The 70141-nt window shown below is 38.7% G+C and overlaps 6 protein-coding genes and 1 pseudogene across 11 annotated transcripts; 3 read left to right on the forward strand and 4 right to left on the reverse strand.

Annotated features, from left to right (window-relative positions):
• Window positions 1-657: 657 nt before the first annotated feature.
• slitrk3b (SLIT and NTRK-like family, member 3b) lies at window positions 658-5201 on the reverse strand. The gene is made up of 2 exons (XM_056743888.1): window positions 5076-5201; window positions 658-4040 (listed from the first exon to the last, which is right to left on the reverse strand). The coding sequence occupies exon 2, from the start codon at window positions 4014-4016 to the stop codon at window positions 1368-1370; it is 2649 nt and encodes an 882-aa protein (XP_056599866.1). The 5' UTR covers window positions 4017-4040; window positions 5076-5201; the 3' UTR covers window positions 658-1367.
• A 281-nt stretch (window positions 5202-5482) lies between these two features.
• nrd1a (nardilysin a (N-arginine dibasic convertase)) lies at window positions 5483-27088 on the forward strand. Of its 5 annotated transcripts, XM_056743873.1 has the most exons (33): window positions 5483-5593; window positions 6538-6718; window positions 9200-9465; window positions 11441-11642; window positions 11925-12177; window positions 12552-12633; window positions 12743-12896; window positions 14622-14695; window positions 14779-14874; window positions 15027-15149; window positions 15234-15291; window positions 15390-15463; window positions 16426-16495; window positions 16707-16784; window positions 16865-16985; window positions 17298-17356; window positions 17457-17511; window positions 18752-18856; window positions 18980-19103; window positions 19325-19411; window positions 20534-20653; window positions 20791-20842; window positions 20998-21148; window positions 21231-21358; window positions 21447-21609; window positions 23363-23394; window positions 23476-23614; window positions 23791-23838; window positions 24233-24285; window positions 24369-24452; window positions 24726-24933; window positions 25040-25129; window positions 26241-27088. In XM_056743873.1, exons 4-33 carry the CDS (start codon window positions 11458-11460, stop codon window positions 26460-26462), a joined length of 3288 nt encoding a protein of 1095 aa, XP_056599851.1. In that variant the 5' UTR covers window positions 5483-5593; window positions 6538-6718; window positions 9200-9465; window positions 11441-11457; the 3' UTR covers window positions 26463-27088. The 5 variants fall into 5 exon arrangements, with proteins under 5 accessions (XP_056599851.1, XP_056599850.1, XP_056599852.1 ...); XM_056743872.1 differs by lacking the exons at window positions 5483-5593; window positions 6538-6718; window positions 9200-9465 and adding an exon at window positions 10156-10280 and having other exon boundaries at window positions 11341-11642; XM_056743874.1 differs by lacking the exons at window positions 5483-5593; window positions 6538-6718; window positions 9200-9465 and adding an exon at window positions 10188-10280.
• A 4691-nt stretch (window positions 27089-31779) lies between these two features.
• Window positions 31780-45448, forward strand: fam163aa (family with sequence similarity 163 member Aa). Its single transcript, XM_056743983.1, has 4 exons — window positions 31780-32216; window positions 42775-42889; window positions 43029-43143; window positions 43825-45448. The coding sequence occupies exons 3-4, from the start codon at window positions 43051-43053 to the stop codon at window positions 44182-44184; spliced, it is 453 nt and encodes a 150-aa protein (XP_056599961.1). The 5' UTR covers window positions 31780-32216; window positions 42775-42889; window positions 43029-43050; the 3' UTR covers window positions 44185-45448.
• Window positions 45449-48024: 2576 nt separating this feature from the next.
• On the forward strand, window positions 48025-53131 carry rabgap1l2 (RAB GTPase activating protein 1-like 2). Its single transcript, XM_056743946.1, has 8 exons — window positions 48025-48181; window positions 49028-49096; window positions 49356-49466; window positions 49638-49742; window positions 49816-49899; window positions 49986-50057; window positions 50154-50342; window positions 52663-53131. The coding sequence occupies exons 1-8, from the start codon at window positions 48071-48073 to the stop codon at window positions 52879-52881; spliced, it is 960 nt and encodes a 319-aa protein (XP_056599924.1). The 5' UTR covers window positions 48025-48070; the 3' UTR covers window positions 52882-53131.
• A 152-nt stretch (window positions 53132-53283) lies between these two features.
• LOC130418005 (interferon-induced protein 44-like) lies at window positions 53284-56481 on the reverse strand. Of its 2 annotated transcripts, none has more exons than XM_056743917.1 (8): window positions 55927-56481; window positions 55082-55571; window positions 54948-54999; window positions 54649-54844; window positions 54372-54524; window positions 54082-54253; window positions 53908-54008; window positions 53284-53815 (listed from the first exon to the last, which is right to left on the reverse strand). In XM_056743917.1, exons 2-8 carry the CDS (start codon window positions 55560-55562, stop codon window positions 53621-53623), a joined length of 1350 nt encoding a protein of 449 aa, XP_056599895.1. In that variant the 5' UTR covers window positions 55563-55571; window positions 55927-56481; the 3' UTR covers window positions 53284-53620. The 2 variants fall into 2 exon arrangements, with proteins under 2 accessions (XP_056599895.1, XP_056599896.1); XM_056743918.1 differs by having other exon boundaries at window positions 55906-55931.
• A 781-nt stretch (window positions 56482-57262) lies between these two features.
• LOC130418033 (interferon-induced protein 44-like) lies at window positions 57263-59084 on the reverse strand (annotated as a pseudogene).
• A 1046-nt stretch (window positions 59085-60130) lies between these two features.
• On the reverse strand, window positions 60131-69381 carry map1sb (microtubule-associated protein 1Sb). The gene is made up of 7 exons (XM_056743859.1): window positions 69228-69381; window positions 67823-67924; window positions 66358-66440; window positions 65820-65960; window positions 62719-65719; window positions 62399-62604; window positions 60131-61603 (listed from the first exon to the last, which is right to left on the reverse strand). The coding sequence occupies exons 1-7, from the start codon at window positions 69373-69375 to the stop codon at window positions 61448-61450; spliced, it is 3837 nt and encodes a 1278-aa protein (XP_056599837.1). The 5' UTR covers window positions 69376-69381; the 3' UTR covers window positions 60131-61447.
• Window positions 69382-70141: the final 760 nt, after the last annotated feature.

A 70141-nucleotide genomic window follows, 5' to 3' on the forward strand; every position in this document is an offset into this window, starting at 1 on the left:
CCAAGCAGCCAGCACGCGCGCTTACATACTACAGGCGTTCCATCACTTTAATGTTTACAGAATTACTGTAGAGCTTTGGGAGACCTGGAGTGATGCAGGAAATAAAGAGGTAAAGTAGATTTGGGAACGGAGGTGTTTAGAAGCTAAAAGTGGAAGCGAGTGAAGGGGGTTATTGCATTTCAAGCACGGGGAAGGGAAAGAAATAGAAAGCATGAACCGAGAGAGGAAATAAAACAAAAAATGTGGGATGATGGGACTTCAACATTCATTAATGTTCAGTTTCATCACTTTCAAGGTTTAGCTTTATTCAAGGCTTTCACAATGGCTAAACATTATTTTTCTCTCTTACGCAATGCTGCATAACTAGGTTAAACCAGCTTTTGCATGGTGAATAGGTGTATCTAACGGATGCCCTCCCATGGACACTCGGGGGACTGGAAACTGCAGGATGGATGCTGCAAGAATGCTGTACATATGCTCTCCTCCCCCCCTTGGGTCTGTTGGGTCACACTTATATCTTTCACAATTTGTGTCAATTTGACACACTCTGTTCTTTTGAATCCATTTTCTGTGAACAGTAAGCACGCGGATGAAGTGCTGCACTACGCAGAGAAGAAAACCTCCTGTGTGCAATTTATACGACCGTGCAGACGTGACTTAGTTTAGCACCCTTTATTGTATCCGTGGGTTTTTTCAAGGAAGTCTAAACCAGAGGCATAATCATTATTATACACTGATTTAACATGATGTCTTACAATAATAATTGCAACACTGAAATCTAAGAATAAATATATGCACATATTTGTCCTTTCCTTTTTGTGAGACAGACCACGAAAAGGTACTTACTTTCACACGATCAATATATCCCGACATGTTTTCGAGCTTATTTTGGTCCATGAAACCATTCGATAAGTCCCGATAAAAACAATCTACTCAATTTGAAAATACAGATTCAACAAAGCACTTAACAGTTATACAATAACTGCAGCATCTCTATTGCCCAAGGACCATTTTCGGTTAAATAAAAATATCTCAGAAGTTCTCGATGCAAACAAGTTGAACGACAAGACCGCACGCCCTGCGATTGTACATACAGCTTGTCCCTTAAACGCTGTTGATTTCTCGAAACAGCACTCGATTCCTTCCCTTCCAATGTAAATCTACGTATTTTAGATAAATAAAACTGTGATACAAAAATACTCATTTACAACATTGCTGGCTGCTCTTATGAAGGCACTTTAAAAAAATCCGAACTAGGGGTTTCCTCCAGAGCAACTTGAGGGAAAACCGTACATCTTACATGGCATTCATTCTTTTTCCATCTTACCATTGTCATTTTGGATGTGCAGTCTTATATCTGACATGTCTTAGAACTGATATGATCTCTCAAGCATATCAATGTAATCCACCTTTGTTTTGAGTCTGGCCCTCAGCTCGGGATAATCACTTTGGGTTTGATTAGGACATCCTGTCCTTGTCCCTGTGGTGGTTGTGATCGTTTGTTTTTGTCTGGCATCCTGTTTTGCATGTGGGAACTCTGAGGGTGGGTGCGTGTGCCTGTCAGGCACGTTGCTAAACTGGGTGGTTGTGCCAAAAAGAGTGTCCACTAGTCCCACCTTGGGCGTGGGACCCTGGCTGTCAATGACAGTAGGACAGAGTATTCCGTTTTCATGAAAGCCAGCGATGTCACTACACGGTGCTCCAACGCTGGCGATAGTGTTAATGGGGGAACTGGAGATCGCCATGCTCCACTCCTTTTCTTTCTCCATCAGCGTTCTGTAATGCGATCCGCTCTCATTTGTCTCTGTGAAAGGATGCTTGTGGCCCGACTCCTCCGGTCTGCTTTTGTAAACCGGGTTACTGCACATGTGCGAGGAGGGGGCGCCGATGCTGTCGTACACGTGATTGGTGGGAGGAGTCTCTGGTAAGGTGGGTGGCTGTTCGGTGAATATTCCACATTCCATCTGAATGCCTGCCAGGCCCACTTCCCCTTGCTTCCTAAAGGGGAGCTTATCACGCTTTTTAAGAGCATACACGCAAAGAGCCGCAGCGGCGAAGAAGGCAGACACGAACAGAACCAGCAGGCTGAGAATGAGAACAGACAGTGGTATGGCACCTTTCGGCGGGTGCGGGCCCACCCCGGGATACGTAGTGGAGAGGCCACCGTCCGACTCGGCTGGAGACAGCGAAGACTGTCGAAGCTCGTGGCAAATTTCGTCTGAAGTCAGAGAACGTAAATCTTTTCCCGACACCTGCTCCGGGGTCTTGCACAGCACCTCTCCGACTATGACCACTAAGCTCAGTGTGTCCAGCCACTCTTTCAGAGGAATGATGTCACAGGAACAATCCCAGGGGTTTTGATTCAGGTCGATTTGGACGACAGCAAGCAGGTGCTCCAGAACTCCGCTGACCGGGAGGCAATGAAAATAGTTGTTACGTAGATTCAGGCGTGTCAGCGATGTACCTGCGAACGCTCCCACGGGCAGCGCACGCAGGAGGTTGTTGTTGAGAAAGACTAGCTGAAGTGAAGACATTAAACTGAAGGCGGCCGGTTGGATTTCTCTTATTTCATTGTATTCAAAATACAAATAGCGAAGATTTTGCAAGCCGTGAAACATATCAGGAGTTAGCCTCTCAATGTTATTACCATTCAGGTAAAGGCTTCTCAAATTAGGGAGATTAACAAAAGCTCCTTCCTGGACGTAAAATATCTGATTGTTACCCAAGTGCAATAAATCGAGACTGGAGAAGTTCCAAAAATCCGACTTATAAATTCTCTGAATGAGATTTCCGCTTAAGTAAAGCTTCTTAGCATTTAAGGGGCGAGGCATTAAGTCAGAAATGTTCCGAAACCCGTTTTCTTTACAGTTGACTGTCAAACCAAGGTCATTAATGTGCAAGTTACAGGTACATCCGATAGGGCAAATGATTGGTATAGGCGGCCGTGTCTGATATCCGGCTATTGGTGGCTGATTAGGGTACACGCTGCGTGGGGTTGGCGGCGTCTTCGAGGGCCTGGGTCTTTTTGTTGGCTTTGGTGCTCTCTCTCTTTGTTCCACTGAAGAGACAGTGTTTTGATTTGGGGAGACTATGGATGACGGCCTTGTAGGCCTTACCCTCGCTGTATAGAATGGGAAGTGCGGGATGCCTAGAATCGACTCGATCTCTGCTTCGCTCAGCGTGGGACATAGCTCACTGCGCTTGATCTCTCTAAGGTCCTTTCCGTGGAGGTGGAAGGGGTACTCGCACGTGATCTCTCCAACAACCGCGGTGTACGGTATCCGCTCCAACCAGGTCTGGAGCTGGATGATTTCACAGACGCAGTTCCAAGGGTTCTCCTCCAGCTGGATCTCCATGAGGCTGCGACCAATATATTCCAAAATCCCTTTGTAAGCCAACGTCTTTAGTCGATTGCCTCTCAAATCGAGGTGCGTCAGAGAGACCGATCTGAAAAGATAGGCCGGTAGCACGGGTATTAAATTGTCATTGAGAATGAGCACTCTGAGTTTGTGAAGATTTCGGAAAGCCCCGCTGTCTATTCTCTTTATGACGTTATAGTCGGCCTGAAGGTATTCCAAACTTTCCAGTCCAAGAAACGTGTCGTTCCGAAAGACTTCCAGCTTGTTTTCGTGAAGGTACAATCTCTTCAGCGAGCTCAAAGCGTTGAAAGCTCCAACATGGATGTCCTGCAGGGCATTGTTGCCCAGATTAATGGCCACTGCATTGTTCAGGTGCAGAAAACTGTTGAAGTAGAGCTTCCGTAAGGAGTTTTTCTGCAGGTACAGCTTGAACGGTCTAAGCCATGTCTGTGAGACCTGGCTAATGTTTGTAAATCCTTTGCCGTCACAATGAATGTGAAACAGGCCTTCCTTCACCTCGCAGTAGCAGGGCTCAAAGCAAGGCTCGTCTATTTCTTCTGAATCATCAAGCAGAGGGATAGGAGTCGTCCATCCGAGTGCAATCGTGCTAAGCAGCGTAACCCACAACATGCTTTCACCCAAAGCAGGCGCGTACATAGCCTTGATAGCTCCTTCACTGCACTGAAAAAAAATACAACAATTTAGTGACTTGAATACAGAGGGGATGATGAATATTGATCAATCCAAACGATCGTTAGACAAGATAGTCGGGAAATGGCGTAGAATAGGCCAGATTATCATCACTACAATTAGACGGAACAGACTGCAGCTAAATTGCTTCGACTGCGGCTTTTAACTGCAAGGGATATTGTCAAAAGGTAGAATTAAGGCTTCAATAAACGAGGTCAGCAAAACGCACCCGAGCTTCATATTGACTTAATAACGAAAGTATGCCTGCTGCACACACCACACTGAAGATGCAAGACGTTAGTGACCTAATCCATCTAAAGGCATCATGCTTCTCTGCAGGTTTTACTTTAGTTTCTAAATCAGCTAATGACTCTGGAATATCAATTTGACCTCCATGGAAAATATTCCCCACCCACCTATTAGCTAATGTGCACAGCAGGGCACTTAGGAATGTGATGTTAATAAGACCTAGGTTTTATTGATTGCTGATGGGGTTTATGTGCACACGGGTCACTAAAACAACAGGCCCGCCACTAATGCATGCAAAGTACATTTGTTGCGTGCAATTTTTTTGGTTTAACAGAAAGAATCAATTGTAGTGCTGTATAGCTACACATTTTTTTTTTTACAAATTACAAATATTATCAGTATGCACAACCAGAACATCAATGTGATAAGAAATATAAAAGTAAGATGCTATTTTATGAGTTAAACGGAAGTTCAAAGTAGATTTCTTAACAAAATAGCGCCAAACATCAGATGCCGCTTTGCACTGAGGCGCATGCAATACAGACATAAGGAAACCATTCAAGCACTGCATGAATAAAGCTGAACTTATAGACACCCGTATAGAATAGCAAACGAAAAAGGGACACAGTATGACACAGTACGAGAAACAATGAACGCAAATTGATAACCCATTGCGCTGAAATCCAATCTATTAGCGTGCGCCTTTGTCTGGATTTACCACCGCCCGCGCGTCCGGGTCCATATCAGAGACATCGAGCAGAAATGCGCTTTACTCACTCAGGTTGCTGCAGTGGAATGAAACGAGCACTTTAAATGATGCTGCTGCTTCTTGCCATGTCACCACCGTTGAGCCGCTTCTTCTCTCCGCTCTCGTGCTTGAGGAAAATAGGAGAGCCGAAGACGTGACAGGACTGCAATGTCTCGGAAAGGTTTGCTTTAGGATGCAGGTCCGCTCCCCCGACGAGCGCTCAACAGCGCGAGCTGCAGATGATGCGCGAGATCTTCCCGTATCTCCGCGCGTTTCAGTGCGGCGGCTTAAAAAAACTTGACCGGTGCGCGTGTGAAAGTTGGCGCTGCGATATATCGCGGGACGGCGCCGCCGTGGACTTCTTTCTGTTTCTAAGTTAAAAAAAACATGCAGGGTGCGCGCGCGCGCCCGGAGCCCTGCTATGAGATGCTCCAAATATGCGCGAGATGATGCGAAGAGCGGCGCGCGCGCGACGTAAAGGGGCTTTTGATGTGCTTTGGACGTGTTTGAAAGATTTGGATTAAAATAGATAAATACACGAGTTGGGGTTTGTATACTATCTCTAATTTTCCGTTTTTCTTGTTTAGTATATCCACACACCCGCGTTGGTAAATAATACTAAACCTGTTCCCATGATGGCTCTCGTGTGACTTGTTCGTCGCGCCTTTTGGAATTAGGGCCCTAACAATTTGATGAAACCTTATTTTGGTTACCATGGAAACGTAGTGCCATCTGCTATTGCACAACAATGTGGTGCTTCATACATGGGTATGTTGCTTATTTTGGAACTGAGAATGAACAATGTTGACTTGATGCCCACGTCTGTTGATTTCTCGTACCACCGGTTAATGATGCTTGGAATCACCAGATAATTACTTTACGGCTATATGGTTGTCATTTGACAGTGATGTGCTTGAATGAACAATATCAGATCTTTGCGGATACGCTGGCCTTGAGATGCTTCGTATAAACCCAAGAGATTTAATGTTTCATCACTTCAAAGCTTAAATCATTACGATTAAAACCAAATCAAAGGACCAGTACACAAATACCAACCACTAAATTCCTCACATGCGTCCAGTTAATTGTGAACGCACATACTTTGTTTCCTTTGATGGGTTTCTCACAGGTGACCGAGAGTCTAAAGCTAGTTAATACTCCGTCTCAGCAGCTCTCTGCGCCTTTGAGCATTAAAGCATTTTCCTGAAGATCCGAGAAAAAAAATCTTCAATGCCGTCACACAGATCAGTGCTACAGATCTGAACATGTTCCAGTGAATTAGCCAGTGACAGCGGCTTCTCTTCTCTTCTAAAGCCTGTTAAAGGTCATTACAGCACTTTCTGCTTCAAACCGGTGCAGGAGTATTTAACAAAGAAACAGCCCTTTGAAGGCAACAAACCGAAAAATACATGCGACAAATTAGAAAGAGAATGATACCAGATGGCTTTTCTGTTCGTTTTTGTTTATGAGATCTTCTCTTTGTTTCTACAGCCATCGCGGTGTGAGGTGATGGAGGGCACGATGATTGACAGGATGGTAATGGGGTCCAGAAAGCAGACCATCTCTGAAAACCAATGCCAAAATCCGACCCGATGCGTCATTCAACTGCCCTCGAAGGAACAATTTCTCCGTTCTTAATAACACCTTTTCACACCGTGATCAATTTAAGGAGGTAATAGTATGTAATTGATATTACGACAAAAGATTAGCTTTGTCTGAGGAATGATTATATTAAGGATTTACATGATTTTCAGCACCTCTGAATAATTAACAAATCACTTCGAGCACTTTCGTTCAATTATAAAGCCTTCTCGCAACCAACACAAATAGAGTTTGACCGAACCAAGCGTCTCAACAACTGGACAATCACAATTAGGGGTGTCATTTCTCCAGAAGGCCAGATGTAATGGGGGTCGGACCGTGTAGCCCGAAGCTGGTCATTAGTTACCCAGCTGTAACAATGGGAAGATGAAGGGCGAATAACACTGAGGAGATGGGTGGGAGGGGTGGTCTCTGAATCCACAGGTGCTGTCTGGAATACCACAGAGCGATGACCCTTCTCCCTGTGGAAATGGACCTACAGCCGGCCTAGAGCGATATCCAATGTTAAGCTAATTAAACTATCCGCCATTTTAATAAGAATATAAATCAGTTGCCATGGGAACCTGGCCTTTGGTGTCCCCGTGTAAACTCCTGATAGATTGTGTGGCGCTATTTGAGAAACACAACAGCAGCCACACGAGCACTCAAATGTATGCAGAGTTAATATTTAGACATTATTTTTATGGTTGGCAAATGATCTTTGATGGATCAACATTGCACTGTATCTGCTTTTTTGAATAACAAGACATTTTAAAGGTGACACTAGCGTTTATAACAAACAGAGCATTCCTATTGGTCGTTCAAAGAGATAAAACCGCCCTTCCACTCTGTCATTGGTTGATTCAATGTTGCTATGTCAGGTAGTATGTGCTTCTTTCTTTCTTGCTTGCTATATTGCTAATGTAAAAACTGTCATTTGCGTTCAGTGGAATATCGTTTATTAACCTTAACACTAAAAAGCGTGCACTTAAAAAAGCTTAAAGTGCTTTTTAGTTTGTGATTTGTATGCAATTTTAATTCCTTTAAAAACAATGCTCACAAACCAAACCCAAAAATCTAGTGACACAGCATTTTGCATAACAAGAGGAAAACTCGGAGGGAAATCACCTCTTATCGTGTGAAGCATCATACTTGAAATCCAACAAGATTACATCAATGCAGCCGCAGCAAATGAAGCAGAAAACAGGCCGTGGCGAGAGCTCCCCCTACTGGAGAGAGTCGCTACTGCTGAACGTTGAGTTGGGCACGTAACATCCAACGAGCCGATTATGTCTATTCAGAGAGCTTTCGGGTCGTAAAATAATGAAACAGTGAACCAAATTACTTCTCCCAGGATGACATCCCGTTCAAAACATAATTTTCAAATCGCCCATCCACAGCACCTTACAGTAGACTACTAAATATACATGCATTACTGCAATAAACAAATAAGGTTTATTTACAACTGCAGCAATGATCTAAAAGATGCATAAGAAAATATTGCATAAGCTATTTTCAACTCATAAATTGAGAGTCTTATAATTACATTCAGCTCACCAGTATATCCATCCACTGGTTGTCATGGAGGCAGCATTTATCAGCCTCTTTTCACGGGGTACCTATAGGTAATTAAATGGCAAGGAATGAAGGTTCAAAAGAACTCTTAAGCTGTGCTGTGAGATGCTGTCACATTAGTGGACTACATGTTCTCTATAATCAAAGTCTGTCTACTCGCCCAAGACGTATTGAAGCCTATTTAAACTTGTACAATAGTATCTGGTCAACAGAACTGAATTGCGGCTTTTGAATTATTATAATGAAAATGTGTTTTAACAGTATGTGTCCGAATGATTTAATTACATTACATGATGGTTTGGTTTAAGGATGTATAGCATACCTGCCTCACTGCTTTTGTAAAGAACTTGAATGTGTCAGGAGGACGTTTATGTCCTTCAGCTTTGATTCCTGTATATACCAAGATGATTAAACAAGAATCCATCATGAACAAGTCTGCACATCTTCTCAGTCTCATTCAGGATCTTTTATCTCGGAGCAATATACATGTATGATACCAGATTACCTACGGTTGAAAAATATGAATTTCTTGCTGTATTTTACAGTGTTTGACTGTATTTCGAAAATATACAGCAAAAAATTTAATCTTGTTAAAAACAGAAATTTTCTGGAAGCTAGGTCGCCAGAAATAAACTAAAATATTGGGTTTTCCCTGTAAAATTAAGTTTTTCACGTTTTTGGTGTAAATTTATGGTCTGTTAAACATAGAAAACTGTAAAAAAGCAGTAAAATTACGTTTTTACAAAACATTTTTTTAATTGTCTAATTTTAGCATTCATTTATTTTAATGTATTTTAAATTCTTATGACCACATGTAATACTGCTGAAAAAAAGTATATTGCGGAAACTTTATCAACCCTAAAAGCACTTTTAAATGGAAACCATGACGAAACATACACAACACCTAAAATAAGATTTGCTGATTTTCATAAATCTGAAAAAAGAGTTTCAAAAGTATTTCTACAAGGAAGTTCAATGCTGTTGCTTCTCTTTTCAGGATAGGTTCTGCAAAGATGACTTTAAGAGCACACAGCACAACATTTCCAGTGTCCCTAATCTGAGACATCCAGAAAACTTTCTGGAACATTTTAAAGACAATGGTTTGGGACTGGTTTGAGTGTCATCTACAGAAATCAACATTACCAAGTTTATCAGAACATGTTGCAGCAGAGTTTAAGGCCATCTGTGCACCAATTTAAACTGAACAGAAGTTGGACGATGCAACAACAACCCAAAGCAGAGAAGTAAATCACCAGAAACTGAGTAAGTGGCCCAGTTAAAGGCAATGTTCACCCAAAAATAAAAAAAAATCTATCATCATTTACCCACCCCCTCCTGTTTAGACTTTTCCTTTGCTGAACACAAAGTAAGATATTTGGAAGAATGTCAGTAACCAAGCATTCCCCCATCCATAAATACTATGGGACTCAATGGGGGATGAGATCTGTTTGGTTACTGACATTCTTCCAAATATCTTCCCTTGTATTAAGCAGAACATAGACCTTTACACAGTTTTGGAGGGTGAGTCAATCATTTTTGTTGTGATCTATTCCTTTAAGTCTGATTTGGCGTGATTCACACCAATGACCACAAGCCACCGCTGAACCAAAATACCTGTAAAAAGAGGAACAAGGGGAAATAACACCTGACCATTGGACAATATTAAAAAAATAAAAAACTGTCATTTAATAATTTCATTTCGTCATTTACATTGTGATCAGATAATAAATGTGTGCCTAATATTGTCAGTAACTGGATAATCCCCCAACATTAATTGTATTTGCATTTATTAAAAGACAGACAGCTAATAAAGATGATATTTAATTTAGTATGTGGCGGTGCATCTGGTGGTAAAAAGCCTTACGTGAGCCTCACAAACCAGAACATCCTCATGTGAATTAATAAAACTGCAATAACTATTGAAAATTGTTCCGTTGAAACTTTGACCAATCGGAAAGCCTCGCTTTACTACGTCAATCTCTTCTGACGAATCAGGACTCTTCTTGTTGTGTCGACGCAACCTACCGGTGACAGGCTCGGTGCTGTTAGGTTAGGTTGACCCATCGTCAGGAGAGGAGGTATGAGCTTGTGGATGAAACTTAACTAACTTTGTGAAATAACAATAACCGAACGGTGTCGTGCTTAGAGTCTTTAAAACGGATTGTCTAAATCTGTCAGTTAAAGTAGTTTGGATCACATTAACTGTATCGACCGGAAGTGCTAATGAAACTGTAACGTTAGCTACTGTGTGTTAGCACCGTTGTAGCACAGGCAGTGATGCTGGTGATGAAACGTGTTTGTGTACATTTCGGATCGGATTTTAACGGGATTCATGTTTTAGTTTTTGACTCTTGGATGAGGGAATTTAAGCATGTAGTAGATCCTTAGGAAATGAACCGTGGTCTTATCATTGTTTATTTTGGTATGTTCAATTTTAGTGTATAGTTGTAGCTGATTTGGCGGATTCATTACTAACTTTACATAGTTTAACTACAAATATTACAGTCAGGTCGTTATTAGTAAATTTGCGGTTGCTGTGGTTTTAACTATTAATGCCTATGTTTACTTTTTATGAGGGAAGCACCATAAATATGTTATTTATATGATAGTATATTTGAATTATATACAGCAAAGATTCTGTGTAATTACAGTCAAAATATCAAGTTAAAAAGTCAGAAACTTCCTATCAAAACTCTTATCAAGCGATCTTCTCTTGTACCGGAAATTGCGGTCGGTTTTACTGCCGTATTGAGGTTATGCGTCACGTCACATCCTTTTTGGGCGTGGCTTCCGTTTTCCTGCAAATTGATTGGATGTGTAAAAGGCCATTTTGAAATGGAACTTGCAGCCGACTGACAGTTGAAGGGGAGGAGTTCACGGATGCTCCGCCCAAGCCGTCTAGTTTACATCATTTGAGATGGATAGTCGTTTCAGGGCGGAAGCGCATTTTCAGATTTTAATTGAAGATTATGAGGGTACATGAATTTTAAAAAGAAAACGACCCACAATGATAAGCTATTTACTATAAACGCTGCAATATTTCGTGAAAAAATAAGAATTGTCATTTATAATTTCAATGGGACTTTAAATGTAAGGTGCCCTCTATTGAGATACTAATATACATGTCATTTTTTCTAGATCAAAAGAAAGGTCAGTATTGCTCTGATTAAGGCGACGCGAACGATTTCCCTGTTTTGCGGCAGGATTTTAACTCGTCCCGTTCACTTCAACTCCATAGCTAAAGCTTTGCTGAAGATGCCCCAGACAAACAAGTTTAAGTGTGCCGCCGCCAGCTGCTCTACGCAGTCTGCTCCTCCAGACAGAGGGGAACCACCGCAAGAGGTCAGAGACCCCAACGAACCTCCTGGAGACGGTGGTGGTGATGACAACCAAGGAGACCCTCACATGATCAAATCCCCAAGTGATCCCAAGCAGTACCGGTAAAGTCGACACGCAGTCACAGATGGCCCTTACAACCTAACACTTGAAAGTCTAGACTTGAGTAGTGTCTATTGGTAAAAAATATAGAGTGACGCTTTTTAAAGCGATTTATTTTACATGATAAATAATATGTTGACGCTGCATGAAGGGAATCAATATATACACCGAGATTACACTTACAAGCTCATTTTTCATTTGTGAGTGTGAAACATAACACCACATATGTTTTAAAACAGATCGGCTAACATGACATTTTCACTTTTATTTCTTCTCGCTCCCAGATACATTGAGCTGAGTAACGGGTTGAGGGCTCTCCTGATCTCTGATTTGAGTGGATTAGATGGGAAAGCTGAAGACGAGGAGGAGGAGGATTCCGAGGAGGAGGAGGTGGAAGAGGAGAGAGAAGAGGAGGAGGGAGACTCAGGGGAGGGAACTGATGAAGAGTCTGAGGAGGAGGGAGACAGTCAGGACAGTGACTTTGAGGAACTGGATGAGGACAATGACAGGAAGAAAAGAAGGGGATCGGAAAAGCAGGTGTGTATGTTTGTATAAGATCTTGTACTTTCGTTAATTATTCTGTAGTGTGCTCTTATGTCTGTTATTCTTTTTATAAATTGTGAAAAAAAGTGCAAAGGAATATTTGAATTAAATAGAAAATGAAGATTAACAGGTGATTTGTTGTCTGTTAAATCCTAGTACTGACCTACAACGTATAAAAAACTATTATATACATTTTTTTTCATTTTTTTTCTTATAAATGTTCCATTTATTTTCTGTGAAACACTTTTTAAATGACACTTTGATTAGAAAGTCTTGTCACAATCTCCGGTTCCTATACCAAAATGTAGACTCAATGCAAAGTTGTATATAGGTTTGAGCTCTGATTAACCATGTTTTTATTTTCACAGTCTGCAGCGGCTCTTTGTATTGGCGTAGGGAGTTTCAGTGACCCGAATGATCTTCCCGGCCTTGCGCACTTTTTGGAGCACAGTAAGTCACACCTGCATGTGTTCACACTTTTTAGGCCATTCATACAATCCGAAGTGTCTCTTTCCCACACCTGCGTCCCCTGACTGTGTCACTGTCTTTATTGTCGCAGTGGTGTTCATGGGCAGTGAAAAGTACCCGTCTGAGAACGGCTTTGATGCCTTCCTCAAAAAGCACGGCGGCAGCGATAACGCTTCCACGGATTGTGAGAGAACCATTTTCCAGTTTGATGTGCAGAATAAGCGCTTCAAAGAGGCTCTTGACAGGTGAAGTAGCTGTAAAGTTTTGATCGTCGCATCACCTCTTATCTTGATGGCTCTTTTGTCTCATGTTGAGATGGAGCGAGTGCAGTTGTAATAATTCACAGTGCTTCACTTTGGACTATTTTCATAAATGCTGTAAAATGGAATAAATATTATGCGCATGTCTTAAAATGAAAACCGTAGTTACACAATTTTGTTCCAAATCCATAAGATTTTCTTTTGTTCCTGTTGCAAAAGAGGTGGAATTTAAGAGGGTCCTAAGTCACTCTTTATAAGTATTGCATCTCTTTTCCGTACAGTGAAATTGAATGGTGACTGAGAGTGCTGAAAGCGTTATCAAACCGATCTGCGGATCAGGAAAAACAAATAAAAATTGTGCTATGCATGCCAGACCAGTGGATGGCGATGTTGCGCTGTAAAGAAACGCTACGTACCTAAACACAAAACCATACCCGGTTTTAAAGGAGTACTTCACTTTTCTTGGAAATAGCCTCATTCTCCAACTCCCCCAGAGCTAATATGTAGAGGTTTACTGTTTTGGGATCTATTTAGCCAATCTCTGAGTCTGACGATTAGGAACTAAACTCCCATTCCAGCGTAATAATCAAGGAAGTTTGCTGCCATAACATGGCCCCAGCAGGCGCAGTGATATCATCCATTGCATGTGCAAACTTCCCCGATTATTACGCCGGGATTGGAGTATAGTTCCTAATCATATCGCCCTAGAAAATCGCAACTTTACATTTTTCGCCGGTCTTTGCACATGAAGTACAGAAGAGTCAAGTTTTAAATAGGAAGACTATCGAAACTCTTTGGTCATTTTTGAACGCGATGCTACTGGTCTAATTTGATTCGATGATCTATGCTAGGTGGAGTGAAAAACTGGAGTGTTCCTTTAAGCTTAAAGCACTTTTGTGTATGTGTGTTTATAGTTTGTTTATATAAATACTATGTTTCCGCTGGTCGTAGTGGTGCAGTAAATCTACTTTTCGCTAGAGAAATGATAATAATAAGTATTTCACGGATGCCGGAATTATTGTTTAGGCCAGCGATTCCAAAACGATTTCATTCCAGGACCCACCAAGACAGGTATAATCTATCTCGAGACCCACCAAAATATTTTTAAATGGAAATATGGGGAGAAATTTCACACTAATTCTCTATAAGCAGAAGAGTTTTTATTTTCCCTAAATAGAATAAATGAAATTTAAGCTGCAATTCCAAACTATCTTATAATAAAAAATCAAAGCTAGTGTTGCCAGTCATTAATTGGTCTAAACTGCTTTTTTGTGCGTCATTCAAAAGCCAAGTGACTTTCCACGACCCACCTCATGCCACAGTGCGACCCCTGGTTTAAGGAATCCTGCAGATGTCTACTGACTGACGCATGTGTATGACGTCATAGTTTTTGGAAAACGCTGCCTCAGATTTGACACTGGACAATAATGCTACCGTTTTCAAAAATGTGCGTTTTCAGTACCCCAAAACGCTGTTGTCTTGTCAATAAATAGCTAAAACACACAAAAATATTTCTGTTTTAAGTTGAAAACCGTGCAAACGTACTATGTGCAAGTCACTGTTCATTGGAAAACATATTTTGTGTTTGTGCCTTTAAAAGAAAGAGTCATATTGGTCTGGAACAACATTAGGCTTGGAAAATGATGACTGAATTTTTCTTGTTTTTGAATACATACCTTTATCAGACTGTGATTTTCATTTGTGTCTCAGATGGGCTCAGTTTTTCATCTGTCCTCTCATGATCGAAGACGCTGTCGACCGAGAGGTTGAAGCTGTGGACAGTGGTGAGCGAAGCGTCATAATTGATTTTTTTCAACTAATATTTTAAGGCCAACAGAATATTCGAAACGCAATTTTTTCGTTGCAGAATATCAGCTAGCTAAGCCTTCAGACTCTCATCGCAAGGAAATGCTCTTTGGCAGCCTAGCGAAGCCCGACCATCCCATGAGCAAGTTCTGCTGGGGTAAGTCAAATATTTCACAGTCTCCGAGTTACAAAGCTGCTTTAAATTTATTGAGCCATCCTCTTTGATTTGTTTCCGAGCATCGGTTACTTTTTACCGACAGGTCCCAGATTTATTTCAGCTTTTTAAGCGTTTTCGTGATTGTGTTTAAGGAAATGCACAGACGCTGAAGAGCGAGCCTAAGGAAAAGAACATCAACGTGTACACGCGGCTCCGCGAGTTTTGGAAGAGGTACTACTCTGCCCACTATATGACCTTAGCTGTACAGTCTAAAGGTACGTACTGGATGAGGAGTTTGGCGTAGACGTGAGATTGTTATTAAGATGATGTTGACGTCACCTCTGGTTTCATGTTTGTAGAAAAACTTGACACTCTTGAGGAATGGGTGCGGGAAATCTTCAGCCAGATACCCAACAAGTAAGAGACACCCAGTGCTATTGTAACCATGGTAGCTTACAGAATTATTCTATAAAATACAATTGATTTGCTTAAACATTTCTTTTTGATGCTTTCAGTGGTCAGCCGAAGCCTGATTTTTCAGATCGACCGGATCCTTTTGACACACCTGCCTTTAACAAACTTTACAGAGGTACTGTGATATCTCAAATTCAAAGTGATGTACCTTAACTATTAGGGGTGTAACAATATTTCGAAATATTATATGTCGCAATACAAAAGCATTTAGATATGTATCTTAGACCATGGCACTTTATTTTCTATATGAAATAATGTTTTCATATTTTTGTTTTGACATTTTGATTTATTTTCAGTGACAGATCTATTCCGTTGTTTAGTTTATTTAAAATGGTTTAATTAAACAGTTTTAATACAGTGTCAATTCTTCAACAAAATAACAAATTTAACTAAAATATAATATCTGTTATTTTCATATTTATTTATTTTTTACTAATATCGTGACACAATAGTAATTAAACCCACTGCTTGTGTATGTACAGTTAAAGAAATAGTTCACTCAAAAATTTAAGTTCTCTTTTAGTTATTCTCAAGATATCTAGACTCTGTTTCTTTGTATCTTCATCTAAAAAAAAATGAAAATAATCGATGTAAAAGTATAAAAAAAAAATATATCATTCTATAGATAGGTAACAAAATCTTGAAGCTTATACATCCGTCATTAAAGTAACCCAAATGTCTCTAGTATATCAATAAATGTCTTTTGAAGCGAAACGATATATTTGTGAGGAAAATAACCTATTCATATTTTAAGCTTATTTTATGAAATAACAAGCAATATAATAAAATAGGTCAACATATTGATAACTTCAAAGCTTGGTGCCAAAATGCACCAACAGTGGGTGCACAATATCTGCCTTATGGTTGGTCAGGTCGCCTGTCAATCAAACTCAAGCAGAAGGGTCGTATTGCTTTAAACTCCAACATATTTTGACCTAAACTTGTATATAAAATGACAATATTTGTGGTGAAAAAATGAAGACATCTAGGAGAATTTTGGGGTTAACTCCGTTAATGAATCATGATCCATCCTTGCAAGTGTTGATGTACTATAACATGCTTTTTGGTTTGTTTCAGTGGTGCCTGTCAGGAAAGTTCATGCCCTCACCATCACCTGGGCGCTCCCCCCTCAAGAGAAGCTCTACAGGTAAATGTTTTATTTAAATGTCAACCTTGAACACGCTGTGATACCCCCATAGGGGTTTTGGTAAATAACTGGAGATGAAGCTACAAAATAACTTTTTGAAAGAGAGCTGTGTAGTTCTTATGCATCGATTGAGTTTACCATGGTCTGCTTGTATTGAATTGTCCCAGCTTGAATTTATTTCCAAAATAATGTTCTCTTGATCCGTTTTCAGGGTAAAACCTCTTCATTACATCGCCTGGCTGATCGGTCACGAGGGAGCCGGTAGCATCTTGTCAGTTCTCAGGAGGAAGTAAGTGACTTCTCTGATGGTTTGTTTATTTGAGCAGTTTCACTTCCCTTGAGTGTTAACATCTGAATCTCTTTGTATAGATGCTGGGCTTTGGCGTTGTTCGGTGGAAACAGCGAAACTGGTTTTGATCAGAACACCACCTACTCAATTTTCAGCATCTCCATCACTCTGACCGATGAAGGCTATCAGAACTTCTGCGAGGTCTGCGATACTCATCACACTTGTCTCGCGCTTATGTGATACTGTTGCCAAACGTGTCAGAAAACATCAACTAGACTCGCCGGCGTCCTTAAGACATGATATTCTTTCACACTTAATGTCATTAGAGAAATACAGGGCGAAGGCTTAGAGACGAACAGCTTTGGTGGATGTGTGTAAAATAGGATTACAAAGCCTTTGAGGCGCAAACACATTCTTTACCATCGTAAATTACGACAGACACAATGGCTTTAATGTATGCTGCCTCTGAGAACGAATGCATCTGTGATAATACGGCTGGCTTTTTTTATTCAGGTTGCTCATCTGGTCTTCCAGTACTTAAAAATGCTTCAAACCCTCGGGCCACAACAAAGGTAGACCCGTCTTGTGTACTGAACAGTTTGAAGATCTTTTGCATGCACAGCACTGAATATTTCGCCTTGTATGATCTTAAGATAAACTTTTCTTCTGCAGAATATATGAGGAAATTCAGAAGATAGAGGCCAATGAGTTTCATTATCAGGAACAGGTAAGGATTACAATCCTGTTTTTGTTACAACTTTCATATAAAATCAACATTATGTACACCGTAAAAAATGATTTGTTATTTTTACTTAAGTTTGCTAAGAATATAACACATATTTTACGTATTTGTAAGGCTTATTTTTATGGTAATATTCATGAATAAATCAAGTTAAATGATCAGAATTAAAGGTGCAGTATGTAACAAATAGCAGAAAAATATCCTAAAACATATAAAAACAAAATATATTTTGTTCATCTGAGTATTTACAGTATCTCAAATGTTTCCAACTACTTGTGAAACGTGAGAAAATCGCCATTCTAAACAGCGGCACGGGGCTGTGCATTCGCCAGTCAATGTCGTCATATCCGTGTTCCCCTTTGTCACCGCCTTTACTGACGTAGAAACCGCATGAAAAGAGTGTCGTGGACAAATCTGGAAGTAGTGGCTAGCAAGCCACTAACTTGTTTCGATCAGTCACTTATTTATGTACCACAATTACTCGCAACAGTTATAAAACTTAACCTCATAGGCTAACATGATTTCTTATTCCCGTCTGATTGATGGCCATCAGCGGTGGAGTTAAGGACAACAGATCCCATCATTCCATGCTCCTTCACAGCATCATCGAGCTACGCCATTGTTGTTGTTTTGATCGTGTGCCCTCTAGAGGCGTTTTTTTTTTACAAACTGCACCTTTAAGGAAACACACGTCCCATTATAAACTTACATAAACCATTGGAGTTTTTGTTGTTCTTGAATTCACTCAACAATTTGTTCGTTTTGAATTTAGACTAGAATTGTTTACTCAATTCAGTTCATTAAATCTACTATTACATTTTTACACTCTATTGTTCATATAATAATAATATATTATGCCCAATAAAACACACCCATCCACTGATCATCCATCCATCATTAAAGTATTGAACTTGACTCAATAATATATATTATATTTTATTAAAGTTTTTGTGAAATAATACTCGACCGGTCATAATTTCACATATAAATTTCCCTGTTTTTTAATCTATTCTGATTTGAACTCAATTTTAAGCTGCATCGAAACAACACAAATTTTGGAAAGTGCTCTAGAAATATATTGAATTAAGTGCTGTACACAGTTGTCAGACAGTGAGTGATTTCTCCAGCCCCACAGAACATTCTCGACTACAAAAACCAATCTGATGAAGGGTAGGTAATAAGTGCTTGTTTAAACTGAAATAGCACCTTTGTGTTTTTTCGACAGACTGATCCCATTGAATATGTGGAGAACATCTGTGAAAACATGCAGCTGTTCCCGAAACAGGACTTATTAACAGGAGACCAGCTTATGTTTGAGTACAAACCAGAGGTCAGTCCCATCACACACACCGTCGATTTACAGGCTTCATCCAGATGTATTTTTCACAGCTGAATAAAAAGAGGAAATCTTCTTCGTATATTTACTCCATTATATGTTGTTTTCTCTTCTTAGTTGATCTCTGCTGCATTGAACCTCCTCACACCAGAGAAGGCCAACCTGCTCCTTTTGTCCCCCGAGCATGAAGGCCAGTGCCCACTCCGAGAAAAATGGTTTGGGACTCAATACACGGTTGAAGGTTTGTGGACCATTTCGATTTTGTACGCATAGCAATGATCAGGATAAAAAACATGTTTTTTTAATAGTGATCGCTGACCTGCTTATAGATGTTGACCGAATCTGTGTGGATCGCACAGGTTTGTTTAGTCTGGGTTGATGTTTTGAGTTTGTAAAGGACTGTTCTGTACGAGATGTGAGAGCGACACAATTGTTTGAAGCAAATCTTTGTTTGCCCTACAGACATACAGCAGCCCTGGAAAGAGCTCTGGGCTGGAGATTTTGATTTAAACCCAAGCCTTCACCTCCCTGTTGAGAACAAATTCATCGGTGCGTATCTCTGAATGCCGCGTTTGCCAAACAGGAAAACATTGTGAGAAATGCTGAATTCAAGGTGCAATCCAGAACACTTGGTTCTCTATTGCCATCTCTGATTAAAACGCTACGGCCAGAGGTTATTTTACTTGGAGGTTAATAAAACTAGGGCTGTCGAATGACTAATCACGATTAATCGATAATCAAAATAAAAGTTTGTGTTTACATAATATTTGTCTGTGAACTGTTGATAATAATTTTGTATTTATAAGCACATTCAAATATATGCATATAGAAAAAGAAAAATATTAAAATGAACAAACATTAACACTAAATATTTATACATGTGTTTATAAATACAAAATTAATATCCACACTAGACAGAAATATATTATGGCATATTATATTATAAGATTTTGACAGCCCTTAAAAAAACTGACATTTCCTGCAAAATCAAAGGTCAGGACAGGTTAAATGAAACGTCAGTATTATAAGGGATAGTTCACCACAAAAAGAAAATTCTGTTCTGATTTACTCGCCATCAGGTTGTTCCAAACCTGCATAAATTACTTTGTTCATTTGAACACAAAGATATTTGGAAAAATGTGAGCAAAAACAATTGTTTTTCCTGTTGAACATAAAAGAAGATATTTTAGAATGTAGAACAGCAGTCCTGAGGCACCATTGAATACCATTGATTTTTTGTTTGACTATGGTAGTCAATGATGTCCTAGAAATGTCAGTTGCTAACACTTTTCCGAGTATCTTTCTTTGTGTTGATCAGAACAAAGACACACAAGTTTTTCCAAACCTGTAAACATGTAATCATGACCCATTTTTGGGTGAACTGTCCCTTTAAGATTCAGGGTAGGGTAGTTGTAGTTGTAAGCAGTAATGTTTATATTTAATCACAAAAAGTTTTGGATTGCAGCTTTAAATGTATATTAAAGTGCAACGATAAAGTAAAAAAAAACAAGGCATACTTCAAGTAAATTATTAAGATTGTTAGGTTAAGATAAATGAAAGGCCATTCTTTAATGTTTTCCTTTTGTCGTGGACATCAAAGGGTTTATTTTTATTAATTTATTTGTTAATAATCCAAATCTGCTTTGAACTTAATCTTTTTTCTCTCTTCAGCTACTGATTTCGCCCTCAAAATATCTGACTGTCCAGACACAGAGTTCCCCGTCAAGATTATGAACAATGACCGAGGCTGTCTGTGGTACAAGAGAGACAACAAGTTTAAGATCCCCAAAGGTGTGTTTGAGTCAAAACCGGTCCCGTATCTGATGTTTACGCTGAGAACATTCACCGTAGAGCGTATCTTGTCTTTTAAGTGTCTCGCCGACCTTTGATTTCTCTGCTTCATTTCATATTTCTCTCTCTTTCTCCAGCGTATGTGCGGTTCCACCTCATATCACCCGTGGTTCAGAAGTCTCCTAAAAAGTAAGCCGAAGGTCACATGCAAGCCTTCAGTTATTTATGAGCGGATATTGTATCCACGGCAACCCCATCTAGTCATTAATGTGTCCTTTTGAAATCATTTCACGCTTTTTATTCTCGCTCATCCGGTTACTCTTCTTTCTGTCCTCTTCGCTCAGCCTGGTGCTTTTTGACATCTTTGTGAATATCCTGGTCCACAACCTGGCAGAACCGGCTTACGAGGCGGATGTGGCTCAGCTGGAGTATAAACTGGTGCCCGGAGAGCACGGCTTGGTCATCAAGGTCAAGGGCTTTAACCACAAACTCCCTGTAAGTACCATGCGCGACATCTGATGAAATAAAACCATCGCTTCCGATATTTCTTCAACACTGTCGTTTTCTCTCCTTTCAGTTGCTGTTCAACTTGATCGTGGATTATCTCGCCGATTTCTCCGCCACCTCAGACGTGTTCAGCATGTTTGCAGAGCAGCTAAAGAAAACCTATTTTAATATCCTGATTAAGCCCGAGAAGCTGGGAAAGTGCGTCGGATTGACATTTCTTTATGATGTCACATTGTTCCTCTCTTGGTATTCGGTCTGTCTTCATTGTTTCTTTGGTTTTCTCCAGGGACGTGAGGCTTTTGATTCTGGAGAACTTGCGCTGGTCGACCATTCAGAAGTATCAGGCCGTGGTTGATGGTCTCACTGTGGATGAGCTCATGGAGTTCGTGAGCAGCTTTAAGTCGGAGCTGTATGCCGAAGGTCTGGTGCAGGGAAACTTCACTAAAGTTGTGAGTTTTTTTCTGAGCTCTCGTACAATTTTTCCTTAAAAGTACAGTGCTCTAAATTTTTCCCGAAAGACACAGACGATCTATTGATGCTGCAGTAAATCTATCACTATGCAACCAAAAACGCACACTTTTGTATTTGCGATGAAGTCAAATTTAAATTGCATCAAGAAAACCAAAACCAAGAAAACAACACAAGTTGAACACGCATAAAAGATGAGATAAACCTTTAAGAGTACATAACTAGAGGTTTTTAAGGTCCTACTTTGGTTTACGAGTGTCAAACAAGTTTTTGTACATGGGTGTAAAACGCTATTATTTCATAATAATCTGCAGTTTTTATTACCTTACTTCTTGACTGACTCGTAAATGATTCGTTCCGCGATTTATATGTATAATCCCCTCCTCTCCGCTAGCCTAGTCTGATGTGATTGGTCGGATGGTCTAGTCTGCTGTGATTGGTCTACCGTGAATGAGGGGGAGAAGAGTGAAGTTTTTGTGTGCAGTCCTAGCGAAACGTAGGCGGGGACTTTATGTAGTGACGTAAATCTGCAATCGGTCGAGGGACGAATCGTTGCGTGATTTCTTCCAAGCCAATAACTTTATTATTCATTCACCTTCGGATTTACAATTTGACAGACTGCTTACTTTCAAACACGCCAACATTACTCACTGCATGAAATGTCATCATGATCTCATGTTATGTACTCTTTAAAAGTAATATGAAATAGAAAACGTGCTGGAAAAAGAAATGCATACACGCATATATAGGCAATGTATACATTGTACAATTCTCATGGTATTTATGTAAGTTTTACAGATGGGCTTGGGATACTCAAGATATATAATAAACGGGTCAAAGAGAACTTGCGATAATATCATGGGTTGCAGTTAGCATTCTTGGTTAAAATAGTTATGTCTCTATGGTTTTAATCTGACTAATATGTTAGAAGCAAAATGTAAGTTTAAAGCCTTAAATCTGATTAGGATGAGGAAGAAAGGAGATACTGCATTGTTACATTTATCTGAGTTATCTGGTTTATTTCTGGGTTCTTTGGCTAGTCACGATTATTAAATAATCATCTCATCGCGATTATTTGACATCATCGCAATTATTTCAGATAACGGCAATCATTGTGAATTCTTAGAAAACGAGGCGATCTGCAGTATCTGCTGCATTTTACATCCACCATCCTTGATCCTTGATTTTATTCAAATAACATTTCTCCATCATTTGAGATTTATCATTTTTTTTGTATTTTTTCTGTTGATTTTTGTTAAATCAGACTACACCATCCTCATATCTCAGTTTCAGTTTGAGTTCTTGTGACGGTCTTCTCTGTTATGCTCATAACGATAGTAAATATTATAATTTACAAAATTGACACATAATTGTCGGTTTTAAAAAGGGTCATATGACACGGCTAAAACAAATATTATCGTATGTTTTAGATGTGATTCAATTTGTATACACAATTTAAGGTTCAAAAACGCTGTATTTTCCTCATACCGTGCATGTTTGTATCTCCTCTTTGCTCCGCCTCTCTGAAACGAATTTGTACCTGATATCTCAATATCTTAATAATTTCTAAATCAGTTTATGGTCCTGAATCAGATAAAGAAAGGGAAAAGTACGTTTTTTATGCACCTGCCCAACCACTGATTTCTGTTTGTTTTATATTCAACCAAAATGTACAAGTTGCAGCTTTAAATAACGAAATATGTAAATGTTATTTCTCTTTCTCGTTGCCTGTAGGGATCTATGGAGTTTTTACGCTACGTCACAGAGTAAGTTTTCAGAAAAAGAGCTTTTTGTGTGTAGCTGTATTTAGAAAAAGTTCGTTTGTAATATTTTATGTTCCCTTTCAGCAAATTGCAGTTCAAGAAGTTGCCAGTAGAGGTCCCTGTCCTCTTCAGAGTAGTCGAGCTCCCACAGAAACATCATCTCTGCAAAGTCAAGTCTCTCAACAAGGGAGATGCTAACTCTGAGGTCACCGTGTATTACCAGGTAACACTAGTAGTCTTGAGGACTTTCTGTTCATTGTACTTCTTACTATCTATTTCATTGTTTTAGCCAAAGAAAACAAAACGTCTTATATGTGACCAGTCTGTAATAGCAATGCATTGTTATCTTCCACTGTCATCCATCTTATATCACATCTCTGTCCTTTCTATCGTTGTCAGTCCGGACTCAAGAACTTGCGTGAACACACTCTGATGGAGCTGCTGGTGGTGAGTAGGACTCTGTTTAGTTAGCATCATGTCACGGGGGACACCGTTTAAGCAGATCCTAGCTTAACTATATGGGTACAAAGCAAATAAGAAGAGGGGTTTCAAACAATGAATTCAGTCCTTCCTGCCAGTTTCTGAGAAAGTTCTTAGTTATTGCACTCCAGGGCGCTGAGCACACACATCTTCATGGCCGTGAGCTCAACTCATCCACTTTACTTTACACCAGAAGCTCACTTTGGATGCCGTCCAGTTCTCTGTCTTTCTCAGCAGTAACTTTAAAACACTGTGAAAAGTCGAGCTGGCCCTCAGTGTAAAATGTGACTCACTATAAAACCGCTCCATGACATACAGCGTTACGTTAGCCTTGCTTTAACCACTGGCTGTCGTGTTGCAGATGCACATGGAGGAACCGTGCTTCGACTTCCTCAGAACCAAAGAGACGCTCGGGTGAGTATTCGGCATTCGCTCTCAAGACATTATCTCTCTGCACTTGCTGTTTTTAATTACAGGTCCTCCATCTGTTTTCGCAGATATCACGTCTACCCCACCTGCAGGAACACGTCTGGCGTCCTTGGGTTCTCGGTCACCGTGGAGACTCAGGCCACGAAGTTCAAGTGAGCCGTCGCCATGTGTGCCTGTTGTTTGTGAACGATGTGACGTTTGCAGCTGTAGTCTCTTGACTTCCAAATCAGAATTAACCTTTAGCGCCGCCCCTGTCTCCGCTAAATTGTAGTGTTGCTTTGCTTGGATCTCATTATTTTTTAAGTGGTTTTACTGAATGATAAAGACCGTGCGACATCACTTGAGGAGTGCCGTGTTCTGTTCAGTGAGGATCTCTTAGTAGCATGTTTATTTATTTGTTTTTTTATTAACTTTCCTCATTCCAGCACTGAGCTGGTGGAGATGAAGATCGAGGAGTTCCTGGTAAGCTTCCGAGAGAAGATGAACAGCTTGAGCGACGAGGCTTTTAAGACACAGGTGACCGCTCTCGTCAAGCTGAAGAGTTGTGAGGACACTCATCTCGGCGAGGAGGTGGACCGGAACTGGACAGAGGTGGTCACGCAGCAATACGTCTTCGACAGACTCAGCAGAGAGGTGAGGACTCCTGTCATACCTGAGCAGGATCTGATTAGTTTCAAACATGTCAATGATGAATAGCAGGGAGATGCTTTGACGTTTTTCTTTTGTACTTGTACGACAGATCGATGCACTGAAGCTCATGACCAAAGCTGAACTTATTAACTGGTTTATGGAACACGGAGGTGAAGGAAGCAGGAAGCTCAGCGTGCATGTGAGTCACCAGCCGTTTGTTCATGTGACAGTACCGGTGAATGTAGTTACAGCACACGGTGGAGGCCTTACTTTACATTTTTATTCTTCGTCATTTTCTGATTTGAAAGGTTCATTCCAAGATGGCATTTCTTTCATAGTTCACTCACAGCTGTAGGACTCACTTGCTTCAGTAGTTTCTTCATGAAGTAATTTTTTTATTAAAACTGATGATATCTTATATAGGACTCAAAATGGGACACATGCATAAATAATACTGACTCAGTTAGTAAATGTCAGTAAATGAAATATGATGTTGTATATAACATACAGCCAGCATTTCAAGATCTATTGTGGTCATTCCAGTCTGTTGAATTTCAACCCAATCAAATCTGATTTTTGATATAAAGTCATCCAACAGCAATGTGAGAGACTGACAGCATGACAAGACACATGAAACTGATCAAAATCTAGGTTATCACATAAAAATAATGTTTGAACTTTTCCTAAAAGGTCATGTAGAACTTTTTCATGTAGAAATATGACTGTTATATTGCTTAAAAGTGAATTTGACGTTGTTGCAGTATTTGAGGTCTGAAAAAATACAGAGCATCTTTTTCTGGTATTTTCAGCCGTTTCTACGAAAATAAACCCAAACAAAAACATTTTTTTATTCGAAATTTGGGAGAAATATTGTTAGTTGAAAGAATGAGACAAAAAGGATAAATTAACCTGAATGGAAAATTTCTAAACGGTCTCTTCGTTTTTTTGTGGCTGTATGTAATATCTAATGTAAGTAAAATATTGCTTCATATTTTGAATTAATTTATATAAATTGAAATGAAAAACACTCAATTCAAATATACGGGATCACTTCAAATCGTCGCATCGTTTCTTGTGACCAGTCTTCATGTGTTTTGTCACAAGGGTGGGGTTGCCAGATTTGTGGAACAAAACTTGCTCAAAAACCCAAACTCAGAAATACCTGATATCCGATTAAAATGTGCAATGCCAATACAACCCACAAACAAAACCGGAGAAATTAATTACTGAGACATTTTTCCTCACACACTGTGAATATCAGTTTGGTGTTCGTTCTACACCAGTTGTAAGAAGAGGTGTTGTCTTCTCAGGTGGTTGGTTACGGGGTCGAGGAAAATGACCCTCCGACTGAGGAACAGCCGTGTGCTGGAGGAGAGGATGAGGAGAGCAGCAAGATGTCTCTGTACGGCGAGGTGTCCAAACTCACCTTCCTCCCGGCTTCTTCTCTACTGGCCTCCGCCACAACCATCACAGACATCCGGGTCTTCACTTCCACTCTCAACCTCTTCCCTTACCATAAGATTCTTAAATAAAGGCCCATCGTGGACTCGCTCTGCCTGCAGGCCCACCTCCATCTTTCTCCATCTCCTGTTTCTCAGTCGCATTTCAGCAAAGATGAGTGGGAGGGGCATGTCCCGATGCTCTTTATGAGTGTTTATATCCTGAGCCCTGCTGTTGGAATGATGACAGTGTGAATGTTGTGCGTGTGAGTGAGTGAGTTTCTTCCTGCGGGCATGGATGGGGCACAGGAGAAGAAGACCGCTTGTTATATCCCCGCCTGCCCGACGCGGACCTTTAGAACAGAACATGACTTTGAATCGTGTGTATTTTATCAATAGGACTGCAGTGTTACGTGGATACTTATAAATTCATAATGTTATGGCAGTGTGCTAAAATGTGCGACCGTATTTGAATGAGATGCAGTGAGAGAGACTACTGGACTGCTTTATTTGTGGTCAGCTGATGTCTGATGATGAGGAATTCTGATAGTGGCATTAGAGTCGAGAACGCATGAGAAAAATACTGTAACGCTGCGTCTCTTTCTGCTTCATTCTGCATTTCGCACAAACTCAACCTGTGATCTGAGAGATGCCTAATATCACTGCTTGATTTGAGTGTGCAAATCTATATTTATTAAAAGCACTGCTGATGGCTCGGATACGTTTTCATTTTCATACTTGTGTATTATTGTGTGCGATTCTTTATTGCACGTCAATTCTAAAGGAAAATGTTTTTCGTGTCTTGAATTACAGTGTCACATATTACTCTTGCATATTTAACCTTTTCCTCCAACCACCTTGTTTTAGTTATTGGAGTGTCTGTTAGTCCATATTTGTTTGATTTAATTGGCATCGGGGGAAATTGTTTTATATAAACACTATACATGTGTGACCCTGGACAACAGAACCGATCTTATAGGTCAATTTTTAGAAATTGAGATTTTTACATAATCCAAAAGCAGAATAAATAGGAGTTCTATTGATGTATGAGTTGCTAGAATATGATAATATATGGCTGAGATACAACCGTTTAAAACTCTAAATATTGAGAAAAGTACCTTTAAAGTTGTTAATCAGGGGCACTGTGGCTGCCATCCACTCAAAAAAAATGAAGTTTTTTTATATTTAAGGTAGGACATTTACAAAATATCTTCATAGAACGTCATCTTTACTTAATATCCTAATGATTTTTGGCATAAAAGAAAAATCGATAATTTTGACCCATACAAAGTATTTTTGTCTTTTACTAAAAGTGTCCCGTGCTACTAATGACTTGTGATCCAGGGTCACGTATAGATATGGACAAAGGTATAGGGAAGTCCCCTTCTAATGAACAGGTTTGACTTTAGTCATTTCCGTGAGTACAAATCTTAATGCTATGCTGAAGTATATAATGATATTCTTGGTGAAACTGTGCTTTTGATTTTATAGCAGAGCTGATTTCGTCTAGTGTGGAAGAACACACCGTCATCAGAACAGTAAAACTATTCCAAAAGTGATGCGACAAAGATGGAAATAAAATGATTTAATAGGACAAATGGTAAGATATAGCATTCATATTTTTGGAATATATCGTTCATTAGAACACTGTAAAAAGTGACTTTCTTAATATTTTGACTCGTTTTCCAGTACAAATATCTAAGAATTCTTTAATCAAGATGTATTTTCTTGATGAGCAAATTGACCATTTATGTTTTTAGAGAAACAATATGAAATGTAAGCAAATTTGTACTTAAAAAAGCCCCCCAAAAATGCCAATTACCTTTAATAGTAAGGTTACCTTTTTCTTGGTCACTAAATTCAAGATTATTTTCTAAAAACATGCAAAACAAATCTGCCAATGGGGTTAAGCACAAATTCTCTGCCATTTCATATTTTTTCTCTAAAAACGTGACTGATTTTCTTAGGTCTTTTTGATCATCAAGAAATCTTGATTCAAGAATTTCAATATAATTTTAAAAAATAGTTTTTATTGTGTTAGTTATGGCTGGAATACACAAGTATTTACACTTAAAAAATTTGAACTGATTTTTTTTGAACTAGACATCATACACTTGCAGACTTTCTGAATGTTTCAGATAGAATCACACTAACTGATGAAATCTGCAGACTGGCACAGAATTTCTGCAACAAGTCCAGACTGAGAATCTGGGCAAAATCTGAGCAAAAGTCTTGTAGTGTATTTTAGCCTTTAATTGTATTTTTTTTAAACCAAAGATAAGAGACGTTTCCTAAATTTGCCTAGTAGCATTTTACTTATTGAATTCCCCCAAAAGCAAAGCTTCAGAAGTGACAAAGTCATTAAACATCGACAACTAAAACTGAAAACTGTGATAAAAATCGGGCTTATATCATTCATTCTAGTATTCTAGATCTGAAAACATTGTATCCTTATTGTCCAGTTTATCCAAGAATATTTGTATCAGGAATTTTGGGAGAAATGTCGTCAGTAGCTCACAGAATGAAACCAATATGACCACGAACCTATAGTAAATAAAAAAATTGAAGGGGTAATTTCATGTAAATATCAACCTTAAGATGGAAAATTCAAGGTTTTAACCATACTGACAGGTCAGATGTCAACACTTGATAGTTTAAACACCCATGTGAAAGATTTTTAGCACTTTTTCTTCATAGTCCGGTTAGTGAATTGAACAATCTATATTCTTCATAAATGGGCACATGAAAGTTAAAATAAAGAAATTATTTTATGTTCTACAAGTGCCATCCGTTCTCCATTTGCTGAGCATTATTGCTTCTGGCTTTCACATTTTAATCCACAGAAATCCTTCAAAAAAAACTTTGAGTGAAAACGTCACAACCAACTCTTCTAAGCCACACCGTTTAAAAGAGATGGCCTTCTGAATATTTACACTGTCTGCCTTGTGTCATGGTTCATTCAATCGAGTTTCACAGTCAGCACCATGCTGTGTCAGTTCATCTCACGTCCTGCAGGGTGTCTTCATTGACAAGCTGCTTAAATGTGAGGAGATGTCCCTTCAAGAACATTGTAAAATAATATAAACTGAGAAGATGGTTATTGAGATTAGTTACACTCTCAACTTTACTTAGCAATCTCTGTGGATCATGTTTAATATTCGAACAACATGAGTTATGTGTCTCTGAGGCATAGGAATGAAACACGCATTTCATTTCGACAGGTTAATTGAGTCCGACCTTTCCAAAGTGAGATATCAATAACATGTAATGATAGACTCGGTCCCTCTCTTCCTGTTCTTTCATCCATGGTTGTAATTGTAACTCATAATTTCATTTTGTAGGAATGCCCAATTATGAATAGTAAAAGTCTTATTTTTTTATCATCTGTGATACAAGAAGTGCACCATTAACACAAATTTGGATAATCAACAAATACTTTTTCTCAAATCTCATTAAAGAAAAACCACATCACTATAAAAAAGTCTGTAAAAATGACATCTTGTATAAAAACTCAAATTTTCTGGGAGCTTGCCACAGCTGGGGCGCCAGAAATAAACTTTAAGTAAGCGGTTTATCCCGGAAAAATTACATTCTTGTACATTAGCAGTCTTTTTCTGTATTTTTGTGGTTTTGACGGTATTTCCAAAATTGCATAAAAATCTGTAAAAAAACAGTAAGATTCTGTTTATGTTTTGATATTTCACATGGAAAATGTGATAAAATATTAAATTAAAAATAAGATTAACATTTTTTTTACTGTGCGGTCAATAGGAAAATGATGCGGGCGGCAAAAACAGAATCCAGCTTCTTATGCTTGTTAATATGGCTTTTTAATATGATCGTTCCATCTTTATAATGGCATTCCCATGTCATGTGTATGATGTTTAATTAGGCATATGTCACATAGCAAATGTGGTAGGTAAGCACTAATGCATTTTCACTATTAAGACATTGACACAGATGTGTTCAGCAAGTTTTTAATGTCCTTCATTTAGCTTTGATATAGATTCCTTCTGCTGCTTCTGTTTTAATTTATGGAAGAAAATCCTGCCAGTCTGTACTGTAATGTGCATTTACATGGTCTTGTGCCAATCTCATCATTCTCTCCTGTTTTTTATAGAATCACTTTAGCCTTTTGTTCAGGTTTTATTAAGTCAACACAAGCTGAGTTAAAAGTAACGCAAAATGTGTTGTTCCAGATATAACACAGAGATGTGTTTGGTAAAAGGTAGCATTCACTCAAAAATTCTGTCATCATTCACTCACCTTGAGGTGTTCCAGTTCTGTATAAATGTATTTGTTCTGATGAACACAGAGAAAGATATTTGGAAAAATTCTTGTAACCAAACAGTTCTTGTCCACTGGTCTTGACTACCATAGTAGGAAAAAATTCAATGGTGGTCTAAAGTGCCCCAGAGCTGTTTACCTTCCTAAATTCTTCAAAATATCTAGTTTCATGTTCAACAGTAAAATATAAAAAATACATTCTTCTACTATGGCAGTCAATGGTGCCCCAGAACTGTTTTCCTTCTAGTTTTGTGTTCAACAGAAAAATAAATACAATACATTCTTCTACTATGGTAGTCAATGGTGCCCCAGAACTGTTTTCCTAAATTCTTCAAAATATCTAGTTTTGTGTTCAACAGAAAAATAAATACAATACATTCTTCTACTATGGTAGTCAATGGTGCCCCAGAACCGTTTTCCTAAATTCTTCAAAATATCTAGTTTTGTGTTCAACAGAAAAATAAATACAATACATTCTTCTACTATGGTAGTCAATGGTGCCCCAGAACCGTTTTCCTAAATTCTTCAAAATATCTAGTTTTGTGTTCAACAGAAAAATAAATACAATACATTCTTCTACTATGGTAGTCAATGGTGCCCCAGAACTGTTTTCCTAAATTCTTCAAAATATCTAGTTTTGTGTTCAACAGAAAAATATATTCTATACATTCTTCTACTATGGCAGTCAATGGTGCCCCAGAACTGTTTTCCTAAATTCTTCAAAATATCTAGTTTTGTGTTCAACAGAAAAATATATTCTATACATTCTTCTACTATGGCAGTCAATGGTGCCCCAGAACTGTTTTCCTAAATTCTTCAAAATATCAAATTTAGAGTTCAACAGAAAAATATATTCTATACATTCTTCTACTATGGCAGTCAATGGTGCCCCAGAAATATCAGTTGCTAGCATTCATCCAAATAATTTTCTTTATGTTTCAACACAACAAAGAAATGTATACAGATTGGAAACCACTTGAGGATGAATAATTCATGACAGAATTGTAATTTTTGGGTGGACTTTCCCTTTCAGTGTAATACGAAGACCAGTCGCCTGTGCATTATACTAAATGGTAACCGTAGTAAAACCACGCTGCGTAATTTGCGTAAAGGGGACGCTGTCTCTTCATACGGTCGCTTCTCTGGACGGCGGTCATGCGAAGCGTTGACGTGCATGCTCAGTCATTGAACGCATATAAAGGTGCGGGTTGACCCTCGCGCAACATCCTCGCGCTGGCTGTTGCATCCTCTCGAGGGACCATCGGCTCTCTTTACACGCGCCGCCGTCCATCCGCAATCCCGCTAATGCAACTCTTTCCTCTGCGTGCTTCGACGTGTTACGTTGTGTTCGGCAGCACATAGGCTGAGGGAGACCACAGGACGTGATGATGTGACACATCTTCCTTCACATCAGCTCGCTTTGCAGTGGACGGTGCGTTTTTGCCAACGAAGCAAAGCGTTCCTTCACGTGAACAGATGCGTTAACCGAGGACTGTTAGGTGGGAACGACAGCCTGCATGCGGCTTTCCACATTTTTCAGAGGTGGAACCGGGTTCTGAGGTAATATATATGATTTTCTGTCATGCAGTTGTATTACAATGGTTTGATCTGAACATTTTAGGCTGGTTTAAGTGTAATGAATGAATGAATGAATGAATGAATGAATGCATGCTCTTCATATGCATATCAGTAAAATATATGTTTGTTTTTTTGTCTCTCACGCACACTAAACCGAGCATGCAAGAGCCATGAGATGCACACTACAAAGGGCGCTCACTAGGCAGCGAGCCCTAACACTCATCAGCATACAAGTTGTGCACATACAAGCGAATGACAGCAGGATGTTTGGCTTTTGGGACAGAAGTGGTGTTTTCCACTGGGGAAAGAATGCATGTGATGTCTTTTCTTAGCAGACACGACACATACACAAATTCTGTTTTAGGAGAGACATGATTTCTAGGCCAGTGATGCTGTCTGCCAAGGGGGCCTGGCGTGTTTGGAGCTGGCGTTTGTTGTGCCGCCGAACTCTCCACCAGTGTCCTCGTGGCAGATGTTCTGCTCGAGGGAGAGCTTCTTTAGTCAAGCTATGTTAAACCCAACAGCCCGAAGTTTGTTTCTAAACCCCACTGAGGGTTGTTTTATGGGAAAGATCCCAACGTGGGCTTTCCTGAGAGGTTGTTTTGTCATTGTTGGAAGAATTGCTATTTAAAGATCAAATCTGTATAGTATAATGTAAAGGGAGAATTCTTTCATCTGTTATTCGCCCTCGTGTCATTCCAACCCTGTATGACTTTCTTTGGTTGCCACATTGTCACAACGCCAATATATTTTGAAGAATGTTGGTAAACCAAACGTTGGCGCCCATTGATTTCCATTGGTTGGCACGAAACCACTAAGACATTTCTCAAAATACCTTCTTTAGTCTTGCACGGAATTAAGAAATATATTCAGGTTTAGGCAACGAAAGTGAATAATGATGACAGAATTTTTATTTTGGGTGAACTTTAATACTTGCAAGTAATACTTGCTTAAAGAGAAAACGATATATTACCATTTCTTTAAGTATAAAACAACAAAATATGTCGTAATTGTAGATATAACAAAAAACTATGATTTTCTCCTGCATTTATTTCTTGGAATCCGCGCAACCGTCCCAGATTCGGACACAAATATCTTCTCTCCATACAGAGCCGAGATGAGTGCTTTTTGAAGAGAATGGGGGTAAACTCCTTCGTTCGCTACCTGGCTAAATTGCCTGGTGATGGAAAAATATTGTTACAGGAATGATATTTGAATAATTGAAAAGGTCTGACTTTAAAATTGCAGGATCGCCGTGATTTCAAGCGCAAAGTTAGAGCCCCCCCCTCGCCTAAATGTTCATGCCATTATTCAACAGTGGATATATCAGGGAAAGAGATTCATTCAAAAATCATCAGATCTCCTGTCTCTCCGTTTCACCGGTGCGGAGGAGAGATCCATTTGAATAATGGAGAAAGACGTTCACATCACTATCTCTCTCCCCACAGTGTTGTTATACGTGACATCACAGATCAACTCAACAAGCTGCTTCAGGAGAAACCTCTCTCGACAGTGTCATTGTGCCCGTTTCTTATTGCTGCTGATGCTGAGTGATGTAGCGCAGATCAAAAACGAATTATTATGCGTTTGTGAGTCAACCAAGCGCACGGAATCTGAGTCATCTGCCTAATATTGCTTGAACTGTGCGAAGAGAAGTATAACACACACTGCTGAGTTAGATATTTGCACACTTTATTGTAATGGCATTTGCACTGTGTAAACAGAGAGTCTATTAGTATAGCAGCAGTTCATGAAAGCGTTTCGGGTGGTTGGTGGGTCTTTCTTTGCCCTTTTCAGCAGCAAATTGCCTATTGATATAGTAATGCGACTTAATTTGAACTTTTCTGCCAATGCTGTTTTTCTTAGATTTATATGCAATGTCTTTCTAATGTTATTAGTTGATTTTGCAACAGTAACATCCAATAACATGTATACTGTATATATGAAGAGCTTGGTTCCAAAATTTGATAACCCCGTTTTTAAAAATCATGTTTTTTATCATGCATTCCAATTAATTTCAATCAAACTGCATTTGGTTGTTTTGATTTAGGCCATAATATCTAAAAAATACTCACACAATAAAACACAATAAAAACATCACAAAAAAATTTGGAGCCAAACTCTTCATATGTACACGTATACATTAAAATGTCTAATAGAAGTTACTAATTACGTCATTCCGTCAAGGATTCAGTAACTTGATCCAAGCACCAAAATATAAAAGTAATGTAGTTTGATTATTTTTTGTATTCCTTCAATGTCCTTTATATAAATGTACATTATTATACAGTCAATTAGGAAAATGGAATAAGAACAACTTGCATTTATTAAGGATCTGGTCCAAAATATTCATGCAAAATATAAGAAAATGTCATTTACAGTGAGGGAAATAAGTATTGATCCCCTGCTGATTTTGTAAGTTTGCCTGCTTACAAAGAAATGAAGGGTCTATCATTTTTATGGTGGGTTAATTTTAACTGATAGAGACAAAGTTTTAACTATAAAATGTTATATAAAGGTTTTAAATTGATTTGCATTTCAGTCAGTGAGCAAAACACAACTTTGTTCTTGGTGGAGAAACCCCGGTTGGCAAGCACAGAGGTAAAACATTTCTGATAGTTCGTCACCAGGTTTACACATATCTCAGGATACATTTAATTAAGGTTTCTTTGCTGTCGCTCAGCAAATTGGAGTTTTAGTCTTCTTCAGAGATTATATAGGACTAGGGTCTAGAGACTGTCTAGGACATTTATATGCTTCTCCTTAAACCATGTCTTGGCAATATATTTTGGGTCTTTGTCATTTTTGTAGGCACATCCACGACCCATCTTCAGTGATCTAGTTAAGAGGAGGAGGTTCTCATCCAAGATTTTACGGTACACTGGCCCTTCCCTCAGCCCCTCGATGCGGTGAAGCAGAGAAAAAGCCAGAGAAAATGTCCTAGCCAGTCTCTAGACCCTAGTCCTATATAATCTCTGAAGGAAACTAAAACTCCAATTTGCTGAGCGATGCAAGGAAACCTTGAAGATTGATAGAGGAGTGGACTAACGTGCAAACCTGGTGAACAACTATCAGAAATGTTTTACCTCTGTGCTTGCCAACAATGGTTTCTCCACCAAGTACAAAGTCATGTTTTGCTCGCGGATCAAATACTTATTTAACTGACTGAAATGCATAATAGAAAACGTTATCTCATTTTGAAACCAAACTCTTCATATATTAATCACATTTCTTAAATATACGTAGGTCTATGTTTGTTTATTTATAGACAAATATACGCACCACACACACACATGTATTATATAAACTATAGATGCACCGATACATCGGTCAATAATCGGTATCGGTCGATATATGCACATTTTCAAACTATCAGCTTTCTGCTAATAGTTTAAAAACAGCCGATGACCAGGGCCAACATATCCTGTCAATCAAAAGAGGAGAGGAATATGCGATGAATTGTGCTCTGTATGTGCAGTAGAAAATGTAAAGAAACATCACCAGTTTGATGTTCAATACAAATAGTCATTAGATGAATGAACAACATTCAGAAAGTTACGAAATATTAATTTATTCTTCTGAATTTGCATTGGCATCGGCAGGTATCACTCCAAATAATGCACTGTCGTATTGGTGTAGAAATTAAATATCGATGCATCAGTCATATAAACACATTTGTTTTGGAATCGATTAATCGTGCAGATTTTAGTCAACATTACTCACTGTATGTTTTTTATACTTTTAACCTATAAACATCAAAAACGTTTATGTTTCAAATCCATGGTGGTGGTGACGTTTGACGATTTTGCAATCTCGAGTAATGTTTGCACTCTGTTTGTGGCATAGCAATATCAAAATGAAGCACGAGTCTGTCCAACCGAATGATAAAACCCCGCCCCACGTGTTCGATCACATCACTTTGTGCTTTAAATACCAGCGGTGAATTAAGAGGGGTAGTGGCGATTGCTGAATAAGAACCCAGTCAGCAGCTGCTTCATAGCCTGACATCTGAAGCTGTCTCTTGATTTGTCCTTGGGCCGGGATGTGCATGCTTGCCGTCTATAAATCAGCCAGCTGAGACCCGCCGGCATATAGGCTGAGGCTATAGGACTGAGGCTGCGGCATTCATCGGAGAACATTTTTACTACCCAGAAAAAAAATCTCTCTGCAATGCTGTTTGTTTTTACCGTGTCTGATAATTAGGTTTTTTATAGTGTCGGAAAACAGAAGAAAAAAATAGGAATGAGAGATTTGAAGAAATATTTTTTTTTTGTTAAACCTCGATCGAGCCACAAGAGATGAAAGTTGAATGATTTAATCTTCAGTGATGATGATGGTGGAAGGAGTCGAAGAGAAACTGGGATCTGAGGGAGTTGTGAATCTTGAATATCGCTGGCACAGAGCTGCTACAGCTCACAGTCTCGGTGACTCAGTCCTCTGTTGATATCTCTCAGTAACAGTGTCAGAGCTGAGATGACTGATTCTGGGCATCGGGGAGTATTTAAGACAGTATGTATGAGCACACAGCAGTCAGCTGTTACCTGACACACTTAGCTGTCACTTATACAAAACGGCTTAAAAGACATTGATGTTGGGGCTTGTAAACCACAGACATGCATACTTACTTTTGCATTTGTCACAATATACTAGAGAAGAGGAAGACGTCACCACAGGTCAGGTTGAAAGATTTAATGAACTGTAAAGAACTCAGGAAACCGTCACAAATGAAAATCCACAGGGTCACTCCTTAGTGAAACAGACAGGATAAATCCACATGGAAACAGGTATCAAAGAGAACCCAATAGATAAAATATAGTAGGGTGACCATATGAGCCATTTCTCCATGCCAGGATTCAGATGCGTATTCCAGGAGTCGCATTTGTCGACCGCATACGTCATCGAGGTCTATTATTTCAGGTTTTATTTATAGAGGAAGCCGTTATATTTCAAGGTAAGAATGACTACAATGAACTACGATGATTTTACGTCTTAAGCGATGTTAAAGGTTAATTTTATGATTCTTTTTTATTTACTGAAATGTAAGAACCTCAATGACGTATGCGGTTGACAAATGCGACTCCCTGAAGACGCACTCCAATGGCTCATATGGTCACCCTATAATATAGACCGGTGCAAACTCCGAACAAATGACAATGAGACTCGACCAAACACAAAGGAAACAAATGTGTATATAAATTGTCCAGAGTGATGGGTTACAGGGGTAGGTGCAAAGCTGACGTGAAGTGCAAGGGATGATGGGAAATGAAGTCCAAAGGGTTAATACTCAGGTGAAAGTGATCATGCGTGATGGGGAAGTGGCTTTTGTAAGGGGGGGGCAACTTTACAGCATTTCTGCATTACTTGCCTTTAACGCTTAAAGGGACGGTTCACCTGAAATGAAAATTCTGTCATCATTTACTCACCCTCGAGTTGTTATGAATCTGTCTAAATGTCTTCTGATGAACACAGAGAAAGATATTTGGCAGAATGCTTGTAACCAAACAGTTCTTGGCCACCATTGACTACCATAGTATTAGTTTTATTCATGAACTCTCTGTAAGTCGCTTTGGAAAAAAACGTCTGCTAAATGACTAAATGTGAATTTACTCTTCAAAAGGCATTTTGAAAATGAAGGTTATTTTACTAAACAGGCTTACATAACAGCCAAAAAAGCAGAGTAATAGCAAATTTTAGAAGAATAAGCCAGTTCAAAAGTTTACACACACCCAGGGGCGGTCTGGGAAACAAATTTGGCCCGGATTATTCGGCCCACATCGGACCTCCACCAATTCTGTCGTTTGGGTGTTGACAAGGGTGTGTTTGATGGCATCGGCATACATTTCCGACTTTTAGTCATTTAATACGTCCCCCCGGTAATGGCCGTAGGCCGTCGGTGGGTCGGCCGTTCTGGATTTGACAGAATGTCGTACTGGTCAGTCCGCCCCTGTACACACCTGCTTCTTGTGTGACGTTATCTTTACAATACATGTCAGTTTTTATGTTTTGTGATAGTTGTTGGAGGGTTTCTTCTTTGGTCTGAGCTGTTAAACTGTCTAGTGATCTTAAGAAAAGTCTTTTTCAGCATCTTCTGCGTATTTGACTACTGTTCACCAGTGAATGTATGATATTGAGCTTCAAATCTTTACACCGATGACATTTGACAGACGCATACACAACTATTATAAAACATAGGCTATGAACATTCCCTGAAACTAACTGTATTGTGTGATATCTGTCTCAAGCTTTTCTTGTTTGTGTGATCACTCGGAGGACTCATTAACAGAAGTCTTGCCAACAGCAATTACATGACAGCCTCCGTTCGGGGACATTAATGTGATTCCTTTGCACTACATCCTTCATTAAAGTTAATGATGTTTGCACTGCTCATGTTTGATCTGCTTTGACTTTCACTCTCCTGACTTGTTGCGTCATGCGGAGCCCCGGAGCTACTGGGTCGAGTGCTGCGAGACAGAGAAGAGGTCAGATTGAACCGTCAGATGAAGAGTCTATCAGTGTGCTGGAGGAAAGAAGGGCCGGAAAGACTCTTCCAGAGCACTGAAGTGTTATCATTAGGCTCTTTAAAAAGCAGCCAGGGGGAGGACAGTATGTTCAGGAAGCAAGAATAAAAGTATTTCGGGATGCAAGGAGAGAGAGAGTAAAAGTAGTGATGAATATCAAGCAAGAAAGTAGAAGGATGAAGATTATAAAAACTGTAAAATATGAAAGATCTGATCAGATTTATGATGTCATGTACACAAAGTCAGTTTTCTTTTGTCTTGCTTTGGTGCTTTTTTGCCTTGTCACACACATTTTCCCAGTTGACGTGAGAATGTTGATACGGTATCTGTCGCCTTTGCAACCTGGTGGTCTAGCGAACATCTGAAAAGAACGGAAACGGCTAAAAAACGAAAGGTAGGAGTACGCAGATAAAGGAGAAGATGGGCTGGACAGAGGATAGGGGGTGCTGGGGTATTAAGGGGGAAGTGGGTCATACCATGGCAACGGAGATATTTACGAGCATCTGCCTATCGATCTGCAGACTCGTCTGTGTAATAAAGTGAGCCGGGTGATAAACGACCACGCTGACAAGGCCTGAGCCCGGTCACACCTCTTTTATGCTCCGATCTCAGCCGGCATCTCCTCACAGACACGTATAACCCAAACATATGTAGGAGACAGTTCACTTCTCACATGCATTGTTACACATACACTGTAAAAAAGGACATTCTTACAAACAATTTTGACTTGTTTTTAGAGTAGAACTTCTTAAATCAATATACAATTATTTGACAAGAAAAGTGATCTAAGGATCCGTCCATGGGGTGAGAAAAATTAACTAATTCAACTTACTTACTTAATTCTTGCATTTTTTTTCATAAAACAAGACCGAATATATGATAAAATAATTTTAGATATTTGTACTACAAAGCAAGACAAAGACACTTTTGCGGTGTACACATACGGCCATGGAAAAACAGACCATTCCAAATGTTCATTTCAAATCATTTTTTTAGACGTATTGTGGTCATTCCTGTCCAGTGTCCGTAAAATTTCAACAAAATCAAACCTCAGGAGTGACGTAAAGTCATCCAACAGCAATGTGAAAGACTGACAGCATGACAAGACACGTGTAAACTGCAATAAAAAACTGCTTGTGTTACCAAGACAAGAGCCGAAGAAGAAGCAGCAATAGCAGTAATAGCCGTAAAGTAAATAGTCACATGTTGCAGATTTGAGATGTTTAATACAGAAGCACAAATCATTTGTATAGATAATTCATTCGGAAATGCGTAATGAGTAAACATGACTCCATCGCAGAGTTTCTTTTACCTTAGGGAGGGGTTCCAACAGACCAATCCCAGCGATTGCGGTCCACGTAGAATCCGCATTGCATGTACGTGTTGTTACCTTTTTGGAGAGGTGGCGTCTCGCTACAGCGTAGGGTACGCCACTCTGCGTAAGCTATGCCGTAGGTTACTACGTAGGTCCTACACGTGACTTTAAAACTTTCAGGTAAATATTGCATAATTGGTAAGCACATAGCCTGATCTTCTTTCTCTTGAGCGGGTATCTGATTCAGCCTTCAATATGACTTTTTAGCCTTATTTGAGCCAAAGAAGCAACATTGATGGTACAGTGTTTTTATTTGAAATTTGACAAATAGTGCTAAAATGTACGCTTAGCAAAAGTTGTGGATATTTCAGCCGTTCCGTGTGTAGGTACAAAGGAGCTGTGCTATAAAATAGCTTGGGGGTTTGCCAAGAAGGACGCCGTGTGAACCAACGTTCCTAAAAATAATTTTGGTGTGGTGTGCAGAAATCACGTCATGAGGTTTGTAGGGCTGTATCATCACACATAAGAAAAGTGCTCAGTGTACTTCCAGTGACCTTATTGTCCAACTCATCAGCTGTGTCTAATTGTCCAAACATGTCTAATCAGCGGTGTATTTCTGTCAGTGCTGTGATGATGGAGTGGTTTGACCTCCAGCAGACCACCACATATACAGCAGATCCCAGTACTGAGTTTAAGCGCTGGCAGGGAGTGAAGAGGACAGGCTCAGAGCTTGGACACATTCCACAGAGAATAGATGGCACATTGCTTTTAACAGCATTAGCATTCCAACGTTCCTGTTTATAATTTAGTGCTTTCACTCAGAAACAGGAAGAGGACGTGTGGGAGAAAAACCCAGATGGCTGAAATACAGTGTGCTGGGACACTTTGATGTTAATAAAGGGACAATTTTTTTTTCGGGATGCTAAGGAGCAATACTATGTTTCCGTTTATTGTATGTTTGTCATCATTTTTGTTTTGTACTTTTAAAGGTGCAGATGTAAAGGTGTTTCCCTATCCCAATTACACATTTGTTAGTGACAACATTAAATAAAATGTCTAAGATTTGCTTTTTAAATAATGAATGTACATATTTGTAGTTATGTAGTGTGTGGGGGCTACTTTAGCCCTTGAACAAGATATATAACCCAAAAACCCATACTTTAACAAAACATTACTTCATTACTTCTCATCAAAATGATTCAATTTACAGCAAATTAAATAGTAAAAAGTAAATAATCAAATGAAAATAACTTGTAATGCCAGTATAACGGTCTCCCTTACAATTTATTTATTTGCTTTGTCAGGACAGGATCGGGACAGCCCTGTGTTTTGTTTGTTTCTGTAGGCCATGTGTTCTCCCTGTCTCGTCATGACCCCGCCCCCTTGTTTCCTGTGTAGAGTGCCTCAGAGATGACACATTTTTGTTTGCAAACCCCAGAAGCGAGTCAGCATTGCCCCAAAGTCTATTGGCCCTATCTTAACGATTAAAGCGCATGGTCTAAAGCGCACGGCGCCGGTGCACTCATGACGTGTCCTAATCCACTTTTGCTAGTTTAACATTTTCTAGTAAACACTCTTTAAATAACAGAAAAAAATATTGTGCCATTGACTTACAACTTTAGACCAGGTTTTAGTTGGGTTTATGGTGCAGTCTATTTTCAGTTTCTCAAAATAAAAATACGCCAATGCTGGCCGATTCTATTTAGGCTTCAAAAAGAGCAAATATTGTGTTCATCTGTAAAGATTATCTTGATAGACAAAACGTGTTAACATCATGCACATTTGTGTATCACAGAGCTTATTTTAGTTTTTGCGGTCTTCCAAAAGTCTATTGGAAAGATACATACAGTCGAGGGAACCAGTGCGACACTTACTTACATCCGGGTTGGCCCTTCAAAAATAAGTCATCTCTGAGGCACTACATTAGTAATCCCTTTATTCTGTCCTGTACCTGCCCCTAGTTTGCTCCCTTATTTATTGCCCTGGTGTTTACCATTTTGGGCTGATTTATTCTTGGATGCTGCCTTGTGTTTGCAGTCTTGTATACTATTTGCGCTGCTATCTTTCCTTGTCCTGCAAGAACCAAGTTTTGAGTTTGTCTAGTAGTCTAGTTTCCCTGTTTTTGCCCCTTGTGGGTGTTTTCTCTTATTAATAAAGTACTTCTTTCGAACATGCGGTCTGCAGCTGGGTTCTGTCTCACAAAACCTGACAGTCAATTTGGTTCTATTTTTAAAAAATGTGTTTCTCTGTCCTTACATGTTTGGTGTTAGCTCTATAGCTATGAAATCTAAAAGAAAGCATTACAGGTAAAGAGGTATCACGATGTTCTATATTAAGTGTACTTTTAAGATACCACACAAGTTGTATTTTAAGTGGAGAAGCTAAACTGAAGCAAGCATACTGACAGTACTGGGATGCTGTAGAAGTATTTACATGTAGGCGTATACATATACTTACAGTGGATTCAATCAAGATATGTTTTTATTTCTCGCTGTGTTCTCTGCTGATCGATTGCATGACATTTTCTCTGTTAACACCAATAGAGATGAACACAGAATGAATCTTTAGCTTATATTATACTGCCTCCATGTGGATGAAATTGCTATTCAGCTATTGAGTTTGTCGTTTTATTGCTCAAACCAAAGCTTTTTCGAAATCCATTTTGCCGGTGCTCACATTACAGGTTTACTGTTGACTTGTTTTGCAGTATCCAGAAACTGTTGTAGAGTACAGCCGAGTGCTTTCAACCCATGATCTGCACATCAGAAGAAGCAGCAGTCCAAGCTCTCTGTGGTCTCGTCTCTCCTCTGCTCTCTTCTAATGTAAGCGTTATGCACATTGTCATTCACGTTGCCTTGTTAATGGACAGTATCTGTTTGATTTTACATATGGAAATGGAGTTTCACCAACAATTCTCTCTCTCTCTCTCTCTCTCTCTCTCTGTCTCCATCTGCCTTTAAGGGTTTGATGGAGATCTGGTCGGATGACAGCTGGAACTGTTGTCATAACCGGAGGAATTCTTGCAACAGTGATACTTCTTTCTATCATTGCAGTGCTTTGTTACTGTAGACTCCAGGTGAATATTGCATGTTAAGTGCATTGTGGGGTCCTGTAAGAGTCCGTCTGTTTGGCCTTTTACTGTATAGACCTGTCGAAGACTGAATTGTTCATTGTACAATAGGCCTGTCACGGTTATCAAATAATTGTCTGATCACAATGATTTGATCTAACCGCATTTATTGCGCACATGCAGGATCTGTAGTATAACAAACACCTTTGCTGTCACTTTTAATATGTCTCTATATTTCCATGTATTTTTATATACATTATATACTATAGATATGTTCACACAAATGCATGTTAAAAATAAAAATCATGGATACAAAATAAACAACAGAATCTCTTTTACATCTATATAAACATTCAACTAAAAGTTAAAGTCTCTGTAAAAATAAGAGAATCTTGTCGTATCAGTTTATCTAGTCTATTGATAAATTATATAAATGCTCATATGCACTCGACACATATGAGCATTCAAGTTTGTGATAAATATTAAAATAAGAATCAAAACAAAGCTTTTAAATGTTTTACTAAATATCCAAATTGAAATGACACATAATGTAATTCCCAAATCTGAATTAAAAATAAAACAACATCTAAGAATCACACAACTGTTAAAAGAATGTAAAGAAAATGTGTTCGAATGATTCATGCTTTATTTTAATTCTAAATACTTTCAATCTTTTCTTCACGTCAGTATTATTGCTGTAAGAGGAATGATTCTGAAGGGGAGGCGGGTTCGGTCGGAGATCCTCAGCCACAGTTTGCCTGCAACGCATGCAGCGCACCCGGGGTGGACGGGGTGGCCGTCACGCCTCTTTCCCTGCCCTACGACCCCACTAAATCGCACAACTACTGCCCCACCTGTTCGCCCTACTACCCCCGGGGCATGGATGAGATGCGTAACGGCGGCGAACGCTTATCCTACATGCCCGCTCATTACGAGAATCACGGCGCCACCGCCCTCGGTCTGGCCGCCATGTACGGTCCCGTGCTGAGCCAATGCATTACGCCGGACTTTTACACCAACACACGAGCCATCAGCACTGACGTCTGACCCTCACAGACATGGAAGTGGACCGAGGGACAGGTATCACACCATGGATCAGGTATCAACCGACCATCTGAGCACCCGGGGCCGCATCATCTCCATGGAGCCGAACGGGTAAAAGACCTAAGGGATGGCATTTTAGTCTTACACACAGTTCTGATCTACATGTATGAGGTCAACTCCTGTCGTCCATTCCATTCATTAGTTTAAGTGATGTGTCGTCTCCTGCACACATTGAGGGCTATTTGTTGTATGAGGGCTAAGTGTTTGGAGTTTTTCATTTTTATCTTAAGGGTTGAACGCAAGAGCTTTTCAGATGAAATCGAACAAATTGAATGAAGTCCGTCGCTGTCATCAATAATGGCAAAGAAGGCAAGTATTCCACTGAACCGGTTGACTTTAAAGATGTATTTAACAGTGTTTTGATCTGAATATCCTCTATTACAGTATATGATTAACCCTTAACACTTGATTCTTATTTGTCCTTTAAGTGCTGAATATTATCGTAGTCTTTCACTGTTCACAAGAAGTTGAAGTATTATGTTGTTGAGGGGTTACCCCATGCTGACATACGTATTAGGATCTTTCAATTCTATTTGAGATATACATTGAAGTGCTGTTACTGACATCACAAGTATCATAGGATATAATTTACAGTGCAATCGGCTTTATAACTTTTTCAAAGAACTTCTTTCAGTCAATGACAGGAAGATGATGATCACACTGAAAACAAAATGTAATTCCTGTCCGTCCATGTATATGTAATATTACGGCATAATTATAAAACTTATTTAACTTATTTGTATTTGTGCTCGCAGATGTGTTTATGCAATCTGTTTTGTTTTAATAATCACAGTTTTATGAATTGTGACGTCTATATCCACACTGTTTGAAGAAGCACTCTTTGTTAGTTTTAAATCACTGGCACTTCTGTTTTACATGTGAATACATTTTTGCAAACGTGAGGAACTGTACGAGTCTGTGGTTTAAGACATTGAGAAATAAACATTAGTCCACGTATTTCACAGAATGGCTTGGAATAAAACTGAAGCATTTCTAAATGCCTGTAGACTTTTATATAATCGGTCAATTGTGATCAGAATAATAAGCCATTTCACCTCTATACAAATACATGTATATAAAGATTATTTCAATGATTGACACGTTTCCTGTCACCCTTATTTTTGAGTCTTTCCCTTTACAATAATATTGCATTTGTTTACATTCATAAATGTGTTGACTAGCATGAAGCATTTATTAATACTTGTTAATGCCGACCCTTTTGATAAAAACAGCATGTGCTGGGTAAGGTATGTTTTGATGCTGGTTTGTGCTGGTTTAAACTGGTCATGTGCTGGTTTAAGATGGTCATGTTCTGGTTCCTCACTAGTTTAAACCAGCACAAACCAGCATTGAAACATACTGCTTTTTTCAAAAGTAATGCAATTGTTCATGTTAGTTTACTGAGCATTACGTTAACATTTACAACCAATGATTTTAAGATGCATTAGATTATTATATGCGGAAATAAACTAAGATATAAATGCTGTAAACAATTTTGTTTCTTGTTATATCATGTTAGCTACTTAGCATTATCATTAACTATAAAACTGGCAAATACAGCACATCCTTATGTCATTTGTCTATACTTCTGTGTTGTGGATAATTATGCTATTCTCCCTTATTAATATCATAATCCTTTTGCACAAGCACGATGATAATATTTCAGCCAAACTGTTTAAATAAACTATTTGAGCACAGTGTAAAAGCATGTGTATCATTTTAAAACTAATATCACTCAGATTCACTGACTCGACTGTCAGCTTTTTGCTTCAAAATAAATATTGCTATTATTAATTCAAATAATTTTATTATTGTCAACATCTTAGATTTTCTTGATGTAACCTTTAGCTTTGCTTGGTATATTGAAATGATTGACACGTTTTAGAATCTAGATTGTTGTGCTGAAATGAATATTTGCATGACTGTGAGAAAGGGTGTGTCAAGAAAGTTTGTTATGGCTGACACTGCGCGGTCTCTGCGTAATGACTTCAACTGCTTGAAAGACTTGTTTGAGTTCTTGTTAAGTGATTTGCACATCTCATTGCAGGTTAGAAATACCGTACATGCGAAGAATGTCACTCTGCAGCATATGAAGCTTTTCAATGACGAATATAGGCAGCAATGTTTTTTACCTGCATAAAACCAGACGTCAATACTTGAGTTAAAATCAAGCAATCTCACTACATCTATAACTTATTACTGATACCTATATATCTAATTTTACTATAAAATAAAAAAATAAATCTGTATAATCAGTTATTTGAATAATTTATGACAATACATTTGAAATAAACTGATGGCCTGTTATGCATCTCTTTATTGTCTTTGTAGATATTCATGCAATCCCTGTTTCAAGTTTCTCTACACTGAGAAACATGATTATTTGCATTAGTAGTTAATATACTTAATACTTAATATAATTATGTTCCTGTTTTTGACAAAATAATGGAGTAAAAAACTTAAAAATCTTTGGAATAAAATCTACTCATTTTGGTTGTTAAGATTGAAATTATTTTGTTTGAGTCCTTTTATTGAAGTAAATCCAACTCAAATTTCATTTTAAACTTTACTTTAAGTAACATTCACTTGATATTTTAACAAAAACTAAATGTATTTAATAAGTAGAATTTACATTTGTAAGTTTTACCTGAATTATAGCAGTTAAGTTTACTGAAAATATTTTGTGCAAATTCTACAAGTTATTTTTTTCGGTGTAGATTGATTGATTTTCCTAATCATCAACAACCCTTCTTCATATAATATCACATTAACAACGCTCAGTTCTAACCGTGTAGATACAGATAACTGACAGGTCACTGTCTGCAGATGCTAAACATATAAAAAATCATGTGCAATGTGCATTTCTTGCGTCCACATTTTTTTAAAGATTTCGGTCATTGTTTCGCTTTTTGTTGCATTTTGGTGCCCGGGTTTGACTCAGGTGTCCAGTCATATACTAAAGGGACACACTTAACACATGGAAGTGATAAGCCGCTCTCACCTTGGAATTGTATGTTTGTTTGTTTCGCAGATTCTTGATGAAACTCTGGCCCTTCCTCCAAACGGTAACCTTTGAACACGGTGACACTTTGCTGTCTTTATTATACTTTTCTCCTCCCTTCATTCAATTACTAATAACATTCTCCCCCGCCCTGCTTCACCACCTCCTCTCGCTCTCTCTCTCTTTTATATTTCACCTTCTTAACTCGGCTTTGTTCAGCCTGATGACCAAAACAGACATACTATATTTCAGAAATTAGTTTGAAATAGTTTGTGCTATGGATTGTAACAGTTTCACCCAAAATGTTTAATTCTTGTTTAGTTTACTCGGCATCATGTATTTCTGATGATAAATTTTGTGTGCAATCTCTGTCAAGCTGTGAGCAGCGATACGGCTGCAGATATAAGCAGCTTAAGGCATGGAGGAATGTTCCGGCACCTGCTTTTCTCATGGCAAACCGCAGTGCTTTTTTGTGTGCGCTGACCTAAAGGATTATACGTAACAAGAATTTTAATTTCACAGTCTTTTAGCACAAAGCTCCAACTGATAATGGTTTTCTTAGTGGAATTTTCTTGCTTGATAGACATCACCGTTGGGTCATTGCTTGGTTCTTGCTTATTGGACAGTTTTCTTTTTGTTTTGGTATGTAAAGAAGCCAGGACAAAGGTGCAATACTCCTATAACTCCTCCCATAGTCTTATGGTTGGGCAGGGCTTGAATGGAGACCGAGATATAGGCCGTTGCCTGTCAAACCTGTTATCAGTTCTCCAGACAGGATCGGTTGTGTCCTTCGTATAGAAATCACCTCTGTTCTAGTCACCAGCCAAAATGATGGAAGAAGTGTCTATTGCGGTTGCCTACGATGCTTATATTATTGACCAAATGTCAGAGGAGGAAATCTTGGCTAGTCTGGTGGCGGAGTCCTTACCCAAACAACTGGTAAGTTTAGTGAACTTTGAACTTATTTTTATTATATGTTGAAGCTGCCATGCTGGATTGTACAAAGCTTGTTTTTAGCTTTGTCATTTATTGTTTATGTATACTATGATTATTGTGGTCAAAATAATTAACAAAAACGGTATTATTGCAATATAGTTTTTTAAATAAATAAATAATGCTTTTAAGTCTTATTCATCTTGCTTTTGATTATTTTTGTTTATACAGTATATGATGAGTATATTTGCAAGAACAGATAACTTTGTTTGTTAAAATGTTCAAAAATCGTGTTTTTATTGTGTTTTATTTAGTTGGTTAAATGTTTATTTTTTTAGCTATGACAACAACCTAACCTAACTGCAGTTCGGTTGATATTAATTGAATTTTTGAAGATAAAAAAAGGGGTTAACTGTTTTTACACTGTAAAAACTACTTTAAAACTTAAGTTAAACAGCTTCATAATTTTTTTTCATTTTAAATTTTTAAGGTTTAATCAAATTACTTATAATTTAATTTGTATTGTAAACTAACGGTACTGTTGACAAAATGTTTATATGCTCTCCTACTTGTAAGTCACTATGAAATAAAAGCGTCGCCAAATATTAAGCTGACTTAAAAAATCAAGTTGTATTTCACGACTCGATTAATGTTCACTATAATCAAGTTCAATGGACTTAAAACGCTAATTTGATCTAACTTCAATAGGTATCTTTGCAGTTTTGTTGACTGTCTCAGTAATATTGTTAATATCAAATTCTGCAGCTATAAATAATATATCACATGTGACAGTAGCCTACAATCTTTACATACAATTTTTTAAAGATTTTAATCTGGGCCTCTTTTCTCTAGGCACCATATTTAAAGCCAAAGCTGGGATATAACCAAGATCAAACAGAAGATCCACTTGACAAATACCAAGTAAGAAAAATCACATGTCTTTCTTCATTACAGACATATACGTATGTCATAGATACAGTTGTTGCTCTGTCTAGTCAATATTTAACGGCATTAAAACTGGCACAAAGAAGCTCCGTAAGCATTGAATACTACACACCTATCTGTCAGTTTAACTCGTAGCTGGTTCAGGTGTGTTTAATTAGGTTTGGATTAATACTCCACAGGTCTCCAGGATTGTATTGTCTCATATTTCTGGCATAACAAGCATGTTTTTTTCCAGAGAGAAAACCGTAAGCTTCATGAGGCCAGTTTACGTCTGGAGCAGGAGAACGATGACCTTGCACAAAAACTGGTCACCAGCAAGATTGCGCTGAGAACCGCGTTAGACCAGGTCTGACAAATAAAGCAGGTCTAGTTGAGTTATTGCAACCAGCTTGTAAGATGTAACATTTTAACCCCCTGTGTTGCCATAATTCACTGACCAATCATTAGTAAATAACTGTATTTCTTACATTATGTTACTCATCATCCTTTAATTCAGTAGCTGTGCTGTTTTCTTTAGACGGAGGACCAGGTGGATGAATTGACCAAAGAGCTGCTTCAAACCAAACAACTTCTGAAAATGACGGAGGAAGAGAAACGGGAGAAGGAAGAGGAAGCCTCACAGGTGCGTTGAAACATCCCTCATGTACACAATAAACAACGACGAGCTTTGTCTAAAGTACTGATGTGTTCGACAGCTGAAGGAGATGTTTAGGAAAGAGTTGGAAAAAGCAGAATCAGGATTAAAGAGATCAAACAACATAATCAATGACTACAAACAGGTAAACATTTCTCCTAACATATTAAGTACTGTATAAATGTACATATTGTATGTATGCAAATGCATTTATTTTCATGCATTCTTTAGATATGCGCTCAGTTGAATGATAAACTTGAAAAGCTGAAAAGTCAAAGAGATGAAGAACTCGCTGTTATCAAGGTAAGAAACACATTTACAGGTGAAAGTTGTTCTTCTGTTGCATGTTTCTCATTGAACAGCTCTGTTCTTACATACGCACTTACTTTATGATTTCAGAGCGCGATGCAGGAGTGTCCACAGTGCAGTCACATCTTCAGCAGGGATGGATCCATTCAGTTGTTTGTCAAGAGTGAGGAGAGCTCAGCTCAGAATGAGGTCCAGGCTTCTCTCAGACAGCAGGTTCAGTTGGAGAGAGAGTTAGCGCAGACCAAACTACAGACGGTCCAGTCTGAATGCAAGATCCAGGTAAGCAAAGACAACACACCTGACGAGACTTTTGATGGTCAAACAAGGGTCTTCAACCTTTTGCAGGGTTTTATCAAATGTAATGTTGTATTTGAGCCTGAATTAAAAATAAACAGCACATGCACTTTTAGTATGTATACCTGCACATTCAAATTATTTACTGATGTCACGGTGCGGGTAAGGTGTGGGAAGCAAAAAGTATTATAGAAGCATATAGGTTGCATGTTTCAATTTTAATGTGATGTGAAATATTGTAATGCAGCATGTAAAATGGCAGTGTTCTGTATTTCTGTTAAATCTACATTTTTCATTTATCATACAGTGCAAAATTAAATTCAATAATATAATTTACTTTTGCCAGACCTACACTAGTTTTATTTAAAAAATTGAATGGGGTGATATGACACGGCTGAAACAAATATTATCGTTTGTTTTAGATGTAATGCGATGTGTATACACGATTTAAGTTTCAAAACGCTGTATTTTCCAGATACTGTGCATGTTTGTATCTTCTCTTTGCTCCGCCTCTCTGAAACGTGCGGATTTTGTACAAACCTCATCGCTCTGCAAAGCGAGGTGTGCTATGATTGGCCAGTTAACCAGTGCGTAGTGATTGGTCGAAAACTGCAAGCGAGTGACGGAAATCTAACGTCTCTTACCATATTTGGAACATCAGGTTCCTCTTCAATTGTTCTGACCGGTACACCACCTTACTTGCGCAAACATTTGGGCGGTCTTAGTCAACTCATACCACTAATGTAGATTTTTGGGGGTGTGGTTACACGAAGCATTTCAGGGCGAACCATTGCGAGAGAGTTCTGGCAACAGAAGTCCAAAATGATTTCTCTTTAAATGCTTTATTTCTTTAATCTTTTATTCATTAAATGTCTTTTGTCTTTAAATGGGTTATAAGTTTACATCAGTTGGTCTGTTTAGTCGCAGCCATCTTCCAGTGGAGTCTACTCTCTCTACGACTCTCTCTTTTAATGGCTCTGGTTTCAGGCAGGTCTGGGTGAGCATTCGCCTTAAGATGGAATAAATGTTTTGTTCTGACACTTTAATTTTTTCTATTTGACGTGTCTTATACATGCGATGGCAACTTAAAACGCACCAAAGACACAGAAAAATATGCAGTTGCACCACAAGACCCCTTTAATTTAACTTTCATAAGTTAGTTGCCAGCCACTGCCAGAATTTTACACTAACATGTTAATGCTCCAAGTACATTTTCTCTATGGACAAACAATATATTATTTTGATTTTCGATAAAAGCATCTGCTAAATGACAAAATGTAAACCAGGAGAAGAACAGAGTCTCTGCTTTTAAATAACAACAACAAGAAAAAAGTGTTCATGTATCTTAATTTGTTCCTTTTTATCACCTCTTAAATGTGGGTAAGTTTCTTCCAAAACGCAACATTTTGATTAAACAGCTATAATAATACACATTCTTTGTCAAAGATTTTGCCCATTTCAGATTCAGCACCATTAGAAAGAGATAAAATATGAAGAGATCTTACAGAAGATGTGTAACAGCGCCACCTGTTGTACAACAGTGAAAACTGCCGAATTTGGCAGGAAAAGAGTTTCAAGTAAACTTTAAAAGGCCTTTACACTAACAAGGAGGATTTGAGAATGCTTTCTGAGCAGGCCACGCCTCCAGCCTGTCAATCACCCTGTCAAGGTGGAGCCAGCAACTCTGTGTTGACTTTAATGCGTTATCTCCATAAACCAAAGTAGGACCTTAAAAATCACAAAATATTTCTGGCTTTTGTTGAAACAAGTAACTTTGCATTAGAACCTATATGACATATCGCTTTATGCTCCCTGAACTCTCTGTAAGTCGCTCTGGATAAAAGCGTCTGCTAAATGACTACATGTAAAAGTGACCTACTCTTTAAAGTGCATTTTGAAAATGAAGGTTATTTTACACAGCATGATTATTCAATTTGAGTTTTCATGTTGTACAGTTGCACATATGGGAAGAAAAACATGATTTAAATATACAAAAATACCTACTTTGCCATTTTACATGTTACACTACTTTATATACTGACGTTTTCAACACATGTTTCCATATTTTTTTACTTTATTGTAAAAGTCCAAATTCTCTTCTGACTTGACTCTTGATATTTCAATAGAATCAAAGTTTTGTAAACAAAGTCTGTTAAAAGAGACTCTGACCTAATATTGTTTATTGCATATGATACTTTTTATTCCACCTCAATAGCACGTAGAGTAGTGTATACGCAATAAGAATTGTGTCTAACTTGTTTGTGCATCACTTTTTCCCCTGTCTTCTGAATCTTGATGACTCAAGGAGCTCGAGCACCAGAATACGCTTCTGGTAAATGAACTTCAGGCTGCTAAGAACACGTGGCTCAAGAAGACGCTGGGCTCCATCAGGACCGTCACCAGCAGCCATCAGAGCTCCCCTCAAACAGATCTGGCCTGGTGCTACACACACAACCCTCACTCCAGCTGGGTCACCAGAAGACTCTCATGGGCCTATCCAGATGGAAGAGCTGCCAAAGTATGAACAAGGAAACACGTATCCAGGAGAAGAAACTATTTCATGAGCCTCGTGAATGATGAAAAGGCTTTTCACCCAGCTGGGAGAACAAACCCATACGGATTAAAACAGTGAGAACGTTTCTCATCAGAGGATGAGTGCATGACTGCAAGAACCAATATATGCCCCTCTATGGTTAATTGGGCAGATTTGGAAGTGCATATGAGTTCCTTTGGGCGATAAACCTGCGACCTTAGTATTGTCAACACCATCACTAGAAGAGCTACAGTGAGCATCTGTAGGATAAACAGCAGCTATGGTATATGGACAGTAGATGAAGGGCTTTTTTCTATTTAAACATCTCTACTTTAAGCACAATAAACTTTTCAAATTAAACAATTAACTTAAAATAAAAAGTCGCCGCTGGTCGATTGTGAATGCATTTCTTTTATTTTCCATAACAAATAACTTTATGAAGTTAGGTCATCTGTTTTGATAATGCACTGAAACTAACATTGTTTTTTAAAAAACGACAATTTTACTCATTACAAGAACTGATTTGGAAAAAATAAAGTTTTGAAAATTTAAACAAAATCAGAGCAAAAGAGAAATGCCTGCAGACCTAATAATACACTAACAGAGCAAAAGCTGTTAAACATGAATTTAAATGTATCTGCCTTGTACTACGATCTGCCTAAATATAAGCATGAGTGAAGTTTTAGTACACTTTTAAACACTGTATGGATAAAACGGAGACCCTTGTGATCTAACCGATTACTCGAGCAGACTCCTCCACATAGTTAAGATCATCAAAGTATCCCTCCACTGCTCTGAGCATCTGTATGACAGCGTTCAGAAGAAGGATGTCAGTTTGTGGGTCTATGTCCAGTTCTTTGCTGTAGTTCTTTATTGGGACCACAGCAGAAAGAGAAACTCCAAGCTGAGTGCTCACCTCCTCCATCTGTCCCGACACAACATTTGTAAACGTATAAAGACTCGCACATGTGTAAGGCACTCGAGAACATTATACCAGAACATTAACCCAAATCTTACCATCCTGTTGATGTAATGACTCTGATAGACGTTCTTCAGGTCTTCTGCCACTAAGGGGCAGGCTTCATCCACCTTGGTCATCAGGACCAGTTGAGGAACACCTGAAACGCAGAAGCACAATTCAGATGTCACTGAACCCAGGCTATGAATCACTCAAGTGAGTCGATCACTCACTCATCTGGTTGGTTTTCCTTCGAAAAACGGCAAACTTGTCAATCATTTTGTCAGAGAGAAGCTTGACTTTGCAGGTGTCCATCACATACACCACACAGTGGATCTTATCCTTCAAGCCTGGAGAGTTGTTGAAATAAGGTGTGCCTGACTGGATCGGCATCGAGGAGTTAAACTGAACACAGAAAAAAACATTAAGATACAAGAGGAACAGGTGTGAAATATTATGTCAGGCATATTCAACTGATACATATCATATATGCTACAAAAAGAAATGGTGGTAAAGTTCTCACCTGATACCGGTCTTGAATGTGACCATTCAAAATATTGTAAAAATCATCCAAATCCAGCCCGGAGTTCAAACCCTCCTCCAGACCCATCGTGTCACACAGTGTGAATGGAATATGGCTCATGCCGCTGCTTGGCTTTATGTTGTAGGTACGAAACTATAAGACACAAATATGTTTTTCTTTTTAATTGTTTAACCTACAACACAAATTATTACCTTCGTATAACTAATTGCAACACACGACATTTGTAAATTTGAAGAGAACGAAAATGTATTTCTACCTGAGTAGTGAGACTGGAGCCAGCGGTGCCGGTGTTGGCCTGATTGCTCACGTAACCTTTAAACACAGAGTTGATGGAGTTGAAGAAGCTTGATTTTCCAGCACCAACAGGACCCACCAGCAGAATCCGGGCCTGTTTCACTGAGCTCAGAGACGGCTTCCACTCAGAAACAGTGCTCAGGAGCCCTTTCCTTTTCCTATAAATAATATTATGAACAAACAATAACAGTTTATTAAAAGTAAAGCAACCCCCTGAATCCTTTTAAAGAAATAGACATTTTATTAGTTTGTTCGACTCACTCAACGTTCCACTGGATATTTCTCCATGGTTTGTCCATGAGGCCTCCACAGTCTAATGAAAACACAGACCCGTACACACACGCAACTAAACATTCACTACATTTCCGAAAACCCTTCTGCAAAATAACACTCACCCTCAACTCTGTAAACTTCACACTCGACCAGCTGTAGGTCATTGCCGTGCATCTGCTGTGGATCAAACTGGTACTGTCCTGATGTTGGATTACTGTTCACAGTGGCCGTGTTATTATAAAGAAACACTAAAGAGCCAAAGTTTGGACCTGAATCAATAACAGCATTCTGAGGATTTCCATTGAGCACACGCAGAGGATCTTCTCTAATGTTTTTGTCATTAAAGCTGAAGAGAAAGGCTTTCTCATCGACAATAATCTGATTTGTCTGAGCATAATTTTTGCTAGTGTAAGCTCCAAATACATAACCAGTGTTATTGTAAGCTACAACAACAGTAGGGCCCTGTGTGTTACACTTCTGGTGAAAAGCAGTGGCAGTGTAGCCGTGCACACTGGCTTTAAACAGCAGACTGAGGTTGGCATCATTGACCAATGAGCACAGCTTCTTCTTCTGCCATACTGACAACCTGGATGTGATGCTCATGATGATGATCTAAACACATTTAAACAACAAATCAAAGTGTAACAGAACGGAAATAACAAAGAATCACACACATATATATATTGAAGAGTTTGGTTCCAAAATCAAATAACTGCGTTATTAAACCATTACAGAAATATGCTTTTTATTATGGTAATAATGTATATATATTTGTTTACAAAAATGTGATTTCTACAGAAGTGAGGCATGTCTACCCCGCCCAAAAACACGTGAACGTGTCAACATAAAAACAATGCCCGACAGATGCAGATACATTCAGATATCAAATTCTACTAAAAGGGTTTGAAATAAATAAGCACTGGAATAAAATCACAATTGTTCTTACGCGTTTTGGAAACTTGCCTACCTGGAACCTTTAACTTTATCTGCACAGGAGCGCGCTCGACGTCACTTCCACGCTACTTTCGTTTCTGAAGAAATGAAACTTACTTTGGTTTTACCTCAAACAGGGTAACGCCCTTAATCACACCTGTTACAATGTAATTTGAGATTTCAAGGTCTAATAAAAGTGTATTTTACCCAGAATTGTAAATTAAAATGAAAGTGGAGACTGTCCTGATTCACATGACAGACGCAATAAAGTCTGCCCCAAATCTCAACAAAATCGAGTAAAACCAAAAATTCAGATAAAGTACTGTTTCTTAATACAATATTAAAAGTGTCTTATATTGACTCATACAAAAGACATGGTGTGTATGTAATTTTCGGAATGACATCAAAAGTCTTATCTAAAGTTACTGACTGCAGACGATGTACTGTCAGCCGCGCATGCGCACTTTGCAGTGGGTCAAAAAACGGTGTACAAACTATCGAAAGCCAAAAGGATCACAATTCGCGTGCTTTGGATCGCCGTATTAATATTAAAACGCCGATTTATTAACGCCGCCATGCGTTAAGAAATCCATATTCATTATCCACATCAAATCCATATCCATCTTAACTTTGTGGTAAAACTAAAAATGGATATAAATGAAAGAAAACCCGCTGAAAAGAAAATCATATAACTAATGCAGCATGTTCCATGACGCTATGTAAAATGAGTATTATGTCAAATTAAGTCAAGTCATGATTAAAGGTACCATAGTTCCCCCCAAAACGAAATTTCTGTCATCATTAACCAATGGTCCCAATTGACTTCTATTGTATGAAGAAAAGTCTATGTGGATGAACGGTTTTCTGTTACTAACTTTCTTTCAAATATCTTCTTTTGTGCTTTTGTGCATACGGTTTACACATTATACAGTCATACAGGTTTGAAAAGTAAAGAGGGTGGGTAAATGATGACAGAATTCTCACTATGCTTATGCGACTTTTAATATACATCATTGCTGGCCTAGAGGTTAGACTGGTGCTTCGACTGGTTCGAGTCCAGCTTGGCACAGTTGCAGATTTTTACATTGTTGGTCTTGTTATGTTTATCTCTGTCACGGGGATTTTTCAGCATTTAATTTGTGGTTAATAAATAAATAAAGTCAGGAATAAGAGCTGTGTGCACACTTCTGTCATGCTTTATTTGATTTGATTCTGATTCGTTTTTTGATGCTTTCTGTAATAAGAGTTTTGTTATTTTGCAGATTGTACTCGAACATCGACATTACACATTGAATACAATGGAAGAGACGAAAAAGCATAATAAGAGTTCTTTAAGACTGGTGTCAAAAACTTCATAGTTAACAATTAAAAAAAAATACAAACATTAAAAGCACCCAAAATGTATTTCTACCTGAGTAGTGAGACTGGAGCCAGCGGTGCCGGTGTTGGCCTGAGTGCTCACGTAACCTTTAAACACAGAGTTGATGGAGTTGAAGAAGCTTGATTTTCCAGCACTGACAGGACCCACCAGCAGAATCCGAGTTTCACTGAGCTCAGAGACGGCTTCCACTCAGAAACAGAGCACAAGATCTACTCTCTACGCCTACAAAAATATTGCAATTTACAGGATTATTTTGCAGATCTTGTATATTAATATGAATTTAAATAAAATGAGATAAAGGTGGGGGCTTTGGTTTCAAATAAACCCACTCAAAGTTCCACAGGAATTTTCTCCACGGTTTGTCCATAAGCTCTCCAAAGTCTGAGGAAAATATAACCAGGGCACTTAAGATATTCATGTTGTCCAGTAGTCAGCAAATACCCTTTGTAATGTCTTGACAATAATACAAACATTCAACTTTGTACACCTCGAACTCAGTCAGCCGTAAATCACAGACTGCCGTCTCCTCTTCATACTTTACTGAAGAACTTCTCAGGTGGTCCATGCTATTTTGAAGAAACAGCAAACATATGAAACTTGGATCTGCTCTTCTGTTATCGAAACGTGCCTTTGAAACTTTACCGAGCAGACCCAGGGGATCATTATTAACCATCCTCTCATTAAAACTGAACAGGAAGGCTTTGTTGTCCACTATATCTTCCCCTTTCTGAGCATAATCACAAGTTGTGAACGCTCCAAAAAACATACCCTGACTTATTGTAAGCCACAATGACAGTGGTTCCCTGTCTGTCACACTTTTGATGAAATGAATCAGCACAGTACTTATGTACTTTGGCTTTAAACAGCAGACTCAACATTTGACAAAACATTGATCGCAGCTTCTTCTCCTGCTGTATGGAAAGACTGGACACAACAGCACTCATGATGATCTGTACAGCAAATAACAATAATTGTATAGTTACAAATTACAATACAACTTTTTAAACATTAACATCAGCATTTTTATATAGTATGAAGACAGTCGTCCCTTGTTAAAACAAGACCTATGTACAGTACCAAAATGTGTTTGTTACATGAGGACATTTTTGTCTATTTATTAATTTGTATATATCGTCGCTGTCTTTCCAAAACCTTGTATCCCCATATTCTGTGAATGATTTCTTTTGTCATAATCATTATTATTGGTCACCCTTTATGTCTGTCACATGTTTGCAAAAATCCAACAATTGCACGGTTTTGGTAAGTCAGCGGCAATATATATAAATATATAGTAGTTTTCACTTTGAGAGAAAAAGAAGACTGGCACGAAGCAATACTGTGGGTGAAGCTGTAATTTGCTTTTACTTTCTAACAAAATTATACTGAAACACACGCTTGTCATCTGTTAACTATTGAAGTTTTATGTGTGAAGTTTTAACACTTTACTTAAAGGTGTCTGTAAAATATCCTGAATGTAAATGTAGCTAGCATGCACAGAATATAAATGTACTAGATTGTTGTGAAGGTTAACAGTAACTCATACTGTTGCCTTTGATGAATAACGCTTTACAATAAGGTTTCAATTGACCACATTAGTTATCATGAACTAACAATAAACAATATTAACATTAATTCATCTTTATATTTTTAGTTCATGCACATTTCAACATTTATTAATACTTTTAAAATAAAAAGTTTAAATTAGTAACCTGAACTAACATAAAGAATGATGAATAGTATTAAAATGTGTCATTTTTACCTGAAATTATGTTGGTTGATCCTGTAGAGAATCCTTCTCCTTGGTATAATGAGAGTGGAGTTTCCTTGCCAATGTCCAACCCAATTTCAATTGATACATGATACACGTTCCTTGTACTGTAAGGTGGACTTTAAAGTTTGTATTTTGTTCCTTCCTGTTCTGTCCTTTGTAGTTCTTTTTTTTCATTGGTTCCCGTCGATTGGTTTCCCAGGTGTGTCTTGTTTCCGTGTTAGATCTCCATTAGTTATTGAAACCCCAGTGTTTCAGTTGTCTTTTGTCAGTTGTTGTACATGTTAAGCTCTCATGGTTCTTCCGATGTATTACTGTTCTGTGGATGTTATGTCACGCTGTGGACTATATTAAATCAATATTTTACTGCATTTGGATCAATTTTGGGAAACAATGGGGGATGAGATCTGTTTGGCAACTGACATTCTTCCGAATATCTTCTTTTTTGTGTTTAGAAGCATAAAGACATTTACCTGGGTTTGGAACAATCTGAGGGTGACTAAATGATGACATAATTGTCATTTTTGGGTGAAGCCTTAAAAGGAAATAAACAAAAAGAGCCAGATGATAAATGTACAGTATACGACTTCTAAAGAACTTGGACGTACAATGTTAAACATGACGAGTGTCTTTGAGGTCTGGAAGCATAACTGTAAAAAACATTGTGTCGTAGCTCTTCTCATTTTACTGCCTTTTAGAATAAATCACCTTATTGTTTTCCTCACTTAATCACTTTTGATAAAAGCATCTTCTAAATGTATTGTAATGTAAATGCATATGAACAATGTTCAGTGTTTTGCGCACCAAGAGCCAGACCCACAGATGACTACAAACCAGATCATTGGAATCCCGATCAAAGAAGCCAGCTAAGATTCTGAAGAAGTTGTGCTTCTATTCTGTGTGGAAAAAAAAAACGTTGAGCATAATTACCCTCATAGTTACAGTATTTCAACACTCACATAAACACTTTTTATGCAATAAACTGGGAGAATAATTTTATAGATAAAGAAAATTTGTCATTACTGATCAACACCCGTGTCTCTTTTCTTGTGTGCTCATGTCATTAAAAAACAAACCAACACACTAACAGCAATTCAACATTTTAATTTATAGTATAATTCAGGATACATATCTTTTATTATATTACATATCTTTGTTTCTGTGTACAGCAGCAACACGTGAATTGAAAAATCTTTACCATACACAGAATGTCTGACAGCATTGTGGGGTACAAAATGAAGATACTGTACGTCTAAGAGAACAAGGGCTGGTGTGCACTACAGCAGATTATACTTTAGTAGGCACAGATATTACAGGATCTGCACTTCATGTTATACTTTATGTCCCATCGTTGACACTTCTAACCCTTAACACAGCAGCAGCTGGAGATCTTATCCAACCCTTCGTCGAATAAAATAAAACTGTCAATAACATGCAATTTCTACAGATTTCTCGTCTGCAATAGGTGACAGTACATCATTGTGCAGTACATTCATACAATATGTGTTTGGTTAAGTAAACAGTTTCTGGACTGTAGTGTTAATAGCATCTGTTATGAACTAAGCAAAAGCGAAAGTCAATCGAAGTACATTTAAAAGTATAAAAATATGGCTCTATATTACGATGAATTTGTATTTGTATGGACATCTGTGGCAGTCTACACTGTTGAAAAAAACAGCATATGCTGGGTTAGGTATGTTTTGAGCTAGTTTGACCAGCCTCAACCAGCAAATGACCAGCTTAAACCAGCACAAACCATTTGACCATCTTAAAATAGACAAGGGCCAGCACATGACCAGCTTAAACCAGCACAAACCAGCAAACCAGGAGCAAAACATACCAAACCAGCATATGCTGTTTTTTCAACATGGTAGCCTAACTTCCATTGGCACTGCTCATTTGTTTCATTCTTTTAATGTCTTCATGCATAGTCAGAATTTTAAACAAACCAATGCAGTCACAGTATGTACTTCCATTATATTCAGGCACATTTTCTCCTTTCTATCCACAATTTGGATTCTTTTTGTCATACGCATAAATTTGATTAATGCATCCTTCATTTCCATGGAGACAGAGAGTACAGTACGCTTGCTCCAAAGAATTCTTTGAGCAATCGGTTACATTACAAGTTTCTAACATTTAACTATGAATTTCTAGTTCATAGTGTGATTCTTGTATATACTCTGCCAACCAGAAACCAAATATGCTGTCATAATACACAGTGCAAACAACTACGAGTGTGGGATTCAATTCTTGTGATTTTACTGTGCAATCCTTATCGGTCACAAACACAATATACATGTTTGTCGGTTGATAACGGAACATTTTCTTAAGAACATAACTGTACATAACAATCAGTGGTGCTCAAAGTGTGCATATGTATGTCTCATTGTTACTTTTCATCTACTAGAACTCAATTTTACAAGCTGGGAACGTCTCCTCCTGCATGGCCACAGTGCTGTTGCTGCCCAGGACGGTTATTCCCAGTTGCCGTTGCTTATCTTGAGTTTCCCGGTACCATTCGTGCATCATCACGGATTCAAATGTAGGGATGAGGGTCACCTGGAAGTTAACACAGAGGAAGACTAAGTAAGGTCTTATTAAAATCTTCAAACATTGTCTTATTACCATGGCTGTCTGGAATACTTGAATCTGACTTGTCAGTCGTGACATTATTCCCTGATAACAACCGCTTAAACTGATAACACACTGCTCATGTATGTCAGGAATACTTGACTCTGACTGGTCCGTCATGACATTATTCCCATTTAACAACTGCTAAAATTTATAGCACACTGCTCATGGCTGTCAGGAATACTTGATTCTGACAGGTCCGTCATGACATTATTCCCCGATAACAATCGCTAAAACTGATAACACACTGCCCAGGCTTTATGTTTAATGTATCACTACGCTCTTAGCTAGCACTCTTTTTTCTTATGCCATGAATATGTCATAAATGAGCTAAGAAAATATTTCCAATCAATATTTGAATATATTAGTTAGTCGCATGGCTAAGTATTTGCCAAGTAAGCAACGGCGTCCAATTGACGGAGTTTATTTTGCGATTACAAACATTTTGATGTAAATTCTGAATGTCCCTTCTTAAGCTCTGGTATATATTTAGCACGTTTTTATACGAATTTAAAAGAGTGCCCTGCCCACATACATTATAGGAAATAAAAATGGTCTCACATGTTACTCTAAAGTGTTAGATTGGTGAGAGGTGGCAGAGTTTAAGAGGTTCAAACATTACGTGACTCTAAACTGGATATGTGTTCTACTCATCACTCTATCTATTCATGCTTTATTAATGTCTATCTTTATAAGTAAATAAATATACAATTGAGTACTAACCGGCACATCCTCAGGCCATACAGATTTACCCTCCAATAACGCATCCAGAATGGACCTCATCAAGCCTTCTTTGTACGAGTCATCACCACTTATGATGTAACAGGAAGATCGTAGACGGCAGAAGAACTCAACATCGACAGTGGACGCTGCATGGCCTGATGGAAGATAAGCCAGGTCCAAATATACCGAAGCTCCAATCTTGCCACCTATAGATTGGTCAATCAGTTCAACGTCAGTATATTTGCATGGCAAAATTAACAATGGCATTCTTAAGAAAACAGAATAATTTTGTTTTAAATATGCCCGAAAAAAGTCCAAACCTGATCTTTTTGTGGCAGAGGCTGCACCAGCTGAGTTGCTCCTCAAGCTCGTTACAGATGAAGCTTGACTTCCAGTTCTGGTTTTGGTGCTTTGTGTTGAACTGCTAGCTGATGTTAACCTCTGTGTAACTCCCGTTGATTTTCTAACCTTTGTTGCACCAGACTTTACACTGCTAACCGGATCAGGCATACATGCACCCGGCTGCTGTGGAAGGGGAGGTAAATCTTTCACAGGTGCAGGTGGCGGATCCTGTGGCAGAAGATGATTACCTCGATTAAAACCCAATCCATCGTTGATGTTCTGGGATTGCAGGTGGGCACCTGACTCTTCATCTGAATCTAGAAGTCCATCGGCTGTAATAGACGGGCAGTCTTCTAGTCCCGGATGTACATCTGAGTCAGTGGCTGTGGGGAAGTCACTTGCAGACGTAAGAGGGGTCTCCATAGCTGGATGAGCGAATCTGTTAACCGAACATGCTGGTGGCTTGGGTGCTTCTTGGGAGTGGTCGCTGTCATCGGAATGGTTCAGCGAGCTGGTGTTAACAACCCCTGGTAAACGTAAATCTTCTCCATTGCCGACCGGTTTGAAGTGTTTGAACTCGCATGGAGAGACCAAGCACAGGTCTACATCATGGCCGATATCAACCACCTGACCCTGCGGTTCAGACGTACACCCACCTGAGCCATCCTGATGGGTCCTTTGAGTGTGAGGCTTCTTTATGGACAAAGACATCCCTACTTTGAATTCAGATTTGGAAAGTTGTCCATTGGAGTAGGACATTTCATCTTCATTGGTAGACTCACTGACTGTAGGAAGCACTTGTTCGAAAGACATTGACAGTGATTCATCAACCTCAGTGGACTGTGGTGAGCTGGCTTCCGCAGGCATTGAGTGAGTTGTAGTGACAGTGAGAGACAGAAAACTCGAATGTTTCTCTCTGGATGAAGTGGAGACGCTCTCTTGGTTACTTTTAGGGCATCCGGACTCTGATCGTTTGGACATGCCTGTTTGCTGGCTCTCTGAACCGAGACACATCTTTACACCAATGCTACTGTGATCTTTAGAGGCCCAGGTCTCTTCAGGGGACAGGTGATAAGGAGTATGACCAGCACTGTTCGGACGTGATCTAGGAGAAGATAACTCTAAAGTCTTCTCTTCAGGAGTGACACAAACTTCCTTGTGGCCATCTTTTGAAATGTTGTCTTTCAAAGACCCATCAAGCAAACTATACTCAGTAGGTGTGAGGCCATTTTTTGTTTTGGGCCCGGCAGCCATTGTGGCCTTGCTAGTGGTTACTCTGGTAATACATTTAGACTGCACATCACCTCTAGGGACACTTTTTAGGTTTCCAGAGTGAGCGTGTTGCTTTTTCACAGAAGATTCCTGTTGTGCTCTGTTCATTTCCAGAAATTCAGCTGTCATATCTTCAGGTGAAGACATTTTAGAGCAATCTTCTGTGGAAAGCTTCTGGTTCTGCTGTTCCTTGTTAGATTTAAAGCTTTTGGTTTTGTCCTCAGCCTGTTTGTTTACTTTTGCTCCGTGTTTTACATTCCCAGGCTTATCTGAGGTCTTCTTGACATCTTTCCCCAAAGACTTTGTTGTCTTTTTCTCTTCTATTTTCACATCAGTTTTGCTATCTATCTTTGGTTTGCTACCTGAAGTTTTTCTCTGTCCATTTTCTTGTTTCTTTGTGTCGGGCATGCTTGTTTTTTCATTGCTTTTGTCTTTAAAAGACTCTTTCCTCGTAACAAGCTTGGAGGGTATTAGTTTGACGTTGCTTTCTGCAGATTTCAGCCTTTCCTCACTTTTCGGATCATTTTTGTTCACACCTTTGGTTTTGTCCTTCAGCTCGAGATCTCCATGGACAGATCGTTCCTTTGTAGGGCCATTACTTGACCTTAATTCATTTTTTAAAGACTTGGAACTGTCCTGATTCTCTGCAAGTTTGGGATTTTTATCTGATATTGCTGTTTCGAAGTCTCTAGAGCACACCACTGGCCTCTTGAGAAACTCTAGATGCTTCAGTTTCTCCAAACCATCCATTATCTTACTTTGTGGTGTAGAGCCGGGGAAGAGCACTCTGATAATCTTCTCAACTGGGCTGGCGGGATGCCACACAAGCAAAGCACATATAGAGACCAAAGAGGTCAGAGAAACATCTGAGCTTTTGGATTTGGAGCTGTTTTCGGGCCAGTTCTGCATAAACGACTCTACCTCTTTGCTCCGCTTCACTGGATTTAGAACATAAAGTTCAAGACACCCAACTCCCATTTTCTGAAAGAGAATAACCGGTTCGATCGGACCACTTGAGTTCCTTAAAAGTGGCTCTGGAGAGATTTTTAGCTTTTCCAGATGCTGTAAAGCAAGCGATGCTAGATCGCTGCTTCTCAGAACATTAGGGTCACCCTGAACCTTTTTAAGCCTGTTTGAAGCATTGAAGAACACCACGCCGAGCTCTGGGGAGATGAGATTCTTCTGCCATTGTTCTTTTTCCTGGCAGTCGGTTTCACTTTGCTCAGTCTCTGCTACTTTCCTCTCCAGCAGGCTGTTAACTCCGGGCAGATTGTCTGTTCCCGCATGCGTAATCAGCACAGAATCCACGCGGTCCAAATGTCTAACCAACTTCCAGAAGCAGGCGCACGGATCTGCTCCGCCATTGACCAACACATTGAATCCATTGACAGCAAAGAAAGCACAATCTCCTCTGCCTCCTGGAAAAACGTAACAGCACGGGCGAGAGAGTTTGAGGAATCCCACACTGCCAGGAGGCTCCAGGAGGTCAAAAGGAGACTGTAGCTCTAAAGACTCAGTAAGAAGGTCCGTAAACTCCTGAAGGCCGCCCATTTTAGGGAGCACCATTAGAGGATTTACTTTAATGTCCACGATTTCATGTATCTTGTGTTTTCCAAGCAAAGAAGTTTTCCATTTTCCAGTTTTAGGGCAGCTTATGGTGAGGTTAGCTTTGCCGTGTGTGCTAATGGAGTTTGATAGTGCGTCAATCTGTTGGAAACATGGAGAGAGAACAGGGTACAAATTAAAAAAGCAGCTATAAAATAAACATTAAATCAGTACATAGTTATTCAAATCCATTCAGACCAACCTCTTCATCTGAAAGGATCTGTGTAAAATCATTTGGAGTGAACTGTCCAGTGTGAAGAACAAGATCTCCGGTTTCTTCAAGAGATTGTCCTGTGAGCACCAGCAGCTTGTGTCTAGATACGCCTAATATCAAACCATGCACCTGAACCACAAAAATAATTTCAATATGTAGGAACAATGAGTAGAAAATACATTTCAAGCTGTTATCGCAGTTGAGGGTAAAAATGGATATTAAATACTTCAAATACATATAGATCTATATACGTAATAGACTATTAAATACATACAGAGCAAACACCTTTCTTGTTATAGGCAGTGTCAAAACATAAAGTGCTCATAAATAGAATTTTATTAATTATAATTAATTCATAAAACTTTTTTTAAGAATCATTATGAACTGATTAGAAGATCTTGTACAGCAAGGCACTGTCGATTCAGCCTTACCATATTTAATGTGACCCTGTCTCTTTCATTACTTGTCATACAAAATAAATCAAATTAAGAAAGGGAATCAAATATGCCTGTAACAATCACATTACCTCAGAATAGAGAACCCCTTCTGATGGGTTTACTACAACCCTGACGTCCACAACCTCTGAACTGAATTGAAATGTCCTTTGACCTGCGAAGTGGAGAAAAAAAGACAATAAAAATGTCTATACAAGAAAGAGTTTGCACATCTTCATTTCCCTAAATTGTCATCTGAATAAAAAATATGTAAAATTATGTTTCACCGTGTTAAAAGGAATGCGGAAATTTTAGACAGACAATACTGCTGTCTGTATTTGTCCGTAAAGCTACAATAATGCAATAAAACGTTTACTCTCTATCGCCTCCTGTGTTGAAATATAAAATTGCAGGTTGCTTAACTTTATGTGGATTGAAACTCATGGTGTCAAACTGACACTTTTTGCAAAACTGTGACTTAAGCTTGACGTTCATGCATGTACTGAATAAATCGGATTGACTAACTGACTTTTAATAAAAGAAAGTTAAGAATAGCAGCTTTAATGTTATAAGAACAATTACACTTTTGTTTAACACTTTGTCAAGTCAAGTTTATTTTTGACCAGTTTCATTGTTACAAAGCAGCTGTATATAAAACATATTGACTAGAAGCACACATTTAAGATAAGGGAGAGAGGAACACAGGTCAAATATTAAACAGACTATAAATTCCTATATGTAACATTAATTAAGTAAAACTTTACTTACTTTGTGCCTTTCTATTCTTTTTGGATAGGCTAAACAACATTATAATAATATAACCACTCCATTCCCACCACTTTTTAATGCCAGAGCATTCAAAATGTAAAGGTTACGAGAGCCAAAATTCACATTGTTTCACTCTTGCCTCTCTATTCTCAAACACAACCCAACACACATCCCAATCCACAACACAAACATGATAAAGTGATTTAAGGTGGTACAGCAGCATCCTTCTGCCTGCTGTAAACTAGTCAGCAATACATTTTTAAAAGCTATTGCATAAATGTTCTGCTGATGTATTTTTTCACAAAAGGCCAAAGTCTGAACAATTGGTCGAATGCACTTCCTTCCTCCCTTTCTGCTGTGGGTACAGAAGTAGCAAATTCAAACTTAAGTATTCAACCTAATACACATTTACTGAGCAAGCTAAGCATGCTGTACTTAGTTCACAGTACATGCTGTGTAAACGGTCCTCAGTATGCAGTGTAAATGATAAATATTTGTACCCTTTCATAACTAATGAAAAAAGGGAACATCTGCATTTCCACATCACACGGGCTGTGATGAAACAATCTGTCGCTTTGTTTCTACACAACATGTAAACGAGTCAAAGGAACCGTTCGGCCTTCGAGTGCTTGTGAATGACAAAGTTGCTTCTTTGTTCATTCAATAAAGAGCATCCCAGGCATTACTAAGATTTCTAAAAGCATTCCTAAATATACCAAAGTCACGATGTTCCGCCTTTAATGAAGACAACACACAATATTGCTGTAGAAACGAGAATGCGACACTCGCCTTTGACATCTTTGGATTGACAAGAAGTATGCTTCTGAACGAAGAGTTTGAGCTGCTCATCCAAGTCACACACGGTCAAATCCACATCCCATGCGCGAATACCTGCAATGGAGATTAAAACAAAGAGATGAACATTTTGAACACTCAGATACGTTAAATAAGTTCTAATGTGCGTCTGACATTTGGTTCTAGTAAATAGACACTGGGAATTGATTTGAGAATAAAGAGGCTGAAATCCCCCAGAGCAAAAGCATTAAAGTCAGCATGAAATTCAAGCATCATGTGGGACACAGCGTGGCTCTCAGAGACATTTGAAGAGATAAAAAAAGCACAGATCTGAAGCGCTGCTATACTGTGCTCATAAAATATAAAAGCCTGAGGACTGAACGTCTTCATCTCTTATATCCACCATTTACATTTATGCATAGATGCTTTTATCGACAGTACATTCACAAATAGGCTCAATTTTATTATGTGTGTTACATCATGACCTTCACACATGGCCCTTTACATGCACAGGAACACCATCAAAAGAAGCCAACTCAATACTGCCAGCATAAGAGAGGAAACTAATATATAGCATTAAAGCCAGCTGAATGAATGAAATGTATACGGTATATACCTTGTCATTTATAAACTGTAACACATTTCAAGTCATATTGTAACATTTCCAGACAAACAAGGAACTACTTGTTTGGTGCTTTGTTTCATGTGAACTGTTTGTTACTCTTGGTAAACCGATTTGCATTAATCTTGATTAAACTCTTATCAGATTTGTGACTCATGTGCAGTTTAAGGGTTATCGTTGCACACCGCCGTCATACTAAAAGTAACAAATAAATCAACTTTGTTCAAAGTAAACGGAGCTCGGATGACTGACATGTGCATTAAAGCGAACACCACACCCGAAGTGGGTGTGAACACGCTGGGCACGACATCAAAGACAACACCACAATGACATTAAACACACTTTGATGTCTATTATATATAATGGCGACGCAACATATAGCCTACGGTAGGCTAATGGGGAGGCTATATGTTTGATGTTTACTCTCTGACGTCATTACGCAGCGAGAGCACAACTGCACGAATGTTGCGCCAGAATAAATATCGTATTACTGCTTCAAACGCGGTCTATTCATATATCTCCGTAAAATATATAGGTCACGAATAATCGCGAGAGGAACGGGCGCGTCACGTGGCTGCGTGTCAGCCATAATTCATCATACAGTCGCGTGGCCGCGTTTTAAGATCAAAGAAGAATTAAGATCTAAAGTTGCACGCGGCGTTTTGCAACAAACGCGAGAACATACAGCCATTGGGATCGTTACATGTCTCATGATATTAAAAACACACATGAGCGGATAACGATGATGTCGGTACATTCCTCTATATGTAAACGTACCTCGTTCTGTCTCCACCACTATAAAGTCCAGTATGCGCGGTCGATAAAGCGCGCCGATGACCATTAGAATGGAGTATTTGTCATCTCTGAATCCAGGATGGGCTGTCAGGTCCTCTGCTGCCTTCGCTGCCGTTAGACCCGACGCCATGTTGGAAAGTTATGCTTATGATGTCATACCCAAACAATCAAGTATTATTGAGGAACGAGCGGATGATTTGAATGAAACTGAAGCTGCCCAACCAAAGTCCATGTTAAGAGCAATAAAGTTGTTCATCCGCCTTTCTCTGTGTTAAAAAGTAATTTAAAGAAACTGGGTTTTGTGAATCAAGTGTGCCTTTCTTGGTCAGGGACAAAACCATTCTTTGAACACTTAAATGTACGTTATGTTTGTATTAACAACATGTACAGGCACGTGTAAAATATTTATTCTTGACTAATGGGGCTATATGAAATATTTAAGTCAAATATATTTTAAATAAAGTATGTAAAATGCAAGAAAATATAATTTCATGTTTTTTATACTCAGTATGCACCGAATAAATGGGGGCATATGATAGGACCAAATCGAATATTTTTGTATTGTTTTAGATGAAATTCAATGTATTTACACGACTTAAGGTTAAACACGCTGTATTTTCCACATACCGTTCATGTAAAGGTAAATTTATACTCGTACGTACGACCTACGCAGTAGGCTACGTGTCGGTTTTCATTTATACTTCTACGTATTTTTCCGCGTCGACAGGCAATGACCACTAGGCGTCAGTGTCCACGCGCTTGTTGCTTGTGTAACCAACACAAGAGCCGAAAAAGAAGCAGCATACGTTTGAGAAGCAGTCCAAAAGTCTGATTTATTCAGGAACTAACTATGGCTTTAATATGTAAATCACAACTATTTATATGCCGATGTTATT

The sequence above is a fragment of the Triplophysa dalaica genome, chromosome 3 (genome assembly GCF_015846415.1).
Source record: "Triplophysa dalaica isolate WHDGS20190420 chromosome 3, ASM1584641v1, whole genome shotgun sequence".
Taxonomy (NCBI): Eukaryota; Metazoa; Chordata; class Actinopteri; order Cypriniformes; family Nemacheilidae; genus Triplophysa; species Triplophysa dalaica.

Excerpts from the sequence above, each read along its gene's own strand:
- slitrk3b (XM_056743888.1), bottom strand. The coding sequence starts at position 4,016 with ATGTACGCGCCTGCTTTGGGTGAAAGCATGTTGTGGGTTACGCTGCTT.
- nrd1a (XM_056743873.1), top strand. The coding sequence starts at position 11,458 with ATGCCCCAGACAAACAAGTTTAAGTGTGCCGCCGCCAGCTGCTCTACG. Across the intron at positions 12,634-12,742 it reads TGCGCACTTTTTGGAGCACA|TGGTGTTCATGGGCAGTGAA; the intron begins GTAAGTCACACC and ends TTATTGTCGCAG. Across the intron at positions 21,149-21,230 it reads GCTTTAACCACAAACTCCCT|TTGCTGTTCAACTTGATCGT; the intron begins GTAAGTACCATG and ends CTCTCCTTTCAG.
- fam163aa (XM_056743983.1), top strand. The coding sequence starts at position 43,051 with ATGACAGCTGGAACTGTTGTCATAACCGGAGGAATTCTTGCAACAGTG. Across the intron at positions 43,144-43,824 it reads TTTGTTACTGTAGACTCCAG|TATTATTGCTGTAAGAGGAA; the intron begins GTGAATATTGCA and ends TCTTCACGTCAG.
- rabgap1l2 (XM_056743946.1), top strand. The coding sequence starts at position 48,071 with ATGATGGAAGAAGTGTCTATTGCGGTTGCCTACGATGCTTATATTATT. Across the intron at positions 49,743-49,815 it reads AGGAAGAGGAAGCCTCACAG|CTGAAGGAGATGTTTAGGAA; the intron begins GTGCGTTGAAAC and ends TGTGTTCGACAG. Across the intron at positions 50,058-50,153 it reads AAGAACTCGCTGTTATCAAG|AGCGCGATGCAGGAGTGTCC; the intron begins GTAAGAAACACA and ends TTATGATTTCAG.
- LOC130418005 (XM_056743917.1), bottom strand. The coding sequence starts at position 55,562 with ATGAGCATCACATCCAGGTTGTCAGTATGGCAGAAGAAGAAGCTGTGC. Across the intron at positions 54,525-54,648 it reads GCTCCAGTCTCACTACTCAG|TTTCGTACCTACAACATAAA; the intron begins GTAGAAATACAT and ends TGTGTCTTATAG. Across the intron at positions 54,254-54,371 it reads ACATTCAAGACCGGTATCAG|TTTAACTCCTCGATGCCGAT; the intron begins GTGAGAACTTTA and ends TTCTGTGTTCAG.
- map1sb (XM_056743859.1), bottom strand. The coding sequence starts at position 69,375 with ATGGCGTCGGGTCTAACGGCAGCGAAGGCAGCAGAGGACCTGACAGCC. Across the intron at positions 65,961-66,357 it reads AAGGGGTTCTCTATTCTGAG|GTGCATGGTTTGATATTAGG; the intron begins GTAATGTGATTG and ends TTTGTGGTTCAG. Across the intron at positions 62,605-62,718 it reads CTCTGCCACAAAAAGATCAG|GTGGCAAGATTGGAGCTTCG; the intron begins GTTTGGACTTTT and ends ACCAATCTATAG.